Genomic DNA, 72,089 nt, shown 5'->3' with positions numbered 1-72,089 from the left:
GAGTGCATACCTGAGATCCCTGAGATCGAGCCCAAAAATCAGCAAAACAACAGAAAGCTAGCCAATTTCTGAGCCCAGTTAACATTTGTTGGAATTTTCGTACATTTTATTAATCTACAAAAATAATTTCGTACATATTTACAATGTATGAAATTTCAGAAGTTTGATGGAATTAGTTCTGTACGAAATTTGTATTCGTACACCCCCAAAGTGTACAAAATATCTGTAAGAAATCCCAATCGTACGGAAACCACATCAGTAACCACTTTTTGAAATTTGTGCGGGAATTTTCCCCCCATTTGTGCCTATAAATAGGCCCTAGTTCTATTCATTCGAGGACTTTTGGATTTTTCAAGACTAAATTTTTTTGAAAGGGAAGACTCTTAGATTTTACACTCAATTTTCTAAATTTGGGAAGTTCATCCCTTTTGCGAGAAAAGAGAGGAGTATCTTGTCGGAACTTGTCGGAATCAGACCAGAAAATTTGTTGGAGAGATTTCAGAGGGAGATCAAGGTTCCTTGTCTGATCCCCTCATTTGAATTCTCCGTTGAATTGGCCGAGAAGATTGAACAAGGAGTTGGAGCACCACCAAAAGCTCGTCGGAATTCTCGCCAGAGCACAACACTAGTTTACGAAATTCTTCAAACAGGTTTTTCATTAAATTTCAGTCTCATTTAGTTTTTCATTTTGAAGTAAGTAAGATAGAGGGAAAGCCTAAGGAATTAGGGTTTTCAACCCTAATTTTCAAGGTTTTCTCTCATATTTACCTTAGGATTTCTACAATTTAGGTAGATTTAAGCTTAAGTTTCAAATGTCAATTAAATCTATGGAAAGAATTTGAGGATTATGGGAAATTTTTCATAATTCTCAAGATTTCTCAATGGAACCCACTGTAATTTAAAATTTAAAGAGATCCGGTATGTAATCTTGTAGAATTAGGTTCTCAGTAACCCTTAACAATATCATTAGATCTCGGATCTCGAAATTTTGAGAGAATTGCACAAAAATTCTCAGAATCTGGAATTTTGTACGAATAAACTATTAATTTTTGTATGATTAATTTCATACAAAAATTTCAAATTCGTACAAAAATTCAGTTTCCAATGAAAATTTTCAAATTCAAAATTGCATGAAGAGTTGTACAAAATGATGTTCTGTTTTGTATGAAACTACAGCAGGATCAATCCTGTATGAAATTTCAGAATACAATATAAATAATGAGAAATTTTAGTAGATTCTTTCAAAAGTTGTAGATATGATCCATAGGACCAGGGTTCCCTGGGTGTCAGCGGTGCATAACACCTTCCACTCACGTAACCTAGCCAAGCTCGTGCTTTGGTTAGATCTAAGCCTTTTACAGAGTCAATTAAAGGTCCTAGGCTCATTCCTAGGTGGCGACTCTACAATCCTTGTCAGATTTGGTTCTTATGAGGATCTTAATTTGATTTTCTAAAAAGTTTTCACAAAAGTTTGGGATTTTTCCTGATTGAGTTCGAGCAATGAGTAAACGAACATTGAGACATGATAGTGCAACACGGTACATGAATAAAACATATCAGTAAAGCATTGAAATCCTTACATTATTCAAACTAAAGCAAGCAATAACAACACCTCTGATCACCAAACTAGGTAATACATATGCACAAGGCCAACCAATGGGCCCAGTTGTTTAACATGTGTGAAGAACATATCGATAAATCATAGAAACTCCTTGCTTTGCCAAGGCCGACGAAGCAAGTGGCAACAGCACATCCGACCGTCCACCATGCAATAGACACATACATGTCTAACTCAGGTACTCGAACTATATATCATGTGAACACGCTACCTTAACCCATAGTACAAGGGCTCCCTTCTTGGGGCCATTTTCCTATCTTTCAACCACCTAGTCATTTCCTATTTTTCAACCATTTTACATAGTGGTTGGGGATACCATAGTATCAAGTATTACCTATCTTTCAACCATTTTACCAAGTGGTTGGGGATACCGTAATATCTAGTAACAACAATCTTTCAACCATTTTAACCTGTGGCTGTGGATACCATGGCATCAAATCTTTCCCATCTTTCAAACATTTTACCAAGTGGTTGGGTATGCTGTAGCATCAACCATTTCTTTTCTTTCAACCATTTTACCCATTGGTTGGCGATACCTTGTTGGATTTTAATAAAAAAAATTTAAGTTTCAAATATTCCATAATTGGGCTAAGGCTTTAAGGTGGCTTTTCATATTCCTTGGTCTCCAAAAGTCATGCACAAAAGGACAAAAGAGTGAGCATTTCTTTGTGACTCTTTGTATTCCATTTATGGTGGCTCTTTGGTTTTCTCCTTTAGTTGAATGCCTTTAGTTCTCTCATTAAGGGTGATTCCATAAGAATGGAGACTCTTGGCTAGCTTCTAAGAAGAGAAAAAAAAGGAGAAAAGGAAAAAGTTCTACACCATTGTTGTGGTGTGTGAAAGGAAAGCCAACCAAGGGTGTGTCCCATATTTTGGTGTGAGATTAAGATCTTCACAAGAAGCCTCAAAGTGTTTTGTAGAGCCCGATTTGTTTAACTAGAGAGACTCAAAGCTTTGCCTTCAAAGTGTTTGGTAGGTGCACACCAACACTTAGTTGCTGTTCTTGGAGACGGTACGGTCGTCAGATACTTGCACCGGAATAGGGCCGAATAACGTCTTAAGCGAAGCGTTCGAGGACGTACAGCAGCTCTACAGATATTTTGGATTATCTATTCTCTGTTTGGTATTTTCATCACCAACATACCTTAGTGTCAAGTATTTCCTATCTTTCAACCATTTTACCTTGTGGTTGGGGACACCATAGTGTCAAGCGTTTCTTATCTTTAATCAGTTTACCCAGTGGTTGGGGATATCGTAGTATCAATTCAATTTCTATCTTTTAACTACTTTACCTTGTAGTGGTGAATAGCGAAGTATTGGTAGTTCAAGTCAATACAATCAACTTTTCTTTCAAATATTCTCATAAACCCGTAGAAGATGTGTGATAATAAGGAAATTTCAAGCATAAATGGACACATACAATATGACTTAGATCTCATGGGTGAAAGTGCACGACAACACCCAATCAAGTCTAATACAATTCAGAACGACAAACTCAATCATTGGGGTTGTGGACGAAGAACTCCTCTTTCAACATGGTTGCAACATTTTTATCGGAGGACCCCTAGACAAAAATGTTCAAGCTATCCAATTAATCAATTTATGGACTAACATACTCATAAATAACTTGAAACTCACAAACACATTGACTAGCTTATGAACCAACAGATACGATCCACTAAAACATTCATAACTCTCCAACACTTGTCTGAGTTCTTAGTTAGTGCCTAGACCGGTTGAAAAGATCTCAAAAAGATCCACAACTTACTAGTTTACCACTTTTCTAGATTTTTCCATCTCGGAGTCCAAAATTCGTGCCAAAAAATGGACTACATTATTATAACGAGAATGCACCTACATCATTCTTCATTTCTATTTGTTCAATGCTATAAACATTCAATTGCAAAGCAACATAAATCAAATATTTTGAAATAATCATGCATTAAACCCAGTAACTCATTTACTTCATATGTGTACATAAAAATATACACGAAATCACGGTCGAACATGGCATGCCAAACATATTTGTCAAAACCATTTTCATGAGATTCTTAAAAAAAATATGATTGCAATAGTATAACTCCACTCTGTTCATTTTAGGGTACAAAACCACTAAAAGTCTATCATTTCCCATGCCTTTAATCTTTCCTTGGTATCTTCAATGTTCCGAAAAATCGGCCAAAGAAGGTCCATTTCCAATCTCTTTGGGACTCAGAATCAAGCACCTAGCATCGAATAAACTTTCATAATCATGAACACATCCAAAAATGGTTTGCGCGACATCCAAGAGATACGAGACACTCAATGATGCCTAACCGGGAAGAGAGCGGCGGCCATCCTAGTGTTCTCATTAGATTTATGAAATAATGGAATTAGAGAGTCGTCAAATAGTGTTGGATCCATTTTATGATAGAAAGTAGAGTTATTAAGATTTTTTGAGAGTACAAGAACTCCAAAATCGATCGAGAATTGATCAAGATATGAATTTCCAAAGTTTCCAAAACCCAAATCGGTGAGAAAATGGTGCTCCGGTGTGGCCTTCCGAATTTTCCAAACCTACTGACTTTTTTAAAAAGTCGACAGAGGGGCTTCAGTCGGCCAATCACCCCCTTCGTCATGCCAAAGATTAATTTATGGGGTTTTCCGATTTTGCGAAATCCTCCCCTTTTCTCCATCTTCAACTTGCGATATCTTACTTGTCTCTCGTCTGAATCGAGCGACACTACTCCCGTTGCAAATCTTACAATGAGGCTGTTCCAACGAGGCCAACAAGATTGCTAGAATCATGAAGAACAACGAAGCCAAAATGGAAAAACCCCAACTTTCTTTCCAAAATAATTCATGTTCTTTAGTTTAATGCGGGAAGATAAACATAACTATGCAACTGCTCGAACATTTACCTTAATCTAAATTTTATAGCGATGGTTCTCCCTCGGATGGTTTTCTTCGGTGTTGATATGATCTTTGGCGCCTTCTCTCTTTTCTTCTCTTTCTCTTTCTCTTCTGTCTTCTTCCTCTCTAGTTCTTTCTCTTTTCTTCTCTCCTTCTCCCTTTGCCAAAACCATTAAGGCTAAGAAAACTCTCCAAAATTGTTTTGAAAATTTCCAAAATTCCTCTTATTTAATATTATCAAATGAAGAAATCCCTATCCCTATTGGTTAGAAATTCAAGGGAAGTTACCTAAATCAAACCAACGAATATTAGAAGTTATCTACAAGTTCCAAAATCTCAATACGCTTCTTGTCCCACTTTCATAATGACACCCCTTACCATTTTAAATTAAATTTAGGCTTAACTTTTGATAAAGAAACCCTCAAATTCCATTTTGGGACCAGGTATTACATCCTCCCCCCTAAAAAGAATTTTATTCTCGAAATTCACACTCTTAATGTCTTCCTTCTTATGAAAGATCACACTACCGATTCTTAACCCATGAATCGTATGCCTTCCCAGACTAGATCATTTATACTTTTGTTGTGCCACTCCGATCACTTTTACCTTCTTCCCTCATTCTACATTGGATTTTACTATTCTCAATGTCCTGAAGAAAATAGTTTTAAATGCAAAACATATTGCGTTCCCAGGGAGACCTCTAGCGCCCAACTTGCGGACCTCGTCCGCAAGCCACTCACTTCCAGTGGGTGTACTGGCATGTAGTTCTAATCTCAAATGCATTCACAGAAAGTAATGTTTTATATGCAGGTGCAGGTAAATATAGAAGAATATGTGACTTTAAGATCAAATAATATGCTTACAGAAACAAATTCACTGGGAGTATTCCTGGTACTATCTCCATCGAAGCCCAAATGTCAGTATGGAAACGTGTCACCCCTTGAAATCTACAATCACATAGTATCTTCCCTATCAGGACGATTGCTAAACTAATTCTTAATACACAACATGGTGTGAAAGAGCCCCTCATGAGATCGGTATCGGGTGTGAAAGAGCCAACACCATCATACTCTCCCAGTCTGGTCAGATCAATAGAGCATGTACTCGGATCAATGGAACATTCAATGAAAATGGTATAGCTGGAAATCATCATGGTATGACACTGATACGCATGCCCAAAACTCATGAAACTCTTGCTTTCTCGAACCGAGCGAAACAAGCAAAACACTACAACGAACAACCGTGCATCACACCACTTAAGTACCTAAGGTACATACCTCACTGAACTCCAAGATCGGTGACACAACTATTAGCACTGGCAGCTCTGGGATATTGACTGTTATTCGCAACGGAAATCCGGGGATATACCCTACCACTATCACTGCTATTGCACCCACAGCTCGGGGTCACCGCCCATTGAAGGGAATGGTTCAGGTCTCAGTCTTTATGAAATACAAGTCATAATGAATATCCATATACTGGGAATATTGAGCCCATTCCAACCATGGCATGATTATGTAACCCAAGCATCACACAGTACATGCACCCCCTCAGCATGATATGAAAACCCATGTGCAATGTAGCATTGACTATACAGCAAAACCTCAAACAGAGCTATTCGATTTCCAATTTAGACGGACGGTCGGTCGGTCTAGCTCTACTCACAATCCTCTGAGCCCGAAACATTTTCGGCATCTCACACCCTCTTTGGCCACCACTTTCTCATCACTTTTTTTCCTTCTTAGAATAAAATTATGTTGTATCCAAACTTTTATCGGAACCGAGGACCATCCCCAAAGGACATCTTTCTTTTATCACCGTTCTTCGTCAAAGCTGGTAACTCATCTTCTAGGCACAAGCAACATCCAAGAACTTTGCTAACCCTATTTTATTTCTTAATAAGGAATTGAGAACACCCAATCTTTGAACTACCATTTCGTACCCTTGAGGTGCCCAAAACCAACCCAAAAGCCCCTTCTCGCCATGTCTCCCAAAACTACTCAATCCCATTTCATATACGACTGATAACTCTCCATTACTCCTTTGGGCTTTACTCCTCCCTGACGAAGATAACTCCTCCTTGAAGAAGATGACTCCTCTTTGAATAGAATCCAAAATTAAGGGGAGCCTACCTTTGATTGTACCCACCTTTGCATGATAAGCCATTAAATTGAGAACAACAAGATTCTAGTCCACCACATTCTGAAAGAGCCTTTCTTTATGGCTCCTTACCACCTCCAAATTGGGTGGGATCCATTTTTTATCACATTTGATAGCCCATGTTTGAAACCCAAGACCTCACACAAACTGATCTCTTTAATTGAAATCCCTTTCCAAACAAATCTTCATAGAAAGTTGATTCCAAAAATCTCTCAACAACCCTTATTAAATAGTAACAATTAAGATTATTGGGGAATTCCTTTCCATGTAGGCAACACCCAAATCGTTTGGCTTCTATCACTTGACAATTAAATTAGTAACCCAAGATCTTACCATGCATGCCTATCCAAACTCTCATTTGAATGACCTATCAAAAAAAAAAAAACTCTCATTTTAAAATTCAAATTTAGAAGCCGTGTGAACTACACCACCTTCTTCGTATTAGCTTGGTGAGATCCTTCAAAACAAAATCTCACCACCCTCTAATTCTCGAAACGCACAAGCTGAGATAAATGGTTTGGATTCCTAAAAAAAATTATCTACCTCACACCTGTACAACTATTTCATATGTTAAACCCAATGTTCCTAGTGCATGCGAGCTCACCGTACAACCGTACCAGCTAGCTCTCACGCTAAACCAAATGCTCCTAGTCCATATGAGCTGACTATTCTGTCACGCCCCGAACCCATAATTCTAGGTAAGGCGCACGTGACAGCCGCCGCACGCCCATAGGGTCGCCCCCACAAGCATGCAAGGCTCCTTTTTCGATCAACTATTCTCAACAATCAGAGTAACTAATAAATGCGGAAATTTTAGTCTCATAATGAAATACAAATATAGATTAGGTCCATAAGTCTAAATCCAACAATAATTATTTCAAGACAATCACCTTAATAAAATATCAAAGGTTTCTAAATTGGAACAATGAAATAAAGAACAAATCTCCTAGGCTCCAATCCAAGTGCCTGATCTCAGCAAATCTACTGCCGCTCCTCTGTATCTGAAATTTGTTAAACCACATAATGAGCTAACAGCCCAGCCGGTTTTCCAAATCCAAGCCAGCTAATAGGAAAACAAAAACAAACTTGTGCGGAAAAGACGTAGCATGCCATAAAATTTAGCCAATGCAGAAATTGATAAGAATTAAAAAGATCATTTCTACATAAGCTATATAAGAAAAATACATGTTTTTACAAAACAGTTCCAACCACTCGGTTATGCAGTTTTTCACTTGGAAATCAATGACAAGAATATATATTTTCAAACACTTGATTTTGCATTTTTCCACTTGGAAATCAAATACTTAACAGTAATATATTTTCAAACATAACAGTCTTCTCTGTGGCCAATTTCCAACCTTATTGGCAAGTAGCGTAACCCAAGGCGAACACTCGTTCGCAGGACTCACAGGTCCAAAAGTGCGCAATGTCACAATATCAATAGCCAGAGGACTCCCTACTGGCCGCCCGAGATCAACCTTACGGGTAGATAAAATTTGACCGGTCTACGTGATCACGTCCAGTGTACTCACCCACTGGTAGGTTGGGCACTAGATCCCCACCAGAGATCAACCTTACTGGCGGAATCCATTCCATACCAAGACTGTATGCAATTATAGAGAGAAGCAATTTTAATGTTTGCAATACCATGCCATAAATTTGTAACGCTTCAAGCCATAGGGAACTTCCCTCATTTCAAATCTACGAAAACATATCGTAAACAAAGTGCTTTTCAAATTGTTGCTTCATGAATTCTAGTTTTCTAAATCATGTTCTTCATAAAGCTTTTTATGTATAGGGATGAGAACATGTCAAGACTAAAGGATACCATGCATAATGATATTCAACTATGTAGAATGACATACTAAAAAAAACGTTCAGTAAAAATCTTCTCCAAAAGAAGTTCCAAGTCAAAGTAGATATGCAAAAATTGAAATAGAAAGCTTTCAACTTAGCTAATGTAATTATTTGATAATACACTGACATAGGGTAGGATCACCTACCTCTTGCACGAATTTCTGACTTTGTTTTGTTTTCTCTAGGACGACGTTGACGTTGACAAAAACTCCTCTTTTTCCCCTTCACATTAGTAAGTAAACCAAGGTCATTTAACTATCCTAATGTGTAACAGTCCCTATTAAATAAGATTTCATATTTGATTGTGCCTCTAAAAAGAAAAGAAATTAGGACGGCTCTAAAAACTCATTTCTAACACATCGCACCTAAACTCCAATCCCATTTGCTCAACCAAATTTATTCGCACCTAAACTCCAATCCCATTTGCTCAACCAAATTTATTTAATTAAGACTACTCTTTTCCTCCTTTTTGTTCTTGTCAAGGAAGGGAATTTGCAAAGCTGAAACTAGAAGGTGACTGAGTAAGAATATGAACTTACAGAATTTTGGCAATTATTCGTGATGAATATCCACCCAACCGTAGTTGATCTCAAGACAAGAATATGAACTTACAGAATTTTGGCAATTATTCGTGATGAAGATCCACCCAACCGTAGTTGATCTCAAGACATATGTGATGGAATATGAGGTCTTGTAGGCCTTGATTCTTGGACACAAGGTTATGGCAACAAGATGGTGGAAAGTAGTTTATTTACCGGCAGCAATAGCAATTTGCAGAGGTTTCTAGGACTGTTTTGCAATGGCTTCTAGGACTGTTTTGCAATGGCTTCTAGGACTGTTTTGCAATGGTTCTAAAGTGGTGTAGAACTTGGTCTTGTAGGAGAGTTACAAGCATCCCAATGTAGGAGAGTTACAAGCATCTCAATGGCCTCAAACACCACCTATATTCCCTCTTTCTAAAGCCCACAACAACTACATCCAACACCTATATTTCTTCTTTCTAAAGCCCACAACAACTACATCCAACACCTATATTTCTTCTTTCTAAAGCCCACAACAACTAACCTTCATCAACACCACCCCTTTCTAAAGCCCACAACAACTAATCTTCATCAACACCACCCCTTTCTAAAGCCCACAACTACTAACCTTCATCAACACCACCCCTTTCTAAATCCCACAACAACTAACCTTCATCCAATGAGAGAAGAGAGTGGAGAGAAAAAGTTGTAGGCAAGAGAGTGGAGAGAAAAGGTTGTGGTGAGAAAGTTGTAGAGAAGAGAGTGGAGAGAAAAGGTTGTAGAGTGGAGAGAAAAGGTTGTAGCCTCGCAAGGTTCCAAACATCCCACACATTTCTTTCTTTTTCAATATTGAAATGATTGCTACCTTAAGATAAAATATTGAAAATGATTGCATATTTGATTCCTAATTTAACCAACTAACCTTCATCCAATGAGAGGAAGAGAGTGGAGAGAAAAAAAAAAGAAGAAGAAGGTTGTAGTCTCGTAAGGTTCCAAACATCCCACACATTTCTTTCTTTTTCAATATTGAAATGATTGCTATCTTAAGATAGAATATTGAAAATGATTGCATATTTGATTCCTAATTTAACTTTAGTCATTGATGATAATAGCACATGATTGTTACCTTATGATTGAATATTGAAAATGATTGCATATTTGATTCCTAATTTAACTTTAGTCCATTTGATATTATTACCCATATCAAAGAAAATTCACAACTTTTATTTGATACTAACACCCATTTCTAACAATTAATCTTGGCTTAATTTTTTTATAATGACACCCATTATAAAAAAAAATCATATGTTCACTTTGATAAGGATAATTACCCAAATACTTGGGACCGGGTATTACATCATACCCCCCTAAAAAGAATTTCGTCCTCGAATTTCACATACCTGGTGCTTGAAAAAGCTGGGGGTACTTTTCCTGCATCTCCTCCTCAAGCTCCCAAGTTGCCTCTCGCTCAGAGTGATTTCTCCACTGTACCTTGACATAGGGAATGGTGCGTTTTCTAAGAACTTGGTCCTTTCGATCAACGATACGCACCGGGTGTTCCTCATATGACATATCCTCTCTGAGTTGCAAAGGGGCCAATTCTACTACACGGTCCGGGTCCGGAACATACTTCCTCAGCATAGAGACATGGAAGACATTATGCACCCCAGCCAAACTGGGTGGTAGTGCAAGGCGATAGGCAACTGTCCCGACCCTTTTAAGAATTTCGTATGGCCCAACATACTTGGGATTCAACTTTCCTCTAATGCCAAATCTGACCACTCCTTTAGTGGGAGACACCCTCAAGAAAACACGATCTCCAACTTCAAATTCAAGCTCACGCCTCCTGACATCAGCGTAGCTCTTCTGCCTGCTTTGTGCTGCTCGGAGACGCTCTCTGATCAATTGAACCTTTTCTTCTGCCTGATGCACTAGCTCCGGGCCCAAAATCTGCCTCTCACCAACCTCATCCCAATGGATGGGAGACCTGCACTTTCTACCATAGAGGGCCTCATAAGGGGCCATCTGAATGCTGGATTGGTAGCTATTGTTGTATGCGAACTCCACCAAAGGTAACTGCCGATCCCAAGAACCTCTAAAATCCAAGGCACATGCTCTCAGCATGTCTTCCAATATCTGGATCGTCCGTTCTGACTGGCCATCGGTTTGTGGATGATACGCTGTACTGAAGTTCAACCTAGTTCCCAAAGCCTTATGGAAACTCCTCCAGAACTGAGACACGAACCTTGGGTCTCTGTCAGACACAATCGACACTGGCACTCCATGTAGCCTGACAATCTCCTCCAAGTACCACTCTGCCATCTGATCCAATGTCGAACCCACTCTATAAGCCAAGAAGTGAGCCGACTTAGTCAACCTGTCGACTATAACCCAAATGGCATCATTTTTCTTCAATGTCTTTGGCAAACCGGTCACAAAATCCATAGTGATGTGCTCCCATTTCCACTCTGGAATAGGGAGGGGCTCTAACTTCCCGGCAGGTCTCTGATGCTCTATCTTGACCTGCTGGCAGATTATACAACGAGCCACAAACTCTGCAATCTCTCGCTTCATGTTATTCCACCAGAAAATTTCTCTGAGGTCCCTGTACATTTTGGTGCTTCCAGGGTGCACTGAATAAGTAGAACTATGGGCCTCATCCATAATCTCCCTCTTGAGATCCGCATCAGCAGGCACACACAACCGAGTTCCGAACCTCAAGGACCCATCCTCATGGACTCGAAAATCTAATTGGGATCCTGCCTCAACTTCTGCCCTGATCTTATGGAGTCTCTCATCAGTACTCTGAGAAATCTTTATTCTCTCTAACAAAGTGGGCTGAACTCTCAGGTTCGCAATTTGCAGACCAGGCTCGTGCTGTCTTACCTCAATACTCAACCTCCTCAAGTCCTCAATGATCTGCCTTTGATTAGTTATCAAAGATGCCATCTTACCCTGGGCCTTTCTGCTCAAAGCATCTGCTACTACATTAGCCTTCCCTGGATGATAGCTGATGGTCAGGTCATAGTCCTGTAGCAATTCAAGCCATCTCCTCTGACGCATATTTAGCTCCTTTTGCGTGAACAAGTACTTTAGGCTCTTATGGTCAGTGAAGACCTCACATGGCTCCCCATAAAGGTAGTGTCTCCAAATTTTCAATGCAAACACTACTGCTGCTAACTCTAGATCATGCGTCGGATAGTTCTGCTCATATGGCTTCAACTGCCTGGAGGCATAGGCCACTACCTTTCCGTGTTGCATCAACACACAACCTAAACCACTCTTAGAGGCATCACTATATATGGTGAATCCTCCACTCTCAGATGGTATAGTGAGGATTGGGGCCGATACTAACCTTCGTTTCAACTCTTGGAAGCTCTCCTCGCACTTATCAGACCATTCAAACTTGGTTCCCTTATGCGTTAGACGGGTCAGTGGTACGGCAATCCGTGAAAATCCCTCTACGAATTTCCTGTAATATCCCGCCAGACCTAAGAAACTGCGAATTTCGGCGACATTAGACGGCCTGCTCCAATCCACTACGGCCTCAATCTTTTGGGGGTCCACAGACACTCCATCCTTAGAAATCACATGCCCCAGAAAAGCCACTCTATCAAGCCAAAACTCACACTTCTTGAATTTCGCATATAGCTGCTCTGCTCTCAATACCTGCAACACCTGCCTTAAGTGATTTTCATGCTCTTCATGGCTCTTTGAGTAGATTAGGATGTCATCTATGAACACTACTACAAATCTGTCTAAGAATGGCTTGAACACCCTATTCATCAAATCCATAAATGCCGCGGGTGCGTTAGTCAAACCAAATGGCAACACTAAGAACTCGTAGTGTCCATATCTAGTCCTGAAAGCTGACTTGGGCACATCTTCTGGCTTGATCTTCAACTGATGGTAACCCGAGCGAAGATCGATCTTAGAGAATACTTTAGACCCCTGTAACTGATCAAATAGATCCTCGATCCTGGGCAATGGATACTTATTTCTCACAGTTACCTTGTTTAGCTCTCTATAATCGATGCACAACCGCATACTCCCATCTTTCTTCTTCACAAATAGCACTGGTGCACCCCAAGGAGAAACACTAGGTCTGATCAACCCCTTATCAAGAAGTTCTTGCAACTGCCCACTCAACTCCTTAAGCTCTACTGGAGCCATTCGATAGGGAGCCTTAGAAATGGGACCCGTGCTAGGTACAAGATCAATGGAGAATTCGATCTCTCTATCTGGAGGCAACCCCGGCAAGTCTTCAGGGAATACATCAGGGAAGTCTCGTACAATTGTGATGTCCTCTAACCTGAGGGCCTCCTGACTGACTTCTGATATAGAGGCAAGAAATCCTTCACAACCCTTCCTTTAAATTGAAAAAATCATTTTCCTTTAGAATCCTCACACTATCAGGAAATATTTGTCATAGAAAGCTGTAGAGAATTCATCCCATGCAATGATAGCGCTCCCCCTGACACGCTTCTCCATATTCCACCAAGCATCTGCACTTCCTCTAAGCATGAACGTGGCAGTTACTACTTTGTCAGGCGCTGCCATCCCCAGAAATTCAAAGATTTTCTCAGTCTCTTGCAACCATTCATCAGCCACGAGAGGATCAGTGGTCCCTCCAAATGTATTGGCCATCCTCCGAAACTCGGTCATCCTACTCTGCTGACGAGGCTCGACCTGTGGCGGGTGATGCTGAGGCTGCTGCTGCTGTTGGGTCACCACCCCAACCAAAGTCTCCATCATCCGCTCTAATCGGGGTAACCCTTGCTCTTCCTGATGAGTCCCTCCCTCTCCAGTAGGGATGATAGGGGTGGGAGGCTCCTCCTCTTGAGACTCCTCCTCCTGCGCCGGATTTGGCTGCACTGGAGCCGGTATAGGGTTTCTCTGAAGTCGGGTCGTGCTACGAGCAAGGTCAGTCATTCTCTTGGTACGAGCCATACCTATCCCAACAATAGCAAACACTAGTAAGGCTCTAGGTTATAAAATACCTACATCTAATCGGAAGGTAAGTAGTAAAAATACAATTTGCCTTTGCCTAAGGTCCTACAGGTTCTTAAACCTATTGCTCTGATACCACTTTACTGTCACGCCCCGAACCCATAATTCTAGGTAAGGCGCACGTGACAGCCGCCGCACGCCCATAGGGTCGCCCCCACAAGCATGCAAGGCTCCTTTTTCGATCAACTATTCTCAACAATCAGAGTAACTAATAAATGCGGAAATTTTAGTCTCATAATGAAATACAAATATAGATTAGGTCCATAAGTCTAAATCCAACAATAATTATTTCAAGACAATCACCTTAATAAAATATCAAAGGTTTCTAAATTGGAACAATGAAATAAAGAACAAATCTCCTAGGCTCCAATCCAAGTGCCTGATCTCAGCAAATCTACTGCCGCTCCTCTGTATCTGAAATTTGTTAAACCACATAATGAGCTAACAGCCCAGCCGGTTTTCCAAATCCAAGCCAGCTAATAGGAAAACAAAAACAAACTTGTGCGGAAAAGACGTAGCATGCCATAAAATTTAGCCAATGCAGAAATTGATAAGAATTAAAAAGATCATTTCTACATAAGCTATATAAGAAAAATACATGTTTTTACAAAACAGTTCCAACCACTCGGTTATGCAGTTTTTCACTTGGAAATCAATGACAAGAATATATATTTTCAAACACTTGATTTTGCATTTTTCCACTTGGAAATCAAATACTTAACAGTAATATATTTTCAAACATAACAGTCTTCTCTGTGGCCAATTTCCAACCTTATTGGCAAGTAGCGTAACCCAAGGCGAACACTCGTTCGCAGGACTCACAGGTCCAAAAGTGCGCAATGTCACAATATCAATAGCCAGAGGACTCCCTACTGGCCGCCCGAGATCAACCTTACGGGTAGATAAAATTTGACCGGTCTACGTGATCACGTCCAGTGTACTCACCCACTGGTAGGTTGGGCACTAGATCCCCACCAGAGATCAACCTTACTGGCGGAATCCATTCCATACCAAGACTGTATGCAATTATAGAGAGAAGCAATTTTAATGTTTGCAATACCATGCCATAAATTTGTAACGCTTCAAGCCATAGGGAACTTCCCTCATTTCAAATCTACGAAAACATATCGTAAACAAAGTGCTTTTCAAATTGTTGCTTCATGAATTCTAGTTTTCTAAATCATGTTCTTCATAAAGCTTTTTATGTATAGGGATGAGAACATGTCAAGACTAAAGGATACCATGCATAATGATATTCAACTATGTAGAATGACATACTAAAAAAAACGTTCAGTAAAAATCTTCTCCAAAAGAAGTTCCAAGTCAAAGTAGATATGCAAAAATTGAAATAGAAAGCTTTCAACTTAGCTAATGTAATTATTTGATAATACACTGACATAGGGTAGGATCACCTACCTCTTGCACGAATTTCTGACTTTGTTTTGTTTTCTCTAGGACGACGTTGACGTTGACAAAAACTCCTCTTTTTCCCCTTCACATTAGTAAGTAAACCAAGGTCATTTAACTATCCTAATGTGTAACAGTCCCTATTAAATAAGATTTCATATTTGATTGTGCCTCTAAAAAGAAAAGAAATTAGGACGGCTCTAAAAACTCATTTCTAACACATCGCACCTAAACTCCAATCCCATTTGCTCAACCAAATTTATTCGCACCTAAACTCCAATCCCATTTGCTCAACCAAATTTATTTAATTAAGACTACTCTTTTCCTCCTTTTTGTTCTTGTCAAGGAAGGGAATTTGCAAAGCTGAAACTAGAAGGTGACTGAGTAAGAATATGAACTTACAGAATTTTGGCAATTATTCGTGATGAATATCCACCCAACCGTAGTTGATCTCAAGACAAGAATATGAACTTACAGAATTTTGGCAATTATTCGTGATGAAGATCCACCCAACCGTAGTTGATCTCAAGACATATGTGATGGAATATGAGGTCTTGTAGGCCTTGATTCTTGGACACAAGGTTATGGCAACAAGATGGTGGAAAGTAGTTTATTTACCGGCAGCAATAGCAATTTGCAGAGGTTTCTAGGACTGTTTTGCAATGGCTTCTAGGACTGTTTTGCAATGGCTTCTAGGACTGTTTTGCAATGGTTCTAAAGTGGTGTAGAACTTGGTCTTGTAGGAGAGTTACAAGCATCCCAATGTAGGAGAGTTACAAGCATCTCAATGGCCTCAAACACCACCTATATTCCCTCTTTCTAAAGCCCACAACAACTACATCCAACACCTATATTTCTTCTTTCTAAAGCCCACAACAACTACATCCAACACCTATATTTCTTCTTTCTAAAGCCCACAACAACTAACCTTCATCAACACCACCCCTTTCTAAAGCCCACAACAACTAATCTTCATCAACACCACCCCTTTCTAAAGCCCACAACTACTAACCTTCATCAACACCACCCCTTTCTAAATCCCACAACAACTAACCTTCATCCAATGAGAGAAGAGAGTGGAGAGAAAAAGTTGTAGGCAAGAGAGTGGAGAGAAAAGGTTGTGGTGAGAAAGTTGTAGAGAAGAGAGTGGAGAGAAAAGGTTGTAGAGTGGAGAGAAAAGGTTGTAGCCTCGCAAGGTTCCAAACATCCCACACATTTCTTTCTTTTTCAATATTGAAATGATTGCTACCTTAAGATAAAATATTGAAAATGATTGCATATTTGATTCCTAATTTAACCAACTAACCTTCATCCAATGAGAGGAAGAGAGTGGAGAGAAAAAAAAAAGAAGAAGAAGGTTGTAGTCTCGTAAGGTTCCAAACATCCCACACATTTCTTTCTTTTTCAATATTGAAATGATTGCTATCTTAAGATAGAATATTGAAAATGATTGCATATTTGATTCCTAATTTAACTTTAGTCATTGATGATAATAGCACATGATTGTTACCTTATGATTGAATATTGAAAATGATTGCATATTTGATTCCTAATTTAACTTTAGTCCATTTGATATTATTACCCATATCAAAGAAAATTCACAACTTTTATTTGATACTAACACCCATTTCTAACAATTAATCTTGGCTTAATTTTTTTATAATGACACCCATTATAAAAAAAAATCATATGTTCACTTTGATAAGGATAATTACCCAAATACTTGGGACCGGGTATTACATATTCCATTCTTTCCCAACACAACGAACTGTTATGCCATACTAAGCGCTCATAGCATGTATAAACACACCATGATGTCCCATACCAGCACGACTAACTCACAGACTCAACCAACTGTCCCTGGTCGACACGAGTTTGTCTCCCACTGGTACAACTAAGTGCTGAACCGGGCATCCCTAGTGCACATCAACTAACCTTACCACATCAATCCAACACGACTAACCCTCATGCTAAACAAGAAGTCTCTGGTGCATATGAGTCCATCATGCGATCCTCAATAGAGCAATTAACTCAAGTGAATGCACATGAGTCCATCACCCCTTTTCCTAATTTTCTCCTTGTCTATTTCTACCTAACTCTCAACTTTCTTAAATACTAATTCTTATGACCTAAAGCCTAAGCTCTGATACCACTTTCTGTGACGCACCAAACTGAGCCCATGGGTAGGCACGTGGCAACACTACAGAGAAAGACGGATTTCACAACACCGGAAAATCCTCTTCTCAAATAGTGAAACTAAAGTTTACACTAGCCCAAGATGAACAACCAAGTAGAAGAAGAACAATGCCCAAAAGAGATGTGCTTCAATATATGATAGAAAGATCGAACAACACTACAAGATAAACAACAATAAAAAGAAGAAAGCTTCAAGAGGAAAACTTGCACACAAGAGAGCTTCAATGGAGCTTCAATGGAGGTCTAGATAGTGGAGAATCTCTACAAAATTGAAGTAATGAGAATAGGCTTGGTCAAGGAAAGTAAAGACAAAATAGCTTAGGTAAATGGTAGTGGGTATGGGAAAGTGGTGTCATTAATACTTAGAGAAGTGGTGGGTTTGGAGTTCCAAGTAAGGGTTTGAATTTGAAATAGGTAGGTAGTAGGAAAAGATGGAGCAAACATGTGTGGCTCACACATGTGCAAGCTAGGCAAAAAGACCAACATGCCCATGGACACAAAAGTACATATTTGCCCTCACTACATTTCTCAAAATAAAAATAAAATAAAGCAACCCAAAAAATACAATTTAAAAATTAACACTCCCCCTTATAGTGATTTTTTCAAAACTACTCCAAGCTTATCCCGAAGTAGCTCAAATGGTCCTTTGGAAAGTGACTTGGTAAAGATGTCGGCAATGTTCTCTTTGCTCCTCACTTCTGCTACACAATTTGTACCATCTAACACCTTTTCACGAATAAAATGATGCTCGGTCTCAATATGCTTTGTTCTTGCATGACAAACCGGATTTGTGGCAAGTTTGAGTGCACTTTGGTTGTCACCAAGAATAGTCGTCGCCTTGTGAATAGGTAAATGAACATCTTCAATCAACCGCCGCAACCAAACAAATTCTTGAGAGGCAAGAGCGGTGGCCTTATATTCCGCTTCCGTTGTTGAAAGAGACACCGAGTCTTGTTTCTTACTACACCAAGAAACACCCGCCGATCCACACAAAAACACATTACCGGAAGTAGATCTTCGATCATCCAAGTCCCCTCCATAATTGGCATCGGTAAATCCATTCAACATAAAATCAACTTCTCTCTTGTAAAGCAACCCAAAGTCAATGGTAGAATTCACATCCTTCAAAATTCTCTTTGCCGCTTCCAAGTGTGGTTTCCGTGCCGCTTGCGTATAGTGACTAATAAGTCCAACGGAAAATGAAATATCGGGTCTTGTGATAGTCAAGTAGATGAGACTACCCACAAGAGGATCCGGAAGAAGCTTGTCTTCTCCCCGCCTTATCTTTATGTTGGGATCAAGAGGAGTAGATGATCTTTTACTTTGACTCATCCCAAATCTTCCAACTAATTTCTCCGCATAGCCTTTTTGAGAAACTAGCACATCATCCTTCAAGGGCTCCACCTCCAAGCCAAGAAAGTGACTTAGCTCTCCCAAGTCCTTCATCTCAAAATGAATAGATAGCTCATCTCTTAGCTTTGCAACCTCAACATCATTGTTGCCGGTAACTATCATGTCGTCGACATAAAGAAGCACAATAATAAGCAAGCCTTTGTCTTTCTTCACAATAAACTAGAATCAGAGTTAGATGCAAAATAACCACAAAATTGCAAGTATTCGGCAATCTTACCATACCACGCCCTTGGAGCTTGCTTCAACCCATAAAGAGTTTTCTTGAGCTTGCAAACATGAGTCGGATGATCACTTGGATTGTAACCCGGCGGTTGCTCCATGTAGATGTCTTTGTCAATCTCACCATACAAAAATTCATTTTTCACATCAAGTTGAAACAATTTCCAACCATGAGAAGCGGCCAATGAAATTACAATTCGAACGGAAGTCATCTTGGCAACGGGACTAAAAGTCTCCTCATAATCCTCTCCATACTTTTGAGAGAACCATCTGCCACCAACCTTGCTTTGAATCTATCCACACTCCTATCCGCTTTCCGCTTCAATTTGTACACCCATTTACATGTAACCGGATTCACATCTTTAGGCTTAGGAACAAGATCCCAAGTCTCATTTTTCACAAGTGCCTTCCTCTCCTCATTCATAGCATCCTTCCATTCTCTTACCCATTTTGTTTCATCAAAGCAAGAAGGCTCATTATCATCAAATGGACCGGAAAGAAAACAAGAATAAGTGCTCACTATGTTTTCATCCCGATACCGTGCCGACTTGACAATCTTTCTTTTCGATCTTCTAGGATGTGATGCACTATACTCCTCTTCATTAATTTTTTCATTTTACTCATCTTCTTGAACATGACGTGCAACATCACTTCCCCTATCACCTTGCTCCTCCATCAGCAAAGAAGAAGAAGACTCAAATTTCATTGGAGCATTTGGTGTCAAAGACAAGTTCATTGTTGCTTGAGGCTCAACCTCAACAAGGATGTGCTCACCTACACCCACGCCATTAGTGGAACCACCATCCAAACCATAATAGGAAGAGACTTCATCAAACCCAACATCTCTTGAAATAATGGACTTGTGAGTTGTAGGATCTATACACTTCCAACCTTTCTTCCTTTCATCATTCCCAATGAAAATACACTTCTTTGCCATAGCATCCAACTTGGTTCTCTTTTCATCCGGCACATGCACATAGCAAATTGAACCAAAAATCTTGAAATGCTTGACACTAGGCTTCACCCCAAACATCAACTCATAAGGAGACTTCATATTAATCGGACTAACAGGCACCCGATTAATCACATAAGTTGCACAAGACATACCTTCCGCCCATAAGGCCTTGGGTAAATTCTTTGCATACAACCAACTGTTGCAAGTTTCCACAAGATGCCTAATCTTCCTCTCCGCAACTCCGTTTTGTTGAGGCATATAGGCACAAGTGAGATCCCTTTGGATACCATTCTCACGACAAAATGTGAAAAAATCATCGGAAGTAAACTCCCCACCATTATCGGTTCTCAACTGCTTGATCTTCTTGTGAAGTACACCTTCAACGGTCTTCTTGAACTCTACAAACTTAGACAATGCATCGGATTTCTCCCTTATAAAATACACCCATGTGAATCTAGTAAAATCATCAACAAATAACAACATATAGTGAAAGCCGGAAAGTGAAGGCTACAAGGTCCCATTACATCACTATAGATAAGCTCCAATGGGGCCTTGCACCTTGAAAGAGACTTATCAAATGGAAGACGATGTGCCTTACCATATTGACAACCCTCACACACATTTCCACTACCAAAGGAATTTAAATTTGGTAGCCCATTCAATAGATTCTTAATTACCATGACCTTCAATTTATCAATGCTAATATGACCCAATCTAGCATGCCAAATTGAAGCGCCATCATTTGTACTCATTTTATCAACATATAAGGTTGAAGCCGATAAAACAAACAAATATTTAACTCTCTTACCGATGTAGACAACATCCGCCTTCAAGCTTGAAATATTCCGAAGAAATTTTACCTCCTTAGGCCCGAACAAAACATAATTTCCCGCATCAACCGTATTTGCGACTAAGAAAAGATTCTTCTTCATATGGGGAACATGAAACACACTCTTAAATGTAATAGGATCCTTATTTGCACCACCAATGGTAATGACCCCTTCTTTCTCTACCGGATGTATGGTGTTGTCCGCCGTGATGATAGCGTCATTGCCTTCATATTTTTGGGACTTTGAGAACTTAGATTCATCTCCGGTAAGATGATACCCACAACCGGAATCAACAATCCAATCATCCTCAAAATTGATGGATGTCAAAGCACCCACAGTAGTAGTTTCCGCCACGAAACATCTACCCGATATTTTATTTTTTCGGTCATCAACATTTTCGGCTACATTACCATCCTTCAATTTCACATGGCAATTCTTTTGTATATGTCCAAGTTTACCACATCGGTAACACTTGATACCCTTTCGATTTTCATTACTCATAACAGATGATCCACCTTCCTCTCCACCTTTACTTGGAATATTTCTCTTCTCTTTATATTTGTTGGAAGGCTTCTTGTTGCTTGAAAATAATGCTTCTCCTTCACTCTCGGATATTGAACAGTCCGCCATTTGTCTAGCTAAAGACTCTTGTGAAGCAAGAAGATTCTCAAACTCCACCAAAGAAGGTTGCCCATCCCACCCTTGAATCGACGTAACGTAAGGAATATACTCTCTTTTCAACCCACGAATAATATGCCGTTTCATTCGTGCCACCGAAATAGGTTCTTCCGGATCCAATAGAGAAATCTCCGAACAAAGATTCTTAATCTTCAAAAAGAATTGAGAAATAGAGAGACTACCTTGTGTAGTATTTGCCAACTCATTCTCCAACATTTGTAGACGAGCCATATTTTTCTTGTTTAGCAATCCATCAAGGGTAATCCAAATCTCACTCGCCGATTTACTCCCCAATGATGTGCTCAACAAGTCATGCGAAATAGACCGCTTCAAAATAAATTCGGCCTTAGCATTCTTCATCCTCCATGCCTTCAATACATCGGCATTTTCTTATGTATTTTCCGGAGCTACAACGGCATTGCCACAAACAACCTCCCATAAATCTTCTCCCACGAGATAAGACTCCATACATGTTCTCCATATCTTGTAATTTGATTGATTTTGCAACTCAATGCCGAGTCCACTAACACTTCCACTCATATCCATCTTCAAAGCACCGATTGAACTTCTTCACCAAGGAAATCTAGACAAGCACTTACTACCACCCTTGTGGCTTTGATACCATATAGAGAAAGACAAATTTCACAACACCGGAAAATCCTCTTCCCAAATAGTGAAACCAAAGTTTACACTAGCCCAAGATAAACAACCAAGTAGAAGAAGAACAATGTCCAAAATGTGCTTCAATATATGATAGAAAGAACAACACTACCAGATAAACAACAATAAAAAGAAGAAAGCTTCAAGAGGAAAGCTTGCACACAAGAGAGCTTCAATGGAGCGTCAATGGAAGTCTAGATAGTGGAGAATCTCTACAAAAGTGAAGTAATGAGAATAGGCTTGGTCAAGTAAAGTAAAGAGAAAATAGCTTAGGTAAGTGGAAGTGGGTATGGGAAAGTGGTGTCATTAATGCATAGAGAAGTGGTGGGTTTGGAGTTCCAAGTAAGGGTTTGAATTTGAAATAAGTAGGTAGTAGGAAAAGATGGAGCAAACATGTGTGGCTCACACATGTGCAAGCTAGGCAAAAAAACCAACATGCCCATAGACACAAAAGTACATATTCGCCCTCACTACATTTCTCAAAATAAAAATAAAATAAAGCAACTCAAAAAATACACTTTAAAAATTAACAAACGCTGCACGCATATAGACAACCCATAGATATGCAAGGCTACAATATCGGGCAAGTATCAAAGACAACCAATCATTATTCGCAATAGAATAATTAAATATCCATGTGTAACATTATATCTCAATATCCAATGAGGACCCCTTGAGAAAAATGTTCAAGCTATCCCACTAATCAGTTTAGGGACTCACATACTCATAAAAAACTTAAGCTCACAAACACATTAACCGGCTTATGAACAAACATAAACAATCCACTGAAAGTCATAACTCTCCTACCACTTCTTCGATTTTGAGTGCCTATTCTGGTTGGAAAGATCTACAACTTCGTTATTTACCACTTTTCCAGATTTTGCCATCTCGAAGTCAAAATTCATGCCCAAAATGGGTTGTATCTTTACAGCGGGAGTTCACCTACATAGTTCTCCATTTTTATTTATTCTATGCCATAAACATTCAATTGTAAAGAAACATAAATCAAATATTCTGAAATTATCATGCATAAAACCAGTAAATCATTAACTTCATATGTGTGCATAAAAGACCCGAAATTACGGTCGAACATGGCATGTCAAATACATGGATAACGTAAATGTTAAAGATTTTTCAAAATCAAGTGTTTTTGGTCAAAACAATTTTTGGAAAATATTTTCTTTAAGTGTGTTTTGGAAAAAGAAAAACTTTTCTTTGGAAATAGTTGCTTTTTGCAAGAGAAAGAGAATAGTGTAATGTAGTTGAAAAGATAGTCCCAAATCGGATGAGAGAAAAGAAAGAGAAGGGCTTATAAAGCACTACACTTTTCTATTACTTGTTTGATTGCACATTGGGTTGAACCCATGGTTGGACCCGCGGGACGGTGCAACGCACCGTTCGCGCACGCGCACGTGTACACGCATGCGCGGCGTGGGCAATGGGCTATAGGGCGCATAGTGGCGCTTTATTGGCGCTTTTTTAGGCGCACGCCGCATCGTAGCGATTGGAGCCTTTAATTTTTCCAGATCTGATCTGGACCGTTGGATCTAGACGATTGTGGATCGGTCTAGTGGGTGGGCCGAATAGTTCAAAGGCCCATCAAGCTCAGTGTCGAATAGTTCGATTGGGTTGGGCTTTGATTCGAGCACAACGGTCGGCCCAGCGGGCCCAGTGCTCCAACGGTCAGTGGGTGCGATCCATTGGGTTGTGTCCCTTCCCAACGGTCAAGGATCTAAGGGGTGCGATCTGTACCATAGATGGATCATCTAACGGTTAGATGGGAGGACGGGAATTTAAATATCCCAACAGACTCTCTAGGATTGATCTGGTTCGTTGAATCGCGTATGGGCGCGATCTAACGGCCAGAATTCAAACCGATCTGGAAAGACTCTATACAGGGGTGCTTTTCACACTGAAAAGACACCAGAGGCTCTATAAAAGTTGCAGAACCCAACCATTTCAAAGTACAATCGAATTTACCCATTTCTGGATAAATTCTTAAGACTTCTAGTGCATTATACTCTCTTTCTTGCTCCCACCAAAATTCGTTTTACTAAACTATTTTCTTATTGTTTATCTAATTACTGTTATACTGCAGTAACAGAAATTAGACTGATTCTCTCAGGCTTGTAAGATTCTAAGGGCATTTCGGATTTGACTCCGCTTGTGCATAGCGTCGTCAAATTAGTAGGACATTCCTACTGGCTTCATTGTATCTTGGAGGCAGTTCGCGGATCCCCTTTGCACACTTCTAGTGGGGGCGAAATCTGTCTTAAGGAAAGCGATTTCGCGCCTTGAAGCAAACTGGTTACTGCTTTTTCTTTCCAACAGATACAGAATTATTTCTCTAACAGTAAATCACCAAAACCATTTCATGAAATTCTTGGAAAAACTATGATTGCAGTAGTACAACTCTACTCTGTTTATTTTAGGGTGCAAAACCACTTGGTTTAACATATCCACCTATAATCTTTCCTTGTTGTCTTCGATGTTCCGAACGATCGGCCAAAGAGGGCTCCTTTCCAATCTCTTTGGGACTCTGACTCAGGCACCTGGCATCAAATCAAGACTCAAATAACTATCAACACTTTCGAAATGGTATACGCGGCATCCAAGAGATATGAGACACTCTTTGATGCCTAACTGGGAAGAGAGCAACATACCATCCTAGGGTTCCCATTAGTGTTATGAAAATAAAGGCTTTAGAGTCCACTAATATCTTTGGAACCATTTTAAAAAGTACACTTTTCAAGCTTTCCAGAGAGTACAAGAACTCCAAAATCGGGTTAGCATTGATCAAGTTATTAATTTTCTTAGTTTTCGAGACCCAAACCAACTAGTAAATGGCGAGAAAATGGTTCTCCCTTGCTGATTTCCGGTTCGGTTGGCTGGCCTATGGTTCGGCCGACTGAACCAAACCTAAAAAAAATTTGAACAGACGGGCTTCAGTCGGCCGAACACCCTCCTTCGGCCGCCCGAAGATTAATTTCCAGGTTTTCCCGATTTCGCAAAATCCACCCTTTTTTCTCCATCTTCAACGTGTGATATCTTCCTCATCTCTCGTCAGAATCAAACAAGGTTGGTCCCGTTGGAAAGATTACAAGGAGTCCATCAAGATTGCCAAAATTACGACGAACGACAAAGCCAAAAAGGAAAAACAGAAACTTTCGTCCCAAAATAGTAAGTGTTCTTAAGTTTAATGGGGAAATTTTCCGGCGACGGTTCTCCCTCGAATGGGTTTATTCGGCGTCGACACAATCTCTGGTGCCTTCTCTATTTTCTTCTCTTTTTCTTCCTCTCTTCTTCCACCCTATTTCTTTTTCTTTTCTTCTCTCTTTCTCCCTTTTGCCCAAAATGCTAAGGCCAATAAAACTCTCCAAAACCGTTTTGGAATTTCCCAAATTCCCTTTCATTTAATATATTATCAAATTAGGAAATCTCTATCCCTATTGGCTATTGGTTAGAAATTCAAGGGAAGTTATCTAAATTAAACCAACGAATGTTAGAAGTTATTTACAAGATCCAAAATCTCAATATACTTCTGGTCGCCACTCTGATAATTACACCACTTACCATTTTTTTTAAAAAAAACTTAGGCTTAACTTTTGATAAATACACCATCAAATTTTATTTTGGGACCAGGTATTACAGGAACAAACTCCATAGATATTGTGTGAACTAGAGCTGGAGCTACATTATGTTATTTTATGATATAGTGTGACGATCTCTAGATAGAGTTATTTCTTCAGCAATTACCCATTAAAAACATCACGAATTCCTAATCCTCTACACAACTTTAGTTCTGCCATCATTATTGGTTAAAAAGTTACTTATTTGAAGAATTAAGAAGGAATTATCTATTTTAAGAATCAAGAATGAATAAAGGAGAAGCTTTAACTAATCAGAGTTTGCATCGGAAGCATGATAGGTTTGGTTCATTTTTTAGTACGAGGATGATATCACTCAAGGGTCAGTAACGTGCACCACTTCATGTGTTAATGTGCAGATTAATAATTGTTCCGAGAGAATCCAGTCAGGGGTGTGAATTTTGAGGACGAAATTCTTTTAAGGGGGAGAATGAAATACTCCGTCTATAAATCTCATTTAAACCAAGGGTATTTTTGTCAAAGTTGAAAATCTAGATTAGAGCCATGGTTTTAAATCCGAAATTTCGGATTTCGGTGAGGACTGAAACAGAAAGGTACCGAAACCGAAATTCCCGAAATTTCTGAAATTTCGAATCGTTCTAAATTTGTAATAAAATAATAATTTTTATTCCGTCAAAGAAGTTTGAACGAAACCGAAATTCCCGAAATTTCTGAAATTTCGAATCGTTCTAAATTTGTAATAAAATAATAATTTTTATTCCGTCAAAGAAGTTTGAACGAAACTGAAATTTCAATCAAAATTTCAGTAATTTCAATCGAAATTTCATCCCAAAAAACAGGGGTTTCGCACGCTAGTACTAAATTCCGCCTGAAATTTCAGTTTTGTATAAGTCTGAAATTTTAGCCGAAACCGAAATTTAAAACCATGATTAGGGCTTACTGATCCCTTGTATAAGTACTAGTTTTAGGCCGATTCCTCCGTAGGAAAAAAAAATCCTAAATGCCGAGGTTCCCTATTTCGTCAAGAGAAAACATGAGAGAGAGAGACTGTGGGGGTGATGCAAGAGGAATGATAGAATGAAGGGCACCCTTGCAAAAATCAGCAACAAGGGCGCTCCTATTAGTCGGTTTCAGCAAAACACATTTATGGCAAAGTCGTTTCCATATTTTCTAGCGCCATCACTAATGGACTACGCTGAAAATGCCCTTGTAGCTGGTTTTTGCAAGGGCACCTTTCATTCTATCATTGCTCTTATATTCGTCTACAACTTATGTATTAATTGCAATGCGTTTGGAGATTTTGTCCTCCTAGCAAAAGTGACAGTTCATATCTAACGGCTATTCCAACAAAGGGTGGACAACACGGTCATACCAGGGACTAGCCCTAGTCAAGGGTTAACAAAATTCCTATTCTTTCAGCCTTGTTTTTATGTTCATGGGTGATAAATTCACACCCCCCTTTCTCCCCTGAACCACCCACTTTGATGTATAAGACCAAGGTTTAAAATTTCGGTTTCAGTACCGGTTTCGGACCCTGGAATTTCAAAATTTCGGTCGAAATCTGGCACATAACCCGAAACCAATATTTTATTTCATATTAAATTTCGGTCGAAATTTCGGTAAAATATTAAATTAATATAAAAAAACAGTTTTTTTTTGTCAAATTTGGGAAAAACCGAAATCTGAATTTCGGCCGAAATAAATGACCATTTCAGTTTTGGTCGATTTCGGAGTCGGTCTCCACCGAAATCTGAAATTTTGGATTTCGGTCGAAATTTAAAACCATGTATAAGACTAGCCATAAATTCACTACAGGTGGGTGGCCCAGGGAAGAAAAAGGGGGAGAATATACCATTTCCCTAAACTACCTATAGACTTATAGAGCAATTTCCTATACCAAAAAGGTTCTGACCTACTTTCAACATGTTCCATCTTATTTGACCAACCAGGAAGTAAGGAAGACTGCATCTTCTCTTTACATAATGCATACACTAAAACATACATGGAGAATAAGAAAATCGAAATCCTAACTACAGTAATCACATGAACAGTACAAATAGGGTAATCTTTTGCACCACTCTTTCCAAGAACTGAATAAACATAGTGCATACACCTCGATTCTTGCGTAGAGACCCCTTCTGCTATCTTTTCTTCTCTTTTTCTTCTCTTTTTCTTCTCTTTCCCTAGCACAATCACAAGTTAATATGATGGGATTCGACGATAAAGACTCACAATCATTACAACCCTCTTTACGCAACAAAAAAGGCTTATTCAAAACCCACCATGCAAATAATTTAAGAATTTCTTTATATCCCGAGGGCCCATTAACGAACAATAAATTATTTAGAATAATCACATACACCGAATTAAAGGTCTATGCGAGCTTTTAATGCCCTCTCAATCACCAACTATTAACTTTCCGCACACAAAAAGTTGTGTGTGATACAGCAACTCCTCTAACTGGTCGATATCTTCATTAGAAAAAGAAGAGGGTGATGATATCCAGATTCCAAACTCCCTAGAGAATATTGTGCCATTATTAAAACAAGGAAGAACTTTGATAGAAGGCTAGCTAGTTGCCATGAAATGTTTGTTTAGGCCCTGCTCATTTAAGATTTATGGCAACCGATTGTGAGTGCTAAACGGATTAATATACTCAAATTTAAATGAAATTTTGAGGCCTAAAATAGGTTTGGCATTCATAATCGGTTGTAACAATCTAAAACGAACGTGGACTTAGTTTGACCCTACAATTGATGAGTGGCTAATCTCACAGTTATGAATTTTAATAATCGCTTATGAAGATAGATTGGTGGTAAGCAATTAGACCAGCATTGAAAATTATGATAAAAGTCAAAAGGCCTTTTTTAATTTCCAATTTGCAACACAATATATCTACAACATATATGTTAAGGATATATGGTTTGTGAGCTAGAGCTCTCAAACCATATATCCCATAGTTGGTTGAGTCATCCAACCCATTAATTTTATAGGTTATAGTTATGGTTATGGTTTATGGTCAGGGTTATGATCTGTGGAGGTTTAAAATGGATGCCTAGAAATTACGCTCCTATACACCGAATGGTTAGGATTATAGTATGGAGATGGTTTCTTAAGAACACCTATCTATGTGAGGTGCTATAGAATGAATGGGTTGGATGGGTCAAACTAGGGGTGGACATGGTTCCTGCTCAAACAGAGGAACCAAACCAAACCGGCACATTTGGTTCGGTTCGGTTTCATATCCACATGGTTCGGTTCCAAGTTTGAAATCCTAGAACCGGTGGGAATTCGGTTCGGTTCTATGTTTGGGATCTCAAAACCGAGAACCGAACCGGGAACCGACCCTCAACTTAAAACCCAATGCCTCAACTGATAAAATCACCCCACCCCCTTCTAATTCACCCCTCTTTAACGTTTTGCTTTGCCTTTAAATTTTGATTCACCCCCCTGTTAGTCTCTGATGGGATTTTCTCTTGTAAGTATGTCTCTAATGCCACTCACTCTTAAGTTTCACTGGATATACATTAGATTGCACTTGTCTTAAGCATGATCTGCTCTGAAGAATTGCATAATCCATCTTCAGAAAGTTTGAAAGAATACACATTGGATTGCATGACGCAGAAGTCAGAACCTGGATATACATTACATTGTATGACTCTGAAACTGCATTAGTGGATATTCATTTTGCCGGGGTAAACCTAGAACCGAACCGATCAAGATCAGTTCTTGTTCGGTTCCAACGATATACGGTTCGGTTCTGGTTCCAATTTCTAGAAACCGATTACATATGGTTCAGTTCCGGGTTTACCCAAAAACCGAACCGAACCATGTCCACCCCTAGGTCAAACAACCATGGGAGATGGGGTATTCTAAGCTCACTCTAGCGCAGGCTGAGCTCTATCTCACGAACCGCATGCCCCATATATTAATACTTATTTAAAACAAGATAAAACAAAACACATTGAAGGATGCTCGAGTGCATCAATTTTCTAGATAAGGAAGCTACCTCAGTTTTTAATTTTTTTTATTTCTAGAGATTAACAAAAAAAAGAGAAATTGTCGAATATTTTTTCTTGAATTTAGGCTTCATTCGGGAAATTCACATTTAATTCAAAAAAAAGGAAATGATAAATGCGCCCCTTTTCATTACTTGGGACACCCAGATACACTGTATCTATGACTGCAAAGGTGCTGATGAACTTCACTTGAAGGAATGAAGTGACCTGATTGCCACATACAATACAGCTGGTGTCCCAAAAGTGATGAAAAGGGGCGCATTTACAATTTCCCAAAAAAAAAAAAAAAATGAGACAATTTTTTTAATTTATTTTGGATTTTTAAAGGCCTCTATGGCTGACATCAAACTTGGTCCTTATTTTCATATAAGATTTACTTAGATTTTTTCTTATTTAAAAAAAGCATATTGCCAGGGTAACTGTATCTTGGGGAAATGATATAATAGCCCTCTTTTCTTCCCCGGGTCATCCCCTTGTAGTTTAAAAAGAGTAATACACACTAGAGGAGCGTGGCTTAGGGGAAGAAAAGGTGAGGAATATATATCAGTTCCCTTCTAAAGCTACTATAATAATTCTTTAAGAATAATTATGTGGCTGTTGATATTCCCACAATCATGTTTTGACCACACACAAACTCACCTTGACTCATCATTTAACCAGCTGTCAAAAGCTATTACAATTCCCAAAAAACTCCAAGCCAATTAAAAAGGAGAAGAAAAGGTTGTCTCGTTATCAGAACATGGTAGTGCAAATATCAGTAGCCTTATATTAAACAACAAAACCACCGTAACCATTTGCATACAACATATATGTAAATAAATTTTAGAAGTATCCAAAAGTGGCCACTGAATCTACCCATAAAAACCCAGATTTTTTCAAGAATTTTAAATTATTCAGAGAGTTTGAATGTTCTTGATCATATTTAGGAGTGTCATTGTTCCAAGGACTAGTGTTTCAAAATGTGAATGCGGGTCAAAAAGCAACCAAAGCAAATTGCAACTCGGCGTGATGTGCCTGCGTAATCAGAGAACGCGGCCGAGCACCTGGTTTATAAGGTCGAGTACTCGGGAGAGTAAAAGAGTTTTGATTGACTGTATAGGGCAAAATGTGGACTCAGATAAGAATGCGGCAAAGGTAAAAAAGCATCAACTCGAACAAGTTAAACCATGACGCAGTGTAGTTTTTAAACTATGCTAAGGACTATATCACATTGTATACTAAGGACTATTCTACACTGAATTCTGTAACGAGGGCATATATCTGATAATTAGAGCTTAGCAATAACATAAATTTACGTACCTTTACTCCATGAGACAACAATTCAGAGACTTCCGACCACTTCCACCTCTTAAGTGTTCCGAGTCAAGTGCTTATACTTAACCATTCTTTTGTAAGCTAAATGACTCTTTATCCCACAAAATCACGTAGTAATTGCCCACCAATATCCCTCTCAAAATGTCGGTTTCGGGCTTCAAAGCCGCCCATTATGTAGGAATTACCATCCCCTTGAAGGCCAAAATGAGTAACAGTAAGTGGCAAAGGCTCTGATAAGCAACCGCCATTATTTTGCTTGAGTCCTAAAGTAAGAGATACCCCGCCATTTCCACCGGCAACACTAACACCAACTCCGACAGGATGGCGGCCAGCTACATTGTCGTATGAGAAGCTCATTGACTCGTTGGAGCTATCGGGTAACCGAGTAAGGTCGTTTTTAGATCGTTTCGAACACGAGTCTTGAATATCATGGGAAGAATTGTTTTGTAGCTGTTTAACAGGCGGAAGAGTAGGATCCATGCGTAGTTCGCCGTGACTGTTGGCAGTTCTCTCCTCTCCTTCTGAAGATTTCTCAGCTTGCTTCATTTCCAAAGTGTGTATTTCTTCCACCATGGGCTTCCAAAGTCTCACTCTTGCATTAATGAACCAGTTGGAAACCTGTATAGATATAAAATATCAAAATATTGTAATTGGTCAGCGTAAAATCCAATGAAAACAGGCAAATGTAGTTATTTTTATTATCTAGTAAGTCTCGTGGAAACTATAACCAAAGTGATCAATGTGGTTGTGATTCTTAGGAGTCGTTTATGTCTATATATTTAGTCCATTTGGGTAGAGAAAAAAGAAAATAAAAGCATAGAGATCAAGAGAAGAATAAGTGAAGAACACAAGTTATGAAGACATATCTTGTATGTAATTTGACATAAATAAAAGTCTATATTTTGGTGTCTCTTCTTCTGTTTAGTGGAGCTCTATAAGGGCCCTTTAGCCGTGTATCTCTGGCTCCTACATATGATTTTATGCATTACAATTGCATATTTTTCAAAACAATCCATTTTATTGGGGCCAACAAAGACTACAACACCCGAGCAAGATACTAATAAATTAAGAACAGATTTGTGTACCTGGTTCCTGGATAGGCCTGTTTGCTTAGCCAACATTTGCTTGTCTGTATCAGTAGGATATCTGAAACAAGGGAATCAAATAATTAGAACCATTTTACTCAACCAGTTTGTCTCAACGGCAAATAAAAACAACAAATTATAAATGACCATCAGATCCAAGTTCTCTTCAGGAAACGAACACCACCTTTAGTTAAAAATTAATTATGCCAAGCTAATAGTGAACCTCTATCACTTACGGATGAAGGAAGTGATCAAACAACCATCCCCGAAGAACAGACACTGCATGCTCAGGAAGTCCTCTCTGAGGTCGCCAAATATGAGGTGGTTCGAGAATGGCGGAACTGTGAGTAGGCATTTGGTGACTAAGGCCATGATCAATGAGCTCAGGCATCATGGTCTTTTCTTTATTAAAGACTTCATCTTGAAGAGGTTTGCTTGTAGACCGAAGTTGGTCTGTGATGGCATTTTTCAAGCACCGGAAGTGCTTTAACATGGCCCTGAGAGCCAAGTAAGTATATGGGGCAGCCGCGCTAAGGCCGTCTACAGCCTCGAACGATGCGATGACATTCTGCATCTGCTGGCGATACTGCTTGTATCTTCTGTACACCTAAAAGGAAGTGATGGGAAACAAAATTGCAACATATGAGATTCAATTTAGGTCAAAAGGATTCACGAACAAAATAATAGTTTTCACTTGATGGTTCTAAATGAACTATAAGAACGAAGGGCATCCCAATTACATGAGGTACCGTTCATTGGAACTCCGAAAATGAAATTCAATCATGACTAACAATAGTTGAAGTTGCCAATTACGACACACACACACACACACACACACACACATGTATATAATATTCTTTCTTTTAAATGGTAGAAGACAGAATGTTGCAGAATTAAATTTATCTATGAAGGTCTCCTAGAAAACATCGTGCTTATGTTAACAAATTTCCAAGTCTCCATGGGATTACTCCTGTCATGTTGAAGATTCTAGCTCCAATAATAGAATTGCTTTCAAAGCATTGTGTGAAATGGAACATAAACATGATGTTACAAAAAGAGACCAATAAGAATGGCATGCACATAAGGATGGCATATGTTGGATCGTATGGCCACCGATCCTCGATCGGAGATCCGCAAGATGATCTGATCATGATTCACACTTGACAAATCGCTGACACATTGCACACACCCACATGCATTGATTTCCAAATTATGTTTATACTTATCATTTTTATAAAAAACAATTTGCTAAGACTTTATCAAATACACGGCATATGCATTGGAAACTTTGGGAGGTTGAGTTTGTCAGATCAGCTGGAGTCAGCTTGGTGTGGGTGACACATCAGGTGGTTGACAAATATCCCACTAGTATGAGAGGGTAGGTGTCTTAGGTAATTGTGTGATTGGTTGAGACAAGGAGCCTTGATCATGGCCCTTGATCTAAGAATTAAAGGACCTAAAAGATAGGTCACAATGCTATTTAAAAAGGAAAGAAAGAAAGGTCACAGTAGAGATGAAAAATCTCTCTCCATAGGTGTTACTGTGCACAAGCAACAAGCCACCAACGGAGGTGTACTTCACTGAAATCAGAGAAAAATCAGATTTTTGAAGATAATTGAAAACCCACACCCCTGAGGAACACTAAATTTCAATATGGAGACTTGCACCCTAACCATCTCTACACCTCCAATGATCTTTAGCATATTATCAAACTTTCAACACCTGGCCATACCTCTACTCACCCAATACAAAGATGGCCCAAGAGAATAGAGATCTAGGAAAAGTTTTTACCAATTTTTGGAGCTGCTCTTTTCTACTAATAATTCTCCTTATTTCTGCAGGTATTTATGAAATCCAATCATCCAATAAAAATTCATGATTCAGCTGATATCTTAGTTGAACTTGGTATAATCCCCACACTACAAGATAACTTGTCGGGAACCGGGTAGAACTCGCCCTTAGAAGCTTGCCGTTAAGGGGAGGGCACCCAAATATTTATAAGCCCATCCACATCTCTTCACTTTACCAATGTGGGATCTTTTGCTTTTGCGTGGAACCCCCAACAATCTCCCCCTCCACGGAAAGTAACGTGGACAATCTAGCCCCTCCACGCAGCAGGAACATGGGAATTACGAGATCTTTCCAGAGGGATTTCTCCATCCTTGGAGGCATACTGGGGTTACCAAGATCTACCCCGAGGGATTTTTCCATCATTGGAGGCACACCGGGGTTATGATGGTCCTAGCTCTAGAACCACTTGTCGGGACCCAGGTAGAACTCGCCCTTAAAAGCTAGCCGTTAAGGAGAGGGTTCCCAAATCCTTATAAGCCTATCCACATTTCTTCACTTTACCAATGTGGGATCTTTTGCTTTTGCGTGGAACCCCCAACAATACTTGTATCAAGGTGATGCAGGAGCATCTCGCCAAATCAAACAGATCAATGGTTCAGATCGGCGATCGGGCCTATCATATTTCCAATTTAGTATATTTCTATTTTTAAGCTTAGCTTATTTAAATTATTAGTTAATTACTAATTTTATGTTTTCAAGTTGGGCATTCTTTTCAAAAGGCAATCTTCTAGTCGAAATTCCAAATACTGGCAACAAAGCAAATTCATGAGTCGTATTTAGGGAGTTTCTTTACATGGATTACTTGATATGGCATGTTATTATATTAGCTAGTTAGGAACTTAGAATAGAAATTAGTGGTTACATTGAGGAGGTTGCTGTATTTTTTTGTGGTTTCCTTTATTAAATGTAAGAGGAGATTTCCTCTATAAATGTACCTCAGGAATGAAACAAAGGAGCTTGTTTTTTTTAGAGTTAAAACACGGAACGAAACGTGTGTTTTGTGGAGAAAAGTTGTTCTTACGTTTGTTTCTTGGAGCTTTCCTCCAAATGTGGGTTAGCTTTCAAGTCCCACGACTATCCTTCATAATCTTTTGATTGGATTGTCTTCTCCGTTAATGATGGTGTTCCACTCCTACATCAATTGGTATCAGAGCTTGGCCAAGCTTGCATGGCTTGCAGAAGTTCTATTAACTGTAGATCCGGAAGGTGTTGATTCTTTGAACTATGGAGCAACCGTGTGAAATTCTCATCTTTTCGTGGTGAGTGCAAGCCCCAATGCATTAGTCGGACTGAGGTCATCATGACGTGCTATGAGAAATACGGACTGAGCCACAGAGAGATGATTCTATGCGCCAGGAAGACTGCAGCCCTTTGTGCCAAATCTATGTGCATACTCATGAAACAAGAGCAACGCGAAATGGGAAAACCACCACTCAATAATTAGGAGGAGGTACGTGATCGTTGTTTTTAAAATATTTGCACTAGTAACTAATCAACAATACTGGAGTTTCAGGCTAGAAGAATACATGATCAGAAAAACCAAAGGTCCAGCAACTATGCTAGAAGGAAAGCCGCCTGTCTCATAATTCAAAAGACATGACGAATGTACTAGGCTAAGAATGAATATAGGAGTTACATCACTTCAGCCAATATTATTCAGAGTTGGGTTCGACAGAAGATTGTCAATCACAACTACTAGAAAATCAAATGAGTTATTGATGTCATTAAACACGCCCAGAGGATTTAAATTGCTTGGCATTATTCAAGAGAGCATTAAAACCCACCTAGGGTAGATCTACAAATCACCAATGGCAAACTAAAATGTCAAGTAGAAAAGTTGACACTCCAGTTATATGAAAAATGGAAATTGAGCCTGGGAATGGAGCGAGCTTTGCGAGAGCGTCAGTTGAAGTTCGAAGCCTTGACGGAATGCTTGATTGGTAAGCAATATTAAGATAGCTACGGAGACGAAAGCTTCTTTTTGCCTCAACCGCCCCGGTTCGACGAGTACATCGAAGGCGCACTTTCCATCCGAATCATGTCCCACCGCTTGCCCAAAAATGTTAAATTAGTTGCTCGCTGGAAGTGTCCGATTCATTAGAAGAGGCTTCATTTCGAGCTAGGCACGAGAAGTACCTCAATTTTAATCCTTAATCCCCACATTAGAAAATTCTGGATTGCAACTCAGGGTCGAGTTTTATTCAAGAAGGGGGTCCGATGCAGGAGCATCTTGCCAGATCGCACAGATCAATGGTTTAGATCGGTGATTGGACCTAGCATATTTTCAATTTAGTATATTTCTATTTTTAAAATAGCTTATTTACAATATTAGTTAATTACTAATTTTATGTTTTCAAGTTAGGCATTCTTTTCAAAAGGCAATCTATATGAAGTTTCTAATTGAAATTCCAACAATGGCAACAAGCCAATTGGTGAGAATTGTATTTAGGGAGTTTTATTACATAAAATACTTAATATCGCATGTCCTTATATAAGCTAGTTAAAATAGCAATTAGTGGTTAAATTTAGGAGGTTGTTGCCTTCGTGGTTTCCTTCATCAAATGTAAGAGGAGATCTCCTCTATATATGCATCTCATGAATGAAACAAAGGAGCTTGTGTTTTTAACACATTGAATGAAAAGTGTGTTGTGTAGAGAAAAAGGTGGAGTTTCCCTCCAAATGTAGGTTAACTTTCAAGCCCCACAATTATCCTTCGTAATCTTTTGATCGGATCGCCTTCTCGGTTATCAACTGTGTGCCACTCCTACGTCAATGTTTTTAAATGTTTAACCTCACATGCATTGTGCTTGGCTTGCAGAAACTTTATCTAGTACATATCTAGAAACTGATACAGAACGTGCGGTGTAGAACTAGTCCTTCCATTTCTATTTCTGTCATCTTATTTGTAGCATATTTTTTGGAATCAAATCTTCTTCTTTTTTGGCTTGATTTTGGTATCCTTGGAAAAAAAAATTATTACCTATCTAAAGAGCCTAGGATCACGCGATTTGGACGTGAATTGAGGATGTTACGAACGATTTCAAGACGTGGTACATATATATTTTGGAATTTCTAATTTAGAGTTATCTTACTTATATTACTAACTTTTATTTGTATTGCTTTAGATGGAAGATTGGGATTAATTGCTTAGGTCTTAAGTTAGCATTTACGATTTCTTTTTTTGGGTTTTGGCCATCTATACAATGTAATGGCATGACGAGGGAAAACATAGATTTGAATAAAGTTAAATCTTGGAATATTCTCTGTCAAGAGAGCCTAGGCTCTTTCACGTGATTGAAGGAGCTGGGTTCTTTCACATGCCATATTGAAGTTTTTCTCCAAAACCGTGGTATGGTTTTTCAAAACCCCATGAGTTGATTTAGTTGTTGGTTGTGTGATCTCCATTTTGTGTTGTTGCTCGACGGTCCCTACATCAGTTGGTATCAGAGCTCAGGGTATCTCTGACACATGCACGATGAGATGAAGTTGTTGCGTCGAACCTCAACCGTGATTCAAGGAGCTGGGTTCTTTCATGTGCCATATTGAAGTTTTTCTTCAAAACTGTGGTATGGTTTTCCAAAACCCCATGAGTTGATTTAGTTGCTGGTCATGTGATCTCCATTTTGTGTTGTTGCTCGACGGTCCCTACACAGTTGGTATCAGAGCACAGGGTATCTCCGACACATGCACGATGAGATGAAGTTGCTGCATCGAACCTCAACCAACCTGACCTACCAAACCCCATGAGTTGATTTAGTTGCTGGTCATGTGATCTCCATTTTGCGTTGTTGCTCGACGGTCCCTACATCAGTTGGTATCAGAGCACAAGGTATCTCCGACACATGCACGATGAGATGAAGTTGCTGCATCGAGCCTCAACCAGCCTGACCTAACTGTGGAGAACAAGCAATTCCAACAACAAGTGGAGACTTTCACGCACAAGTTAGCACTACTCGAAGCCCACATCCATGAGTAAGAAACATATGGAACTGAGAGTGCCTTCAAGAGCCCTGTTTAAGGCTAAGCGTCATGTAAGGGATTACAAAGAGATGAAAAAAGGAAGAAGGGAAGGTTGTTGAAACGTCATTGTTATGATGACTTCATTTAGAAACAATTAGATTTGGAAGATAATGGCATGAACTCTACCTGAGTTTTCTTCAAGCGGGGGTGAATTATGCAGAACATGCGGAGTAGAACAAGTCCTTCAACTTTGATATTCGTCATCTTATTCATAGAATATTTTCTTGGGCATCAAATCTTGTTCATTTGGCTTGATTTAGTATCCATATAAAGGTTTTTTGATTACTCATGTAACGAGCCCAACATCACACAATTTAGGTGTGATTTGACAAAGTTATGGATTTACAGACAAGCTACATATCTATTACGGGATTTCTATTTTAGGGTTTATATTAATTGTGTTTTTAACTTTTATTCATGTTACTTTAGACAGAAGATTGAGATTAATTGTTTAGGTCTTAAGTTATCATTTAGGATTTCTACTTTGGGTTACGGCCATCTGTATAACGTAATGTTGTGACGAAGAGAATATATAGATTTGAATAAAGTTACATTGTGTAACAGTCTCAATGAAGAGAGCCTTGGCTCTTTCATGTGCCATATTGGGGTTTTTCTCGAAAACCGTGGTATAGGTTATCAAACCCCCACAAGTTGAATTAGTTATTGCCTGTGTGATCTCCATTTTGTGTTGCTGCTCGATGGTAACCTGCAAAAGTTGGTATCAGAGCACACAACACATGCACGATGGGATGAAGAAGTCGCTACACCGAACATTGGCCAGCCTGATCTAGCTACGACTCCAACAAGTGGAGACTTTCACGCACAAGTTATCACTACTTGAAGCCCTCATCCATGAGCAAGATACCTATGGATCTGAGGGTGCCTTTGAGATCCCTTTTCGTGGCTTAGCGCCATTTAAGGGATCACAAAGAGATGAGAAAAGAAGGGGAAGGTTGTTGAAAATAGTTGTAAAATTGGTTTCCAAAACCCCAGGGTGATTAAATGTTTGAACCAAAGCTCTTTCTACCATTTATCTTTGGTATCCTTTTCTTTAGACCTCCTCAGTCTCCTCTTTTAATGAAACTGCTTATCATTTTCAAAAAAAAAAAATTCTCTACCATTTCAGTGCCTGAAAAAATGGAATTAAATTTTTATTTTAAAAAAATGTTTATTAATGAAGGTTATTTTTCCATCTCTAAAACCTAAGCTGATTTCTTTTTTTCTTTTTTTTGAAATAATAATTTTTTAAAAATGCATATTATGGATGGTTTTTTCATCGCTAAAAACTAAATTAATTTATTTTTTAATTTTTGAAATAAATTACATATTAGTGAGAGATTTTTTCCGTTACCATTTCTTGAACTTCTGTCACAAAAACCTTTAGCGATTCCTTTTTTGATATGCAAGTTTTTTCCGTTACTTAATACTTTTAGAGAAGGATTTTTAGCTTTGTGGCGACAGATTTAGTCTGTCGCCAATACCTCTATTTCTTGTAGTGCTTTTTGAATAAAAAGTAATTCTCATTACTTCTCAAAGCATATGCATTTATATCATAGTTTCAAGAGTGAAAAGTGAATGTGACGACTGATATGAAATGAAAGTAGGAATCGCGGGAATTACGGAAAGCAAAATCCTCAAAGGAAGAAATTGGGAAAATAAAGTGGAAATTAATAAGTGAGGAGCATCATGGAAAGTGAACATAAATTCTGAAGGGTCCTTTGAATGACAAGCACATAGAAAGAGATAGGGTTATTGTAGGTTAGAAAGGGCTAATGTAGGTTAGGGTTACAAGCAGTTAAAGGCAACTTCATGGCTGACCAGAATTACAAGTTGTCAAGATTTATAGTTCTACAAAGCTTGAAGTTTAATATATTTTGTATAGTTGTGAAATACACTCCATTGACATTACCAAAAGGGGATAGCACTATTTTACGAAATAGCAATCGCCAAAATAGGAAGCATGATGGAAACACATTTCTGCCAAATTTGAGAAGTGTGAGGGAACAATTTGCCTTTCGAAGGGAACTTCAGGCCCAACTAGGGTGCTTCCAATAATTATGGTTTAAACACATGTTTATTTCTGTTTAAAACACAATTTCATACCCTTTGAGAAGATCTGCGACAAGCTACTGTAAAATGTTCTTTTATCCGTTGATGTATAGCCCCCCACACCTTCTCTTTTACAATGATCTGCCCACCAACAAACCACTACCTAAAGAAATTCCTCCTCCAAAATCATTACTTCGGCTAGAGACCATCAATGCTGGCTTTCTTTACTCCCTAATCTTATATACTATGGCACCATGTCACATACTACAAAACAACTCACTACCGGGCAGAATCACTATGGAGTATTGGAGATTCTTAGTACACATTATCGTAACCCCCTCACCCAAAAATATCGTCAAAAAATATCATCGAATGTATACAATGATCTGCATATTTTTCCATCATCATCATCATCATCATCATCATCATAATAATAATAATAATAAGAGAAAACGGTTTCTACACACAAGTGTAGATAAGTTATCTACACACTACCTTAAAATACAGTGGGGGCCCACATTGTTTGGGTGATCCGAACCATTCATTTGATTGGCCTTCACATAGATAGGGTGTGCCCAAAAAATCAACTTCATAGGATCATCCTAACCCTTCGAACCGTGGAGGCAAAAAATGGACAAATTTGTGAAGGTTTATACAAGTCCATTTTAGCTCCACAAACCGTAGGGTTGGGATGATCCTATGGAGCGGATATTTTGTGGACGCTCTACCTATGTCAGGGCCAATGAAATGAATGGTTTGGATCACCCAAACAATATGCCCTCCACTGTATTTTAAGCTAGTGTGTGGATAACTTATCTACACTTGTGTGTAGAAACCGTTTTCTCTAATAATAATTGCAACCATTCGAAATAATAATAATAATAATTGAGAAAAATAATTGACTTCAACTGAAATTACGGGATTTCATTAAGGGCCCGTTTGGATACCAACAAGATTTAGATTTGGCTTTAGTTTATATTTTGAACTGAATCAGATCCTTAGATTTCCAAATCAGCGACGACAGTGCAAAAAATTCCGATTTTCAAATCTTTTCTGTGAGACATTATTTGGAAATTAATATTTGTGGCAACTTCCTTCGTCATCGCTGCTCCTCGACGTTACTCCGGCAGCAGTGAGACATCTCTCTCTCTCTCTCTCTCTCTCTCTCTCTCTCTCTCTCTCTCTCTCTCTCTCTCTCTCTCTTAAAACATGATCATGAAGATGATTGATGTGATTTGTATCCAAAACTCAAATCCAAATCAAAATACAAATGCATGAGGTATCCTATGACAACTTATTGTCAAAGTACAAGCTTTTAGGTAGTGAGACAAACGGTAATGTTGATCACACAATAACATGCTTACGGGTTATAGACGCACCAGGGAGTAAACATGATCTTGTAAAGGGAGAAAACATTACCAGCCCTAACGAGGAAAATGCTCGAGTTCATCGCACCGTGCAACACAATCATCCTTGATAGCTATGTGAATCAAATAGAACCTCAAACATGGAATATGGATCAATTTGTCACACCAAAAAGGGAGCACACATTCGTCCCCAACAAAAATGTGAATCACACAAACTGCCAGACATGGAACATGGATAGATTCATTTTCCCGAGATATCCCCAACAACTCCAAATGTCACTACTTCGTGCACAAGCAATTGTTCACCCAAACAATGACCTAGGTCTCACTTACTATAGTGTAATCACTGTTTAAAAACTTCCCGAGTCTTCAACTACTCGCTCAAAAGGATCCCATTTTACCTAGGCCGAGTTGTCCTCCAAGTCCTCCAAGTCAAAGTTTCGCAGTATCAAGTCAATAAAAAATCTTTCTATTTGCCCGAGTCAATCATTGACTCACCCAGGCCAACTCACTTTTATGCCAAGCTCTCCTTTGAGTCCGACATTGCACATAATTGCATTGCTCACATGTATGATCAAGGCCTTCAAATTCCGAGTGTCGTACACTTCAAGATGGTGTACAGTGTATAAGAAGCAGAATGACATGAAACATAAGTAACTCGAGCTCTCTCAGTATTTTCACTTCAAGCTCTCATATACACCAAATGCATCCACTAAAACTAACGCAAGTAAAAGCATTTACCAATGCAAGTAAAAAGAAATAAATGAAGTTGGAAGAAAGTTCCCCTTGGTAAAAAATAAATAAATAAGTGAATCAGCATAAATGAATGTGCACATTAATGTCCACATAAAATGAGTAGAAGGTATATAGAAATCCAATAATATTAGATTTAATATCATTACACTGTTTCTGGAGAACAAACAGTGTAATGATAAGGATAAATGCACAAGAAAAGTGACTAGGTTGGACAATGTGGGGTCGTCTACCTCCTTTCCTAAAATAAATGAAGGTCTCTCTCTCTCTCTCTCTCTCTCTCTAGGGTCGTATACCTCTTCTTTATCTGAAATAAATGAAGGTAGTCCCTCTCTCTCACACTCGGCAAGGACAGATCTAAAATCCAGTAGAATGGAAATATTCAGTTATATTATCATTAGATGTAATACATGATCCATAGTCACCAAATCAATCCATTCCACTAAAACTAAAATTGACCAAATTTCATCCCACAAATTTCAAACCTCCCCAAAGGATGTTTTCTCATGCTACCTCAATGAACCCATGTGAGATTTCTATCACTAAATGGCTGTCTCCACTTGGACACATACGGAAATAGATAGATTCTACTGTAATTAGATCTCAGAGGCTTCAGAAAGAACTCATAAAGTAAAATGCACAGAGAGAAGGGAAAGCTCATACCTTAATGGATTTTCTAAAAATTTAAAGACCCAACAAAAATATTCATGTTAGAAGCTATTATTAAAGCTTCTTTCATTTACCACATTCACTTAAGACTCATTCATTCCATACTAATTAATTAAGATAAAACCCATAAAGATAGAATCATATATACCTCATCAAGCATTGATATCAAGCTACTATTCTTCCTCCTATGCTCCCCATGATCCCCTCCGGCACCAAAACCGGCCGGATCTTCGCAAATTCCGGCGCCACTCAAACTATCCATCTCATGATCCAAAGGCAAAATCTCACCTGCCCCATTCCTCTCCACATAAACTCCTCTACCCACATCACAAAACTCCTCTAACAACTGTAGTGTTGGCTTCAAAAACCTAGACCCTTTCAATACAGCCGTATAGCCCGTAAATGGCCCGACCGGAACCGAACTTCCGGCGATCCCCGGAACAAAGTAGCCTCCAAAACCCTTATCAGAAAACAAGTGTTGGTTCTGATAATCATAAGATAAAGATAGAGAAAGGCCTTGTGCTTGCCCTTGTTGGCCTAGTGAAATTGAATTTTGGGTGAAGGATAAGGGTTGTGGCTTAAATGTCACCCCACTATTGTTCCAAGTTTGGTCTAGATTTCTTAAGTTTTGGGTCACTTGAGAAGCATAAAGAAGAGGATTTATGAGAGTGATATCTTCATGATTAGAACTACTAGGGTTTGTAGAAGATGGATCTAGAAAAAGATGAGAAGAATAAGAAGAAGAAGAAGAGGAACAAGATGATGAAGATGATGAGGAACAACTAGAAGAAAAAAACCCAACTCCACCTCCTAAAAAACCCATCAAATTTGAGCTTTCTTCCTTAACAAAAGAAGGAATAGAGGTAGGGTTTTGGTGGTGGAAAACATGGGTGTTATTGTCACCCGTGGCGCACGTTAGCATGTTGAGGGTTGGATCGTAAAACGGCATTAAAGATGTTGTTGTTTCTTCATTGTGGGTGAAGATTCTAAGCTTATCTCTTCTGCTCTGTTGTGGGACGTGATAAGGTTCGAGTTCAAATCCTTCAGACATCGGAAAATAAACAGAGAAAGAGAAGAATGAGAAATTGGTTTTGCCAAGACTCAAGAGAGAGAGAGAGAGAGAGAGAGAGCGAGGGGGGATTATGTTATGATGAGAGGGGGCTGAAAAGACAGAAAAATGTTTGACAGATAATTTGCAGAGAACGACGTAAGGGGGGTGTCATTTTTGGAGTAACCGGGATAACCGGGTACAGCAGGTGAAATGAAACTGAACTGAGTGAGAGGTCTGACACTGAAACTATGGCCTACTATTATTATTTTTGCTTAGAGGTCTGACACTGTTTAAGTATGGCCCACCTTTTTTCTTTTCCGATTTTAGCTTTCTGCCTATTTTCTTTGTTTATTTTTTACTGATTTTGCTTTCTTTTCTTTTCTTTTTGGGTCTGAAGCGTGAGAATAGTGATGCACGTGGAAACGCAGAAGAGGGAAGGGCTTTCCCGTACTCTTCCGCCAAAACTGGGATTTCTCGCTGTCTCACGTCACGAGAAAGTAAGGAGATAATAATGGTTAAAGGGTAAAATTTTCAATCCAAGAATCTATGTCATTAAAGTAATCATAAATTTAAAATATGGTTAAAACCCCGGTTTTCAGTAACACTCTATATGCCTAGGTTAAGATTCGTCACAAAGTAGGGCTATTTTGGTCAGTTTATGTAAGGTTAGGATTTTTTACCCTAAGCTATAAATACTAGAGGTATGCTAAACTCAAGGGCGTCTTGCATAAATCAGCTGAAAAGGCATAGCCCTCTTTCATTCCATTTTTTATTTTGAACGTGGTTTTTCGGTTTTCACTGATTTGCCGACGTTTAATTCTCTTTAGACTTATAGCCATTATAAATGCAATTGGTGAAGTTCCAGCAATGGAGGCGCCCTTTCAGCTGATTTGGTGTTTGTGTTAGTGTATTTTCAAAATAAAAGTGCTTTTGAAAAGAAAATGTGTTTTATTTGTAAAGTAGGTTCTACTTTGCTTTCGTGAAGTGCCATAAATGTCAAGTGCATGCTAACTTAATACATGTACAGCTCTCAAAATAGCATTCGGTTGGCTCGGGCGTTGGACCCAGATTGGTGCTTGGGTGCTGGACCCAGATCGGAGGTTGGCCTTGTTGTCCTAGGCTTGTGTACCCCCCAACATCGTGAAGATGATGATACTTAATAAAGATAATGGTTGCTCCTTTCCCATCACCAATTAATTTTGGGATAATAGGTAGCGCCACAGTCTGAAACTTGATTGTGGAATATGATATAAGCGGTGGAAGATAAATTGGCAAAAAACAAAAACTTTTCGGATTCCACCATCCAAACCAAGGTCCTAGTCATTAGATTCCTATCAGTGATGAATTGGAAATAATAGAGTAAATATAACTTACAAAAGATTCTCCACACTTGACAAGTGCTGCTTGATCTACTCCCCGCTAGGTGCGCTCGGTGTTTCTCAAACCCAATCTCCTCTGAAAGTCAAAGTAGGGGACTCTAAGGTGAATGAAGAAGAAGAAGACAACTTAGGGCTCCAAACCCAACTTAAAATCCCATAGCTTGCTAAGTTCTCCAAAAGGCTGCTATGTTCTCCAAGAACTAGAACTAGAAAAGGGACGATTTTTTAGAACAGGGAGTGGACGAAATTTCACTTGTGAAAAACTTCCAGAATTTTCAAAGTATCTTGTGTGTCAAATTTGTCCATCCCTATGTCCTATTTATAGAGCTCCTGAGAGAATTTGTTTCCTTTTTGTTTCTCTCTAGGAATCCTTTTGGATTTTGAAAACTTGGTTTGAATAAAATATATTTTCCTATTTGTTTCCAAAACAAACTCTTTAGGCAAAAACATTTTTCGCATGTGTGAGGGTTTCCAATTGCAATAGAATTCCTCAAACTTATGAAACCTTCTCCAATTCAATTTATCCTTACCTCTAGGATTTCCAGCAATAGAAAATCAAGGAATTCCAGCCAATAGGATTTCACTTAATCCTCAACCAATAGGATTAAAGCATTAATTAAGCCCATGTTAATTAAATATGTGCACACCATATTATGGTGTACCTCTTCTTCTAACTAAAGCATATGCACCTTATGTATGGTGTGTCTCCTCCCTCTATCACATACGGTGGATCAAATTCATTCTTGACGCACAATTAAATCCAGAACCATGATTTTCTAACAATCCACAAGGGTCTAGTGAGTTTTGAGTGGGATCATTATAGGGATCCAAAGGTCGTTCCTGTAGGGCCCACCATGGGCCCTATCGTGATCTCACGCAATGCAGTCCAACTACGATCGCATTAGGTAAGTGGACCCCACTAGGGCATTACCCTGAAGAAGACCATTAGATCTAAATACCCCAAGCACATCAAATGTGCATATCCTTCTTCCAACCCTACATTTAACGAGTTGGGTCCTTCAGGGTGGACATCAACTACCTCTGGGCCTACTCAATGATATACCTTTCAATATATTAGTTTTAGCCCGTAAAAACATTTGCAAAGTCATTTTTCTAAACTAATATATTTTTTTCCAATAACTTTTGATAAACACCTTTTATCAAATCAACTAGCCAGCCTTTTATTAAAGGGCTTACTTTAGATTGAAACTGTAAATGCAATTTCTCCACAAGAGAGGTCGAGGATTCCTTGTTCAGCATCACTATTGATCCCATGGGTTTGCACGATGACCTAGTATTACCCGTTGGCAATCCCAATTGGACTGGGATTAGACAAACCAAGCCATATGACTTGCCTATAGACCAAAACAACCCTTTAGGTCTAAGGACATATCCAATGGTCCTGACTGACAGAATAGCCTTATCAAATCCTTGTCAACAGGTTATTCTGTTACGTGATCCGTTCAGTGCGTGATACAGTCATGGCACCCATTCCACCTGCTTCGGGTCAACTTCCCAGTGATCGAGATAGGCCACCCCAATGCGTGTATCGAGGCAGGGTCGATGCTGGTTGTAAACAGGTACGAGGTGTCCAACCTCAACTCCAACCGTAAACTCTCTAGGTTTGTAAAGAATCGGAAGGTCATATCTCCCTGCCACATAATCTTTATGTGCATGGCCTATCTTACTGTGTTATCTAAGGACAAGCATGTGTTTACAAGCACATCACACACTCCAAGAAGTACTCGATAGATGTAATGAAACAATGAAATATATAAATAAAGTGAGTTTCAATACAAGTAGAATTGGCTTTCTACAAAAGGGACAAAAGGCTATCTTCTCTATACTATTCTCATTCTTCTACAAGACTACCACCATTCACAAATATTTTTTCTCTCTCATGTCACTTAGTCACATTCAATCTCCACTCCCTCTCTCTACAACCAACACCATCATTAAAATTTCTCTACAATATTTTTATTCATTTTTCTTACACAATTCTTTCGTTACCCGTTCGATCTCACAAATCAGGGCAACACACACCAGCATCATATCTACACAATCTTCACATAGGGCTTTTGCAGCCCACCCATCTACTTCTTCTCCGCAAACATACGATTTTGTCATCAACGTTCGAAACGGAGAAACACAAGGATCGGTGAAGTACCGTTTCCTTTTCATCTATTAATCAACCATATATATTAACAGTTACGTACAAAAATATTACATTTTCATTTTTTGTGTTTTCACAAAGAAGTACTCTAGGTTGACAGTTGTGCCTAAGCCTATGCATAAAGCGATCAAAGAACTTCCACTTTGCAAAGATTACAAAGTTACATCCCATGTATAAAAAAATTGTAACATAAATATTGAAGCTTCAACCAAATATGGAAACTTCTGATTTTTATTCCAATACTCACATCATGTACGTGCTTCGAGAGCAATCCAGTCGGGGAGTAGGGGTGCAACTAGGGTTGGGTCCAGTCGAGCTTTTGCTAAAAAATGAAATGGAATCAACCTAAACACGAGCCAATTTTAAGGCCCAAGCTCAACCTGAATTCCCGAAAATCGGCCGGATTGCACCCCTACTTGGGATGGTGTGGAAAAGTATTTATGAAATAGAAATAGACATAAATATACCAAATATCTTGGTGACCAAAGAATTGTTCCACTTGTACATGTGGGACCATCCTCGTTCACAATAGCAACATCGGCTTCACACCCGAACTCTTTGTTTACAAATGCACGAGTTTAACTATTCGGAGAGAAATTAGTTCCAGAAAGCCATAGTACACTTAGCATCTCTGGATGATCGAAACCCTTGGTCCAATTGGCCACTACCAAAAACATTTGATTGCATGTTTGGCAATCATGAAAAAAATATTCCATGGAATATTAATGGAACCAGTTGAAAGAGATGGGTGGAGAGCGAGTGACTTGAGAGGATGGGAGCGAGGGAAGCATAAATAAACCAACAAACATGAAAAAGGCTACTGATATTGGCACGTGTTTTAATAATTGCACAAACTCAGCTTATCTTTTCTATTTTAATTAGCTTCAGTGAGCTTTTTGAGAACCATAATAACCTATGCAGCTCTTTGAAAAAGAGAAGACAAGCTGAGTTCGTGCAATTATTAAAGCATGGCAGTGCCAGCATTAGTAGCCGATGAAAATTCCTAATATGAAGTAGAGTGTTTTTCTCTTTTTGTTGTTTTTGGAATGTCTCATGCCCTCTCTATGCTCTCTCGACTCAGAGTTTTTATATGGTGTAGGGCCTTACAACAATACAGTAGAAGTACCACCCTAGATATTTGATCCAACAACAGCTCACTTTTTGAGAAGCTGCTGTTGGATCAAATATCAATGTTGAACCTCAACCGTGCAAGGGCCTTATTGTTGTAAGGCCTTACACCATATAATTTCTCCTCGATTCATACCCTCTCAATTCTCTCTCACATCTCCTGAGCTCCTCTTTACATGAAATAATCTTTCGTGGTTGCCAAAAATGCTCTAAAGAGGTTATAAAAATACATAACCTTTTTCGACAGGCTCATCTAATCACTTGCCATATTTTTTAATTGTGAAATGAAAACATAGCTCAAATCCTTCAAAAAGAGATGAGAGAAATGCCTAAAAGAGGGGCCTTTAAGATGATTCAACATTCTACCTTGTTACTATTTTATCTCTTTCCTTTTTACTATTAATCGCAAGTTACAAAAGTTGAAAAGTTTGAACCTATCTTCTTAACATAGTTTGTGCCTAAAAAATAATCTTTCATGCCCTTTTCACATATTATACGGATATTCTAAGTTCTGACGTCCCACTGCAATTCTCTTGTCTTCTCTTGCTCTTTAGCATTGGTGAGATATAGGAAAAGTGCCTCTCATAGTTAATTCCATTTTTATGTTCAGGCCTATCCTTTTTATCCCTAGAACAAGGAGGTGTTCATATCATACTAGCTGTTGTGTCATTTGTTCAGTCATATGTTCACCCGCTTTTGTTGTCCTCAAAATGACCACAACATATAGTGAAGAAATCTACATATTAGTTGGGGAAAGTGTCTCTAGTCCGCGGACTAGAGATCATTATCTAGTCCGTCGACAAAAATCACATGGGTCCCACATTTTTTGTGGTGATCTAAAGCATTCATTTAATAGGTCCCATCATAGATAGGGTGTCCACAAAAAATCAACTTTATAGGATCATCCCAACCTTCAATTTGTGGAGCTAAAAAATGGACAAATTTGTGGCGGTTTATAGCCGTCCATTTTAAGCTCCACAAATCGTAGGGTTTGGATGATCCTGTGGAGCTAATTTTTTACGGACACCCTCTCTATGTCAGGGCCCATCAAATGAATGCTTTGCATCACCTAAAAAAATTGGGACCGATGTGGTTTTGGTCGGCGGACTAGAGAATGATCTCTAGTCGACAGACTCGAGACACTTTCCTCATATTAGTTACATATTAGTGAGGAAAATATATCAGCACAACCAAGTTTTAATAATTGCACTAATTCATCTTGTCTTTTATATAAAGAGTTGTCAATGGCTATTACAGTTACCAAAAAGACAATGACAAACCAATTAAAACACGGTTGTGCTGATATCATTTCCCTAATAGTAAATACCCTATTGTAATCTAATTTAATATGTGCATATATTCTACACAGGAGCACAAAATCTACAAGCATATATTCTGCGCAGGAGCACAAAATCACCCCCAAAAGGAAAATTTAGTTGCGAAAAGAAGAAAAAATGAAAAATTTAAGTCACATGCTTCAACCCTTATGAAGGCATTGGTCCTGCTATTTTTCTACTGCGAATAATGCAAAAAAGAGGCAAATCCCACCTGTTTCATCCATTTATATAATTTCTAACTCTCAAGCAGCATTTAGGCCTTATTTGTTTCATATTATGACATCCGACTGTAAGCTTAGGGCAATTTTCGGTCCAATAATCGGTTAGGGACTCCACAATCGGCTGTCATAATCTAAAACAAACAGGCCCTCAATTAATCTTATAATCTAAAATTGGAAAAAAAAAGAGGAAACATACACTTAGACCCCCTGTGGTTTCTGACACATTCAACTTAACCCATAATGTTTAAAAAGTTACAAGTAGACTCCATGTGGTTTCAATTTGTATAAGGTAGGCCCCCTCAGTTGACAGTTCGTCCACAGATTGAAGGGTTAGGATGATCCAATGGAGCTGATTTTTTGGGCACACCCTATCTATGTCAGGGCCCATCAAATGAACGCTTTGGATCATCCAAACAATATGGGCCCATACCCAAATCCAAACACTACCAAAAATAAAGTGGGCCCACATTGTTTGGATGATCCAAAGCGTTCATTTCATGAGCCCTAACATAGATAGGGTGTGCCTAAAAAATCAGCTACATCGGATCATCCTAACCCTTCAATATGTGGACGAACCGTCAACTTAGGGGGTCTACCTTACACAAATTGAAACCACAGGGGGTCTACTTGTAACTTTTTAAACATTAGGGGTTAAGTTGAATGTGTCAGAAACCACAGGGGGTCTAACTGTGCAACTCGGGTCAACCCGACCCAACCCGAGGAACCCATTTTTCCAACCCAACCCGATTTCCAATCTGGCTGGGCTCAACCCGACCGAACCCGATTTCCAATTCATGCACATGTTTTTTGTGGGCTCCACTGTTTTTTTTTTTTTTTTTTGCTCACATTCCTACACAGGCATCCACCATATAAAAACTCTTTGTAACTGAAGTGAAGGATAAATTTATGTTGAAATTTAAGCACATTTCTAGCTTCAATGGGAAATGTGTTCAGTTGAAATCGAGTTTTGGGTCGGGTGGGTTGCCCGACACTCCAACCTGACCTAACCCGATTTCCAATTCAGGTTGATTTTTCCCAACCCAATCCAACCCGATTTAAAAGAAAAAAAAAAAAAAAAACCCCAACCCAACCCAAATTCGGGTTCAACCCGTAGGGCTCAGGTGGAACCCGACCCGAGTTGCACCCCAGGTCTAAGTGTATTTTTCCCAAAAAACTAAAGAAAAACAAAGAATGGTAGCTATAATTTATGTCATGTGTACATAATCAACCACTAGTCTACTTCATTACTAGTGATCCCAACATTAATGAATGATTCTTGATATCTGATCAAGTAAGGTATCTTTAGAGCCCATAAAAAAAACTTATCAATAGTCTTATGGTGGGTACTTCTAATTTTTGCTACTTGTTTAAGGAAGACAACAAAAAACCGTAACAAATACTTCTAATTTTGTTCGTAAAAAGGGTACAAAACGCAATGAAAATGGTGAAAAGGGTGGAAATACCATTTCCGGTGATATTAATTGCTTTCTTAGAGAATGAAATGATCGTCGATAGATACAAAACAGGTGGTCAGGTGATGACGTCATTGCATACGGACAGATCTTTTGCGTGATAGCGAGTGAGCGCCCGAGATTACCGTCGAAAGGTTAAAAAATAGTACGAGAAAATATCTATATTACCGTTTTACGCAAAATGGGTTGGTGTGTATAAGTTACTTAGTTACCGATATTAACTAAATATTTTTTATAATGGCCCAACTAACCTTGTCTTTTACTATTTAACGACCTGTCAAAGGCCCACTCCTTTCAATGCCCAGAAAAGCTCTCAAAAGCCACTCCTTTCAATGCGTCAAGGGAGAAAAGGGGGCGAGTATATCAATGGTCCACTCCTTTCAATTGTCCTAATTAAGGTTTTAAATTGTTGAAATTTCGGGATAATATTAACTAATGAATAAAGACCTGATTTTTTTGGAGATATTCCTTAATTTCAGCCTGAAATTAAGGGGGTTTCGATCGAAATTTCAAAATTTCAATCAAAGTTTTGTACAGTTTCGACTTCACCCAATTTTTGGAGATGTTCCTTAAATTTCAACTTGAAATTTCGGAGGTTTGATCGAATCAAAATTTTGTAACGTTTTGACTTCACCCAATTTTTGGAGATATTCCTTAGATTTCAACTTGAAATTTTGGGGGTTTCCGATCGAAATTTCAAATTTTCAATCAAAATTTTGTAACGTTTAATTTCTGATTTTCTGATTTCGGTCGAAATTTAAAACCCTTGTCCTAACCATTCGTTCATAGGGCCTCAACTTAAATAATCCGTGCCCCAAAAAACATCTATATAGGATGGAGAATTTATATGGTGGCCGATTATCAAACAACAAGGGCGGAGAGAGAAGAAACTCTCCCCCCTTGATTTTTGATCCAGGTCAACCTCCTTTTTTTTAACTTTTCCCTTGATAAAAAATCAAGGGGGTTGATATTCTCTCTCCGCCCTTTATATGTAAAGGGCGGCCACCATATAATTTCTCATATAGGATGATCCTCACTCTAAATAGAGATTTCTATAATACGTTGTCTCTCTACAGATCAACGGTCAGATCATCCTATAGGCATGGTTTTAAATTTCTATTTTGGTTCCGGCCGAAACCAAAATTTTGGCAGAAATCCCAAAATTCGGTAGAAAGTCTTGAAATTTCGATTTTTTCTGTAAAGAAATAAAAAAAGAGGAAAATGATTGTGAGCTTGAAGCTCATATAGCTTATATGAGCTTCAGGGCCCAAACACATGGGTCCCACATTTTTTGTGGTGATTCAAACCATTCATTTGCAAGGCCCCATCATAGATAGGGTGTGTACCAAAAATCAGCTCCATTGGATCAACCTAACCCCTCCAAAAGTGGAGGGCAAAAATGGGCAGATTTATGGCAAACGGTGTCTGTCTATTTTGCCCTCTACTTTTGGATGGGTTAGGATGATCTATGGAGTTGATTTTTTGTACACACCCTATCTATGTAAGGGGCCTTTCAAATGAATGCTTTGGATCATCCTAACAATGTGGGCCCACATGTGTTTGGGCCCTCAAGCTCATATAAACTATATGAGCTTCAAGCTCACAATCATTTTCCTCATAAAAAAAATGGCGTCTTTTCAAAATTTTGGCCGAAATTCCTAACATTTGGAATGAAATTTGGGTTTAGGTACGTTTTGGTTTCGGACTTGACTGAAATCTGAAAATTCGGCGGAAATTTAAAACCATGCCTATAGAGATTATTTTGCTAGTCTTTTTGCATAATGATATGGTAACCGATTTAGGGACAAAGAGTGGAACCGAACAAATAGCTTATGTAACACATAAGCAAACTTCCTTTGATTTTTGCCATTTAGATTTTAATATTTAATATTTTAATAGTTCACTTTTTTTCTTTTTTTTTTAATGAGTAAGCTGGGGTTAGGCAAGACCCCCACAAAGATTCATTAAAAAATATAGAGATACAAAGACTAAGGGGGCTCAAAGGCCAACAAAAAGGGAACAAGCTCCCAACTTTAATAGGTCACCTCATAGAGAATATTTAGCTTTTCATTTTGGGAGATGACTTTTTCACCCCCACCCCACTTAGTATTATGCGCTCACTGTTAACAATGATTTGTTAAAAGGGATGCGCATAATCCTAAGGGGGTGAAAAAATCATCTCCCTTCTTTTTTTATATATATTTTAATCTGTAATACATAATTTCTCTATTTCCTGACGAAAAGGAAGGGAAACGGAAAGCGAGGAACTGTTGGGCACGTCATCCGACGGTTGCAAAGGCATCCGCGCCACCTACCTGTCAATCAAGTAGCCACATAAAATGATGATTTTTTTTTATTTTCTCGAGAAAAGAATCATAGTGGATAAAAAAGAGTACAAGATCTTCTCCGAAATTGTGAATTTTTCGAGGGGAGGGATGTAGCAGACAATACAGTTCTATCAATCCTAACCATCAATTCTATTGTCGTACAGGCATGTATATATGTGCAATCAAGACCGTTGATCTTGTATAAATTTGGGATTTGCGGGTATGATAAAGAACTACAAATATCTACGGTTTAGATTTTGTTGGAGGAACACTACAAGTGGGTTTCATTGATCAAGGGCCAAGAATCATCCCATCAAAGGCTAGCTGTCAAAGGCTATTACAGCCATGGTTTAAAATTTCGGATTTCGGTGGGAACCGCAACCGAAAATTTCCAAAATTCAAATTTTCGCCATTTGTCTGAAATTTCGATTTAATGATAATATTTATTAAAAAAAAAGTGTTACAAAATTTCGGTCCAAAATTTTGAACCAAATTACCAAATTTCGGTTTTTGGTGGCGTCTGAAACGGTTACCGAAACCGAAAATTTAAAACATGATTACAGCTAAAAGGTATAAAATGGCCACACAGAAATTTTTGCATGTAGTAAATATCTAGTAGCTGATAAATTCACACCCTACAAGTCCCCATTGGCACCCTTTTCTACCAATTGTGAAGCCTCAACATGCATACTCTCTTATGAGAAGCCTCAACATGCATACTCTCTTATGAGAAATTACCTTTTATAACCTTTTCGCTCTCTTTGAATACATACCTGACTAAATAATTTTTATTTTTCAAAGAAATAGGTGCATAGAGCACCGTAAAAAAAAAAAAAAAAAAAACCACTTGAGCCCAACTTATTCGAAGATCCAAACCTTTCATTTGTCGGGCATCAACATAAATAAGCCTTGCCGATAAAATCATATCCATAGGAAGGTTAGGAAAACCTTCCGATCAGTAGAGATTTATACAGCGGAAGGTTTTTACTTGGTGTGAACTGTCTATAGATTGGAAGGTTAGGATCAGACTGTGGAGATTACATTGATGAAAGGCCTATTTAAAATGGGGCCCAACAAATGAGTGGTTTGGATCCCCCGGGCTCTATTGTATTGAAAAAAAGAAGAAAGAAGTGCACCCACGCACAAACATCATATATAGTGGGGCCCACCTATTATAAGGTGCAAAAGAGTAGATATAATTCTGGAATCCATGAGAAGGTGCACTTATATACTTTTTTAAAATACATGCACTATAGCACACCTTGTTCAAATATCCAAACATTCAGTTGTTTGGCTTCAATGTGAATAGGTTGTGCTACAGTCTATAGATCGAAGGGTTAAGAGCATCCTATGCAGATGATTTGATCGGCAAAGCCTATTTATGTTGGGCCTAACAAATAAACGGGTTTGGATGTTTGAAAAAGTGAGAACTAGTGATTTTTTTCTTTTTAATGCACTTTATACGGTGTTCACACCTAGATGGGCACTTATTTTTATTGAATGGAGTTAGACCTACCTCCCTTGTTCAAAGATCTAAACCTTTCACTAGTTAGGCACACGTATTTTGAGAGAGAGAGAGAGAGATATAGATATAGATATGTATGTGGACTTCACAACCAGTAAAAAGGTAAAAGGGGGGAGAGTGGGGACTTCCAAGGGCGACTTGGTTAGTGTCCTTTATTTAATAGCTATAAAGAGATGTGCTAATAGGACATCAAAGGTGGGATACGAGGTCAAGATGGCTTCTAACTATGTGACTTGTTGCACATGTGTGGGTGGTTTGGCCCACATGCTTGATGTAATACCCAACCGACATGTGGGCCCCACGCGTCACTCACCATGAGTCTGTGAAAACGCGTGGGGAAGTAGGCAGTTCCGTGTTAAAAAAAAAAAAAAAAAAAAGAAAAGAAAAAGGAAACATAAGCAGATGAAAAAAAAAAAAACGCAGAGGAAGAGAGAGAAAGAAAGGGAGAGGAAGAGAGAGAAGCAGAGGAAAAGGAAAGGCGTTGCCGAGGAGTATTTTTGGCTCGGAAAATCTGTTTTAGGGTAAGAATAATTTAGGAATTTTATTTACATTAATTTCTTTGATTTGTATATAGGATAATGATTTTGGAAATTAGGGGTGGGATTTCTCTTGTTTCCTCGGCACTACAAGTTCCCGGGCTCTGGTGAAAATTTTGTTTTGAAATCTTTTTGTCACTAGGATTTTTTGCCTTATAAGTTGAGTTTGTGAATGTATTATGTGTTTAATTGAAAGTAATCTGGGTTATGTTTTTGTTTTGTTTGGGGTACAGTTGAGCGTGACGGGTCACAGAAAGGGAAAGGGAAGGGCGTGGCAGGTAAGTGATGTGATGCACCTTTAGCGTGTTATGTGTGTGCATTTCATATTAAGACTATAAAAATTTACATTGTTTAAGCATTATGTGATAAATTGTTTCTATCAGTAATAGTAAATTGTTTTCTATGCATTGCTGGGTATATCTGTAATTGCAAGGTGTCGATATTTGTGAATATCACTCGTGGTTTGGCTCATGATGGATGGTACATGTTTGTAGGCCCGCCAATGGGATAAAAATTCGTTGGCCCTCTTATGTCAATGGAGGTAAAATAATTGACGATGTCGACTTGTATCAAATATTAGACTGCGAGAATGCAGTGTTTGTTGACGACCATGCCTATTACATTAGCATATGTTCATCTTTTGCCTATTCCGATATCATGATCAGTATTTTGATATTGTGATAGCAAAGTATTTGAGTTTGCATCATGTGATATATACCCAGTAAATTGTAGTTTATGATTTGATAATTGTATTTGTTCTTAGTTTACAAAATCACATAGACCATGTTTTAGTTGTGTTATGTTACTTACCGGCTTTCAAGCTGATAAGTGGTTAATAAATTTTTTTCAGACACTGAGACTGATCGTGGTGAGGGATCCACCCTGTACTTACGGGATTTTCTGGACTAGGATATATGTGATCTTTTTAACATTTTGGGGATGTGAGTATGTTGTTATAGATAAACTAATGTAATATAAGGGGTTTTGAAGTTTGTAAATAAGAATTCTTGTAGTTGTTTGTATATAAGGTTTTAGAGTTTTAGTTGCTCCGAATACTACCCAATTGTGAATGTATCTTTGGTGTTATATTGATGTTTTGCAAGAAAGCCTTGCGTGCCTGTGAGGTTTTATTTTGCAGGTATGCGGCGACTGTCGTGCCTTCGGTTCGGGGGCGTGACACTTGGCACATAGCCAAAGATCTTCGCATCATGCATCCTTAAACATTTTCCACAAGGCCATGTTTTGATTGCAAGAAAAATATTTTTGAAGGAATTGTTTTTTTTTTTTTTTTTTTTAAGTTTTTCTTTCCACGATTTAGAGGGAAATGATATGATTATGGTTAATTTACAGAATTATTATCTTAAACTGAAGGCCCTTCTAAAATAAAAATTAAATAGGGTTAGTTCAAATTATCTCGTTTTTGTGTACGTACAAAAAGGTAATAAATTTTTATAAATGTTTTTCTTTTCCAAACTCTTCCAAAATATTCTTTCAATTCAAACATGACCTAGGAATTTACATTTATAAGATATTTAATAGTTAAAGAAAATTCACATATTATTTAAGGTTTCAAATGACCTTCCAGGCCATTTAAGTATTCTCATTATAGTAGTTTTAAAATTATTAGAGAGGGAGCACCTCCAAAGAGGACTTAGAATGTCACATTGACAAATAAGATTAAATTAGAATAATATTCTTTTTCAAACAAGGACAAATTTTATGGCAAATCAGATTAAAATAATCTTCTTTTCGCCTGCATTGCCACCAAGGCCCTGCTAGTTTTGAATTTTGAGAATCGTTTTTGAATCCAAAACTGATTGTTGGATTCAAAATTATGTTATTCTCAAAATCCAAAATGAATAGGGGGTATGAGTGTCCAGATTGATTCTCACTAAAAAAAAATCTAAAAAGCCGACCAATTAGACGTGTCACAGTATGAATGCATGCTCATGTGGACCCTAAAACACATGGCTCCTGATACTTTTATGAATAATGCTAGGGAAACCGGTTTTACAACCGAGCAGGAGACCAAACAAATGTGTTGTTGCGAGACCGCATCACAAGTGACGTACAAACAATCCTTTGGTTTAGGAAGGTTAAAAAAAAAAAACTGATTTTTTCAATGAATGGCACATTCCCATTGCTGGTTTCTCCCACACTTAATCTATCATTTTTATGTTACTCTTAAGGTTATATAACATTTCTAGTGATTTGCTAGGCAATTTTGTGGAAAGCAATTTTGCAGCTCACTTTTGCAGGAGAGAATAGCCACCTCAGACGAATAAAATGGATAAGACGAAAGTGAGCCTTGAAATGGATTTCCACAAAATTGCCTTGCAAATCTCATATATTTTTAACTACAAATTGACTGATAAGTTACTATTAAGAGATATGTATGCAACATTTCGTCACCTTAATTTGAGAGGTATATAATACAATAGGACACGGGCCGACAAAGAATTGTGCATACCACATCATAGGTTGATCTAAACCGTCAATATGATGGAATACAACATAAATAGGTTGTGCCCGTAAAATAATTTCCATAGGCTGATCCTAGCCCTCCAATCTATAGAGGTTTCCATAATTATTGTTCCTCTTAAGGTGTCCAGAATTTGTCAATACTTTTACAGGTGTCCTGCATTCGTAATATCAAACTTTCTGTAATTTGACCCGCACATAGTGAATAAGGAAAAGTAGTTCCCGATTTCTAACCCGATTGGGTCCAATCTGACCCAACCCGATTTGCAATTTCCTCAACCCGACCCAACCTGATTTCCAATTCAGGTTGGGGTGACCTGATTTGATATGGTACCAATTGTTGACCACCTCAATTCAAGCTGAGTTGTTTTGGATTTTGAGAACCAATAGTGAGTCACCAATAATCAGTTTTTAACTCACAATCTGTTCTCAAAATCCAAACCAATTAGGGACTAACAATTAACAAAGGAAAATGTTATCCGCACTACTATATTTTGATGATCACATTCCTCACTTTATTAAAGTATGGTAATTGCCCGCACCATAGGATTATCCAAACCGTCTATTGTGGACTGTGGAGACTATTTGAATGTTGAAAAACAAAAACAAATATACAGAACTTCTTCAGATGGAACCCAAATTCGGGTTGAACCAGACCCGCGTGGGAACATCCAAGTAACAACGATGGTTTCAAATTATATATAGTGCTAATGTCCTCACTACCATATTTTATAATGGCACTACTCACCGTCCTATCCTGATTTTTCCACCAGCCTCTCCGCCACTTTTCTGCTATTTAGGGTTTCCAACCATGGGAAATAACTTCTTTCTAAACTTTCTTTTGTTATGGAATTTAGGTTTTTTTTTTCAATTTCCTCTGTTTTCCTTTGCTTTTTTTTTGTTGCTGTAGTTTTTTGTTAATTTTAGTTTTCCCTTCCCAATTAGAATCTCAATTTTTCAATTTGTTTAGAGAAGGATAATTCTGGTATTGTATTTTTCTCTACAATTAAGAGTTTCCTTATTAAAATTTCCTCATCCAATTGCATTAGTGTTGAATCAGTTATAGCATTCCATGTCATTTTTCAGGAATCAATTTCATCTTTCGGTCAGGCACAAGGTATAATAAAGGTATAATAGACTTTAAAATTTTTTACAAGCCGGAAGATACCTCACATTCCGTTTCGGAGTTGAGTTTTATGACCCTCTATTTACCTCCCATTCAGTTTTGGAGTTTGCGTTTTAATCCATTTGGTTCATGTATGACAGCTATATAAATAGGATACCAGCTCAGCTATTTGTTTTCTAAAGAAATTGTGAATCAGAAATATCGCCTATGAAAGCCTAATTGCATGTTAGGTTCTTATTTATCTTTAACTCATGCAGGACACTTACAAAATATTGACGGATTCCAGGCACCTGAAGAGGAACAACAATTATGGAAACCTCTTTCGATTGGAGGGCTAGGATCAGCCTATATTGATTGGAGGGCTAGGATCAACCTATGTGAATGATTTTACGGGCACAACCGATTGATGTTGTGTTCCATCACATAGACGATTTGGATCAACCTATAACCCGCTATAGATCGGAGGGTTCGAATCAAACAAAGGGAAATGTTATCCGAACTACTATATTTTGATGATCACATTCCTCACTTTATTAAAGTACGGTATGGCTTGCACCACAGGATTATCCAAACCGTCCATTGTGGACTGTGGAGACTATTTGAATGTTGAAAAAGAAAAACACATATACAGAACTTCTTCAGATGTAACCCAAATTCGGGTTTCGGGTCGGGTTCGAGTTGCCCGACAGCCCAACCCGACCCGACCTAATTTCCAATTCGGGTTGATTTCTCCTAACCCAACCCAAATTCGGGTTGAACCCGTCAGGTTTGGGTTGAACTCGACCCGCGTGGGAACATCCAAGTAACAAGTGCTAATGTCCTCACTACCATATTTTATAATGGCACTACTCACCATATTTTGATGATCGCAGTCCTCACTTTATTAAAATGTACGGTATGGCTTGTACCATAGGATGATCCAAACCGTCTATTAGATGGGCCACTACCTACATAGGTTGTGCCCCAAAAATAATTTTCATAGGTTGATCTGAACCCTCCGATCTATAGCGGGTTATAGGTTGATCCAAACCGTCCATGTGATGGAACACAACATCAATCGGTTGTGCCCGTAAAATTATTTCCATAGGTTGATCCTAGCTCTCCAATCAATATATGTTGATCCTAGCCCTCCAATCGATAGAGGTTTCCATAATTGTTGTTCCTCTTCAGGTGCTCGGAATCCGTTAATATTTTGTAAGTGTCCTGCATGAGTAATATAAAGTAGTTCTTTCGTCATTGTCATATGTCTTTACCATTTCTTGGTAGTTTTTTTCCGCAATTATCATAGACAGGCACCCTGGGTCGGTACTTTTCGTATGTAGATTACGATTTTATCCTCAAATAATTTATCATAGAGATAGATGTTAGATATCAGCAAAGGGGTTAATGGTAAAATAGTAAATGCTATGGGTAAATCTCAAAGAAAAAGAAAAAAAATTCCTTTTTTCTCTAGCTATATAGTAGTAGATAACTTGTCATTATCATATAGTCCTATCTTTCTCCTACGAGAATTTCAAGAAGCTTTTGCAAAAATATAGCCAAAACCACTTTAAGAAAAGAAGTGTCGTACACTACTTTTCAATGTATCGACCCATCATTTTTCATAGATATTTTGATCTAGTCTGAGTGGGAAGAGGAGGCCTATGGTTGTAGGCAGAGAAGACAAGAAGAACTAGGCTTCAAATGTTCCCAGTTCAAGACAAAAGCTCAATGAAACAGCCCAGAGAGGATGAAGAAACTCAAAGTCTAACCCTAACCCTGATTACAAGCTAAGAACAACTACAACTTAGGATATATTACTAGCTTGGGATACGTTACTAGGAAGTGAGTATTCCAATTCCACCTAATATTTTGTTCGTTTCTTATCCAGTCAAAGAGCGGAATTGATGAGTCAATCACGTCTTGCCTTCGTAAACCTTTCTTTGGTAAGGAAGAATAAAAGTCATGATGGAACAAACAACAGAGATATAATAAACTATTGAACAAGAAGAGAGATAAAAATTTGCTCTAAATAGCAAACTTCATGAAAAACACACTCTTCTTTCAATAAGGTGAATGCGCTTTTAAGAAACCGTGGAAGCTAAATCTCGTCCACTTTCTACTTCTATTTAATGACCATCGAGTAATTTGTTTTCGATAACAATCAGGCCTTCCAGATAAAAACAAACTCTCTTTTTAACAAATCTATTAAGAGTTCTCAATGAATGTAAACTCTTCAACCAACCATCTAGAGTCCTGATAAATAGACACTCTTATCTAAATAGCTATCGAATTCTAAACAAAGAATAAAATAAACAAGGGACTCTTATGAGAGTCGGTGGTGACAAGTCGTTCACAATTCTCCCCTTTACACCGACTCATGCCAACTATGATTCAAACTCGTTATGAATAAACCCTCTGTCGGCCCGACCCCTCCAACGCCGTGCACGAGATATTAGTGACTCTAGCACTCTCCTTCATCGTTAACTCTTCACAAGTCACGCTAAATTCCTTTCGTGAAATTTTCGCCATCTATCAATTTACCACTCCTTGACGCATTTTGTATCTTCAAAAAATGTTGAATCCTCCATCTTACAAAAAACAAGCCAAATTTGCGAATTTTCGATTAGCCTTCGGAATACGCGTCGATCTCCGTGGCTTAGATACACTAAACTCACGCTCTTCAAAATCTTCAAGTTACGATGGTCACAACTCTTCTGGTGAAGCCAGAACTGATCGGTGCCGAAGCTCTAAATTCAAAAAAATTCGCCTGTTGAATTGTTGAACCGGACACGTAATCAAATCAAAACCGCAATCGAAATCACAATCTGATGGGATGCAAGATGATTGGAAAACCCTGAGGGGGTTTGTACGTACACCACGAGGGAGTTTGTAACTGTACACTCGTTAGATCTCAGTCCGAAGATGACAGACGGGAGAGATCGAGGGTGGAAAGAAAATGTGCTAGAGGGAGAAGAAGAAGAGGGAAGAGAGAATCTTACGTGTATGTAGAGAATGAGCCATAAGCTCACTTATATGTAAATCGGAGATTTGGTAATTCCCAAATTACCCCCAAAATCTCTACACTCTCAAGAGCAAACAAAAAGCCCTCCTTCTTCGACTTTATTACAGTCGTGCCATTACTGATCTAAAATACTAAAATACCCTCAAGGCATAATGATAATTACCAACATGCTAACCCAAAAGGCAGTCAGATCAACGGCACAAAACTAACCCTTTAGCAATCCTAACCATCCACACCTGATCTCAAATACTGAAACCTAACAAGTGAGACCTCAGGGAACAATCATCTACTCTACGAGAGCACCGTACCAAATCTCCATCTGACCAGAACGGCAACATCACAATCCCATCTATCCGGCCCTAGACCCACACGATATACACCGAGATGAACTGCTTTAATCCCAAAGAGCCCCCATCCACCTCAGCATGCACTTGTTCATTTGTTAAGCAAACTGATTTTTGCAAAATCATTTTCCAAAATAAACATATTTAACTATATAAATAGATTTAGAAAATAATTCGCAAAACGATTGATAAAACCCAATAAAAATGCCGTGGCCGATAAAGACAAACAAATGCACGCCATAGCCTACCCATAGTGTAAATATCATGGGATCTTCCCCAACCACATATGCTATTTCATATCAGTCAAATTGCTTTTCCAGTAATGCGCCAGTAGGTCGAATCGATCACAACCGCAGGTTAGCATGCTAAAATAGCGAGCATTAGACTTCAACTTCCTAGCAAAGCGAATGGTATCTAAGGGCACAAGGGTTACCTACAGAACCGGCTCCTCACATATGGTGCTAGGTAAAAGAGATTAATCCAACACCTGTATGTAGTGGTCTCTAACACGTGTCGCACCCAGTGCACACGCCACGTCGTAAATCTAGAAAGCACATAGCAATCCAGAATTAGATATATCGTCGTGCGGTTACACCATGCAGGATCAGCCGTCAACGACTGCAAGGCCCATCAAACTCATCTCGGGAATACCTCATCATGGCTCTGTAACAGGTCAACCATCCTGATGTCCTAAGGAATTAGGGCGGCCAATCACCTCCTCGCACATCCCAGATGTCAGGGTGATTGGCCTCATCCCGCACATCCCAGATGTTGGGGTCAGTCTATGCTGTGTGAGTAGCAGACCGTACTTGTTCACGACCATTAATCAATCTCATCGATTAACCAAATCCATCTAGCTAATCAACATGCATCCACATAAGCATGAGCATAAATGCAAAAATAAGGGTATCTCAAATAGCTAATAATAGCCATCACATGTGCTAAATATGAGCATCCACATAAGATAAATGTAAATGAAATAAAATGCTGAAAGGCCACAAAACTCCTATAGCTCCCACTTGGCCTGAAGACATATCACAAATGTCTCACCAACTAAAGGCTTAGTCATAGGGTCAGCCAACATCTCTCCGGTGGGAACGTAACAGATGTCAAAATCTTTGTCAAATACGGCCTCACGAACATAGTGTTACTTCCTCCTAATGTGCTTCGACTTCTTGTGAAACTTGGGGTCTTTCACAAGAGCAATGGCAGAAGTATTATTGCATGACATTGAAATAGGATCTCTGGCAAAAGCTTACGGCGCCACACAACCTCCATAGCCGCTGCCGAACATGCAACATACTCTGCCTTCATGGCGGACATGGTAATGCAATCCTGTTTCTTGCTCGCCCAAGAAACAGATTCGCCTCCTAGCATGAAGACGTATCCTACAGTAGACTTGCTCCTGTCTATATCACCACCAAAGTCTGCATCTGTGAAACCTCATACACGTAGGTCTGAACCCTGATAGCAAAGCATGTATGGTCCCCCTCAAGTATCGGAAGATCCTCTTGACGGCCTGCAAGTGGAGCATACCTGAACTACTCTGATAACGTCTAATGAGATTAACCGCATAACAGATGTCGGGTCGAGTGCATAGCATAGCGTACATAAGGCTACCAACCGCATGTGCATAAGGGACCTTACTCATCTTAGCCTTCTCCTGATCCGACTTAGGACTCATATCTACACTCCATTTTAGTCCTTTATGAATCGGTGTATCTATGGCCTTGCAGTTCGACATATTGAAACGATCTAGAATCTTATCAATATAAGTCTCCTGAGATAAACCCGAAAATTTTCTAGATCGATCACGAACGATTTTAACTCCAAAGATATAGCTAGCTTCTCCCATGTATTTCATCTCAAAATTAGAAGAAAGCCACTTCTTGGTTGTGTCTATCAATTCCATATCATTCCCTGCTAAGAGAATGTCATCGACATACAAAGACAATATAAGGAATGGACGATTATACCGCTTAATGTATGTGCAGTGGTCCTCTTCACTCATTTTAAACCCAAATGATGTAACTACATCATGGAATTTCATGTACCACTGTCTTGAAGATTGCTTCAGAATATAAATAGATTTAATGAGCTTACAAACCGTACTTTTTTACCCTTTAATTGATATCCTTGAGGTAACTTCATATAAATCTCTTCTTCTAGATCTCTGTTTAGAAAAGCAGTTGTAACTCTAAGTCTAAGTATGAGACTATGGACAAGATCAGGGGGATAGAGGTGAACTTTGCCACAGGGGAAAAAGTTTCCTCATAATCGATGCCTTCAATTTGAGTGAACCCTTTTGCCATGGGTCTAGCCTTAAATTTATCAATGGTTCCATAGGTGTAGGTGGCAGACTCCCATTGTTCAAAGGGACTGACATTTGACTCCCACTGTCTAACGGTTGACTCCCACTATCTAAAGGTATCTCATGAAAATTCATATCTAACTTGGGTTTCTTCCTACTAGGAAAAGAATCCTCTAAGAATGTCACATCTCTGGACTCAATTTCAACAGAGTCATGGAGAAGTACGTAACCCTTTGAGCGTTCAGGATATCGAATAAAAATACACTCTCGAGTTCTCTTCTCCATCTTTCCACCTCGATTCTGATGAGGTATCAAGGCATGTGCCAAACATCCCCATGCTTTCAACTATTTCAGGTCAGGCTTTCTGCCTGTCCACAATTCATAGGGGGACATTGGCACGGACTTAGAAGGAACCCTATTTAAAATATAGGCAGCCGATAAAAGTGCATCGCCCCAAAAGGAAGATGTGAGATTTCCATGGGCCATCATGGATCTCACCATATCAAGAAGTAATGAGGGTGATTAAGAGGGAAGAAGAAGAAAAATAGAAATCAAGAACACAACAAGAGAAGAAGAAGAAAATGAGAGTAATGCTCAACCCAATTGATATTCCATCAATTACATAAGTTTATCAACATCAAAAATCCCCTCTCAAGATAGTTTCTAATTCTTTAAATAAAAGAAAACCAAAGCAAATTCGTTCAAGCTCCTCCACTAGCTAGCTTATGGACTAACATAACATTAATTGCATAGGAACTCACTAACTTTGACTGTTTTGGGAACCCACAAACACAGTTCACAAAAATTGCCATAACTTTCTGCCCTCTTATCCAATTTTGAAGCACCAATACTTGTTGGAAAGATCTCAAAGAGACCTACAACTTTGTAGTTTACCACTTTCCATAATTCTTCCATTTAGAAGCTCAAAAATCAGGTTCAAAATGGGCCAACAACATTAATGAGGGACTGCACCTTGGAACTCCACCAAAACCACCTAGGCATGACATGGCTGCCATGTTGGCACTACATCATTATCTTCGGGTGAGAAAGAACCCGCCCACGAGTTCTCATCAAGCTCTCCATGATAAGTTGTCAAGTCTTTATCATTGAAGTTGGGTGAGTATTGATAATTGGAGGGAGCTCAACCTTGAATGCATTATCCCCAATTTTCTTAAGCACTTGAAAAGGGACATCCACACGATCTTGAAGTTTGCTAAACTTCCTTGGTTCAAGAAAACTCGCCCTCGAACCTTGAAGTATCGAAGAATGATCATCAATTGAAACTTCCCAAGATCAAACTCCGCTTCATAATCTCCATGAAGAAGTGTTAATTTGTCTAGATTTTGAACATGTTTGAATATATAAATATCAACTGTGAGCTTCAATGTAGGATTGAATAAAAATGGATCGATGTAATTGGATGAAAAAATCGATGTAATATTTTTCCATTCACCCATCACTTCAATATCCATCGGTTCACCTAATATGCAATCAGATCCAATTTCTTTGGTGATGAATTCATTGAATTGCCGTTGAAGTTCCTCATACTGCTCGTTAGTTTCAACAACAAGTAGAACATCGAATTGACCATTATCATTGGTCTCTTGATCAAATTCGTTATTGGAAAGAAAAAAGTTACTCTCATACCCTATCTTGAACCATGCAATCCGATACGGCTTTGGATGTTGTTCGGTTTTGAGCTTGTGCTTGTTCTCCCTTTTATGAGATACGATGTTTTCACAACTCCCACCATCGATCACAATGGAGCAAACATTGTCATGAGATTCGCATCGAGTCTTGAAAATATCGGAACGAAGCCAATCATCATAAGATTCAACCTTTGGTGTAGCAAGTGCTATTTGGATCACAAAACTTTCTCCTTCTTCGGGTTCAATTTCTTCATTTGTATGACATCTTCCTCATCATATATGGGTTGATTTGAATAGTCAATAAGATCTTCATAATATATGGGCTGATTTGAATCATCAACAAGATCCTCATCATTTTCTTCATCACTGAAGGCAACTACTTGCCTCTTTGGATAATCTTTGAAACGATGGCCAACTTGACCACACTTGAAACAAGCATTTGAATTGTTGGGATGATTGGGCTGATTTCCAACTTGATGTGTAGGGGCTGATTTTGTAGAATTTTTGTTGAAATATTCGGATATTGACTTTGTACCTCCACCATGTGAAGATTCACCTTTAGAAGAAGGATAGAGACTACGAACATCCACATACTTTTTAGCACCACGACGAGAAAGCTTAGCCTCCACCTTCAAGGCTAGTTGATAAGCATCATTGACACTCAATGATCGGTGCATTTCCACCTCATCACGAATGGAAAACTTCAAACCATAAACATACCTTGCCACAAGTTGATCTTCACCCTCTTGAAAATCATTACGAGCCATAAGTTTGTAGAATTCTTCGGTGTAATCCAATACACTCTTGGATTCTTGGCGTAGGTTGTTGAATTGAGAAAAGATAATTCGAGAAAATTCCAATTGAAGGAATTTCTCCTTAAGACTTGACTTCATTTTGTCCCAAGAAGAAATCTTACGCTTTCCTTTCCGGATTCTCATTTCTTGAACTTTATCCCACCATATTAAAGCGTAGCCACGAAGCCTTGTAGCCACAAGCTTGACACGTTGGCTTTCGGGTGTTTCCTTGTAATCAAAGAACTTCTTAATGGCACTAAGCCATTCAAGAAACTCTTCGGGTTGTAGACGACCATGAAACTCCTGCAAGTCAATCTTGACGGTGTCGAAATCACGATAGAACCTTCCCAACCTAGCCTCTTCACGAGTATTGGCGAAGAGATTCACATCGTATTCATCACTAGAACCTCCACGGCTTGATCTACCACGCTCACTATGAGCCTCTTGGCGTTCAAGTGGCATGGTAAGTTGCTCAACTTATCTTCTAAGTGCTTGAAGTTCATCATCCCTTTCATCTCTCAAATCTTCCATCATTTGGTTACCACGGCTTCCTCTACCTCTTCGTGCCGCCATGAAAATCAAATCAAAGCTAGCCAAGAGAGTAATGTTGGCTCTAATACCAGATAATGCAGGTGCTTAAGAGGGAAGAAGAAGAAAAATAGAAATCAAGAACACAACAAGAGAAGAAGAAGAAAATGGGAGCAATGCTCAACCCAATTGATATTCCATCAATTACATAAGTTTATCAACATAAAAAATCTCCTCTCAAGATAGTTTCTAAATCTTTAAATAAAAAAAAGCAAAGCAAATTCGTTCAAGCTCCTCCACTAGCTAGCTTAGGGACTAACATAACATTAATTGCATAGGAACTCACTAACTTTGACTGTTTTGGGAACCCACAGACACAATCCACAAACACTGCCATAACTTTCTGTCCTCTTATCCAATTTTGAAGCACCAATACTTGTTGGAAAGATCTCAAAGAGACCTACAACTTTGTAGTTTACCACTTTCTATAATTCTTCCATTTAGAAGCTCAAAAATCAGGTTCAAAACGGGCCAGCAACATTAATGAGGGACTGCACCTTGGAACTCCACCAAAACCACTTAGGCATGACATGGCTGCCATGTTGGCACTGCATCAAGAAGGTCCTATTCCGTCTCTCTTGGATACTATTTTGTTGGGGTGTGTATTGTAAGAGGCAACAGATCTTGGCGATTAAACATTGAGAAAATCACAGAAACAATATGGATTGAATTTAAATGAGAAAAATCATACCGGAAGCCATGAATTGGGTTTTTCTTTCTCTCTGAGTTTCTCTTCGCTACACAACCGTCGGTGATGGGGACCGGTTTCTTTCTCTTCAAGCGTGGATTCTCAAAGATTGAAAACGAATTTGTTGTGTGCAAATAGGACCCAAGAGTACCTTTTTATAAGCGTTTGTGAGAGAGATGCGACTCCTCATCGCGCCGATCCCTCTCCCCAAACGTCTCTTTACGTTTATACCTTTTCAAATAAAGTCTTTTCATTAATGACTTTTCACAAAACTAATTAACTAACCAAATGATCTCGATCGTCGATCTTGCAAAAGCCACATCCACCGTTAGGATTATTTCCTAACATGTATGGCATGGAGGTTTGGTGGACGATCTCATTATCCATACAAAATTGATCGAACAAATCAGACGTATATTCTCCACGCCTATCGGTTCTTAAGATTTTAATCGTTCTCTCTAATTGGTTCTCTACTGCTAACTTATACCGCTTGAACATTTCTAAGGCTTCATGCTTATGGGTTATAAGGTAGACATAACCGTATCTGGAGAAATCGTCTATAAAAGTAATGAAATAACCTTACACTCATAGGACCACAATTGTCAGAGTGGATTATTTCTAATAAATTTTCAGCTCTCATAGTTTTAGGGAAGAGTTTTCTAGTTGCTTTTTCCTGACACACAGGACTCACAAGTGATGTAATCAATGGTGTTTAATCGTCCAAGGTAACCGTCCTTAGCTAACCTAGACATACGATCCTTACTAATGTGTCCTAATCTTCTATGCCGTAATTTGGAAGCATCAATAATATTTAAATGGTTCATTCACACATGTAATATTCAAATCCGTGCATTGATTAGAACAGATAGAATCCAATCGAAATAAATTATCACAAATAAAACTCCAACCATATAAAGTGTTGTTTTTACGAATAGAAATCCTATCGCCTAAAACTTCATTTCAAATCCATCTCTAACTAGACCTAAAAACTTCATTTTACATGTGGCATCAACCACGGGCTCACCCTTATTTGATACAGGTTGAATCATTGTCCTACTCAGAGTATATGAGACCTTTTATTCATGCTAAGTGTAGGTCATTTTACGGCTCCCATATCATAGTTATTACCGTCAAGTTTCTCTCCCTTGTTGAACTCAGAAATCACACCCTTCGAAGCCATTCTGTACCACTAGACAAAAAAATTTATGTGGATAGCTCGATGGTTGCACACAGTCAGTATCTATCACATACACCATCAAAGAGCATTTTTCAGATCAATTACTATAATGTTGAACCAAAATTAACCCAAACTTGCAAAGTGAGGGGGGAAAATCAAATTCAACATCTATAGTAAAATGATCGAAAAATAAACCTCGATGTTATACGATAACTACGGTATCTAGAATTAATGCCGCTCAATTCAATTCCACAAAATGTTCCCTAATCAAAATTCCAAATTTATCCAAATTCCAAATTTTCCAATTGAATAATTTTGGAACATATTTTGTTGAACAAGGAACATAATAACAGCATTTAGATCCATCAGGAAATTGAATTTTAATTTGCAATAAATCCCTATAAAATTTTGAAAAGAAACGGAAGTCAATTCCCATTGCTAATTATACAACTATGGTGGGGCCACCATAACAATAGTTGAGTCATAACAAAATATGAAATAATGGGCCACGCAATGGATTTCCCGGGCCTCAACTACCTCAATAGGTCTACTACAGTTATAGGAATGCATGTTTAAATTTCTAGAGAAAATGAATATCTTTATGGGCATTATTAATAAAGGGAAATGATATGAGCACCATGTTTTGATATTTACACTGAGGCATCTCCTCTATTACTATTTAAAGGGCTCACAAAAGGTTACTACGGTACCCAAAAAACTTTTACAAGCCCATTAAAAAAGTTAAAACAAGGTGGACCGAGCAACTATTACATCATGGTTGTGCAAATATCACTTTCCTGAGTCAAATCCTATGTAGAGTTCTCACATAAGACAAAAATGAGGGTTGTCATTTTCTAAAGGACCACAAAACAAGAGACCATGTTTGTTTATTTGGGTGCCGTTATTAAAACGGTGAAAACAGTTCGTTGAGACTCATTTTAAGTGAACAAAGTGTTTAGAAACAACATTGTGCTAGTTTTAATAACTGCACCCCATACTGGAGCCGTGGATGACACAGCTATCGACTCCCTTTGTTTTGACATTGGGTGTCAATATTAAAAAGGCACTAGTGTTTAAAAGAAGTAAAGGTACTTTCATGTGAGAGTAGGAGGGGTAAAAAAGGATAAAGCTGCTCTGATCTAATCACGTACGGGTGTCCAAGTAAACACGACAATTACCCTCACTGTTTAAGTGGGGTGCAAATTGTTAGATAAAGTGCCCTAAACGATTGAATTTTGTCCCATATGATTTTCTATTTGATTCAAAATGTTTGAATTAGTTTTATTGTTTAAATGATTACATGATATTTTATAGAAAACTAGTTAAAAAGGGAAACTAGTAAAGAGATATAGCTAAGGTGAGAAATTTTGGAGAAATAAGTGGTATCCACCACACCACACCACACCACAACACGCATTTTCTTAAAGAAAGAGAACGTCCGACTCTATGTTTAACATATGGTGTTTGCAGAATTGTTTTTGCAAATTTCTCCCAACTTTCAGATAAAGTTCAAATTGAGAGTTTTTAGGAAAGTAACTTTCAAAAAATTGTATTTCTATAAAACCCAAAGTATTGTTAAACTTTGACATACTTTTTCAATCTAAAAAATTTCTTCTTCTCCCCTAAG

At 38.6% G+C, this 72,089-nt stretch overlaps 1 protein-coding gene and 1 long non-coding RNA gene across 3 annotated transcripts; one reads left to right on the top strand and one right to left on the bottom strand.

Annotated features, from left to right (window-relative positions):
* Window positions 1-30,786: 30,786 nt before the first annotated feature.
* RPL (POX (plant homeobox) family protein) lies at window positions 30,787-44,268 on the bottom strand. Of its 2 annotated transcripts, XR_013250976.1 has the most exons (5): window positions 43,300-44,268; window positions 32,679-33,049; window positions 32,443-32,503; window positions 31,343-31,975; window positions 30,787-31,134 (listed from the first exon to the last, which is right to left on the bottom strand). XR_013250976.1 is itself a non-coding variant. In XM_077380751.1 (4 exons), exons 1-4 carry the CDS (start codon window positions 44,200-44,202, stop codon window positions 31,451-31,453), a joined length of 1,860 nt encoding a protein of 619 aa, XP_077236866.1. In that variant the 5' UTR covers window positions 44,203-44,268; the 3' UTR covers window positions 31,179-31,450. The 2 variants fall into 2 exon arrangements, 1 of the variants encoding a protein (XP_077236866.1); XM_077380751.1 differs by lacking the exon at window positions 30,787-31,134 and having other exon boundaries at window positions 31,179-31,975.
* An 11,862-nt stretch (window positions 44,269-56,130) lies between these two features.
* On the top strand, window positions 56,131-57,353 carry LOC143878462 (uncharacterized). The gene is made up of 3 exons (XR_013250975.1): window positions 56,131-56,285; window positions 56,534-56,578; window positions 57,151-57,353. It is a non-coding gene; the product is annotated as an uncharacterized LOC143878462 (long non-coding RNA).
* Window positions 57,354-72,089: the final 14,736 nt, after the last annotated feature.

This window comes from Tasmannia lanceolata, unplaced genomic scaffold (assembly GCF_043159265.1).
Source record: "Tasmannia lanceolata isolate RefF3 unplaced genomic scaffold, GAP_Taslan_0.1 ptg000006l, whole genome shotgun sequence".
In the NCBI taxonomy this organism is placed as follows: Eukaryota; Viridiplantae; Streptophyta; class Magnoliopsida; order Canellales; family Winteraceae; genus Tasmannia; species Tasmannia lanceolata.
The sequence above is the reverse complement of the archived record's forward strand: the minus strand, read 5'-3'. Positions and strand labels throughout refer to the sequence as shown.

Bases quoted from the DNA above. Each gene is read 5' to 3' on its own strand.
- RPL (XM_077380751.1), bottom strand. From the start codon at position 44,202: ATGTCTGAAGGATTTGAACTCGAACCTTATCACGTCCCACAACAGAGC. The intron at 33,050-43,299 runs GTATATATGATT...ACTTCCTTTTAG, and splicing joins TGATATCAATGCTTGATGAG to GTGTACAGAAGATACAAGCA. The intron at 31,976-32,442 runs GTACACAAATCT...ATATCTATACAG, and splicing joins CAGGCCTATCCAGGAACCAG to GTTTCCAACTGGTTCATTAA.